The sequence below is a fragment of the Lissotriton vulgaris genome, chromosome 5, assembly GCF_964263255.1.
Source record: "Lissotriton vulgaris chromosome 5, aLisVul1.2, whole genome shotgun sequence".
Classification (NCBI taxonomy): Eukaryota; Metazoa; Chordata; class Amphibia; order Caudata; family Salamandridae; genus Lissotriton; species Lissotriton vulgaris.
This window is the reverse complement of record NC_141693.1, coordinates 1,375,130,912-1,375,203,000: the sequence shown is the minus strand read 5'-3', so window position 1 is coordinate 1,375,203,000 and position 72,089 is coordinate 1,375,130,912.

Below are 72,089 nucleotides of genomic sequence, written 5' to 3'. Positions count from 1 at the left end.
ACCTAACATGACAGGGTCTGTTACAGCCAGTTTAGAGATGGTCATCGCGTAATGAAGCATCGCCACTCTATGTACGAAAATGGTTGATGCACTTACAATCTGGAAGAATGGACTCTGAAGGTTGTAGGGGTGTCCTGCTCATGCAGGAGTACCCTCACACTTAGAACCAAGCACCCCACCTTCAGGATTGAAAGGCCTGTTTTAGGGGTGACTCATATGTTTTAAGTGTAGTGACCTTAGATATAGGGAAACCTATAGCACCAGCTTACACAGGCTACAATGGCAGGCCTGTAGTTACAGTTTGAGTGATTTCCCATGGGTGTCATAATGCATGCTTCAGCCCATGGGGGACCCCTGCTGTACCTATGCCCTGGGTACCTCAGTAACATATACTAGGGACTTATAAGGTACACCAGTATCCAAGCAGGGATGTACCTCAGTACTTACCATAAATAATTTAGGGGAGAAAGCACAGAGACTGGGGTCCTGATTAGCAGGATCCCAGTCAGACTAGTCAGAAACAGCATAGCACAAAAAGTGGGGGTAACCATAAAAACAGATTATACTTTCTTACAGTAAATAATCCAAATCATCCAAAAAAGAGGCCCCTGTGCATCTTGGTTCACTCATGAACTCTTGTCTTTAAAGAAGCAGTGTAAACAACTTGAGCAAAGGTGGCTGTGGAACTATAGTCCCATTCACAAAGATTGTTATAAAGGAGCCTTAAAGGAATATCATAAAGCTATCAAAAATGCTGAATGTTCTTTTTATGCTGATTGCATTGCTGCACCTGAAAATTCATAGGCAATTTTTTAAATTGAAAAAGCTGTTTCGAACTTGACAGCGTGTAATCCGTCAATGCTGACTTCCACAGATCTTTGTGAGCAATTATCCTCTTTTTCCAAGGATAAGATTCTTTGGATCTATTAGCTCCGTCATCATCTGTTCTAAGTGCTTAGGAAGCAGAAGATTTGGGAATGAGACCAATTGTACTGTGCTGTCGGAATAATCTGTGCCATTTTTTTTTTTCAAACTCAGCAAGCAGGCTCGACTTCAATATAATCCAGCTCCCCTATGGATCTTGGCCCTCCAGCCCTATTCAGACTATTTTCAAATCTACTGCCCATTCTCTTACTAAGCTCCAATGACTTAGCTATATTAATTGGGAGATTTTCAGATGACTCCCCTGCCTCGCCTACTTTCCATCCTGCCCCGGGGTAGTCACTAAGGGCCATATGTAGGTAATTGTAGTTTACCAATTCGAAAATACCTAATTTTACCGATTCGGTATTTTCGAATCGGTAAATGCAATGTAGATAAAAAGTTGGTAAAAAATACTGAATCGTTATCTAATGGAGGCCCATAGGAATGAATGTCAATTACCGAATCGGTAAATACCGATTCGGTAAAATTGGGAAAGAGTCAAGGGTGGCAGGGTGTCACTTTGACACCCTGTTGCACCCCTGAATAGTGCTGGTGTGCACATGTGGCACACATACATGCCCTAAGGGCATGTATGTCTGTCACATGGTACAGGTGTAAATGCACAGATTTGCATTTACACAAGTATTTGTTATTTACCACCAACTAATAGTTGGTGGTAAATAACGAATCCTTAAAGCACAAAAGCAGTCTTTAAAGTGCTTCCTACAGCTCATTTACCGATTCGGTAAATATCGAATCGATAAATGATGATTCGGTAAATACCGATTCGTTATTTACCGAATCGGTAATTATACCACCTACATCTGAAAAGGCTATTACTGTTCGGTAACTGCCGATTTCGGCCGTTACCGACCGGTAATAGCCTTTCTACATCTGGCCCTAATTTATTCATTTATTTATTTTACATAGTTTTATATAGCACAAACTTGACCCGAAGGTATCGGGATAACAGAGTGCTTTACATAGCACCAGGTGCGTTTCATGAGGACACATTTTATTTTTATGTTGTTGTTCGGCACAGGGAAATTAAGTGATTTGCCCAGAATCACAGGATGTTTAGCGTAATTGAGTATATGATGGTAGCATATCAATTCTTTGCAGCATGTACTCAATTTAAGATACTGAGGACGGATCTGAGTGACCACAAAATTTTATCAGTGGATGTTAATATGGAATTTAAGATGCTTGATCATTGGAATCCAAGAAATGAAAATATTACATACAATAGAACGAATGGGCGTACCTTTTGATTGAATAAGAATCTGATATGCTTAGAGAGATATGTTAAAAATGTTAACTCTGGTCCTGTTCAGGAGAATCCCATTAGTTGGTATGAGAAGTACTTGGCTCTATTTAGATTATGTGGAAGTAAAAAACTTCCCATTGCCATTGACCATACGGAGGTTACATCAAGAAAGGTTAAAAAGCTAAATCGGGATTTTAATACTTTAGTTAGTGACCAAATTAAGCAAGCATCATTGTCCAGGCAAAGGGAAATTTATAGGTTAAAGCGGGTAAGAACCAAACTTAAGGCCTCTAAACATAGGAGGGTGAAGGATCCCAAATGGATCAAATTGAGAGAGGCCGCACAGTCTCTTGACTCAAGTAAATATTGGGCCTCATTTCCGATTTCTCCGATAGTAGAACAAAGGCAGAAGCCATTGTAATATCTGATGCAGAATGGACCCAATATATCTCACAGCTATATACACTAAATACTAGGAACAGTTTTAATTTGTAGATAATTTCTGATCCCTGCTTGGTGAATATCTATGGTCCTCCTTCCTGTAAGGAAATAGAGTGTTGTATTAAAGGGGCAAGGTACTTCGGTGTGATGGGTCCAGACGATTTCACAATATCTATAATTTAAGAACATAGACCGGCGTAGGCTCATTTCCATTACCCGTTGTTTTCTTACTGCTTTGCTTACGGAATTATTCCGTCCTCTTGGCGAGGAAGCATAGTGGTTCCACTATCTGCAATGCAACCGGTCTTGCCTTTGGGACTTTATATGTATTTAGCTATGCTGCACATTAAACTGGATGCTGAAACATCTACTGTTCTTTAACATGGAGGGAAAGTAAGCACCAAACTGCGTGACACACCACGTATGGGAACACATAGTGAGAAAAATTGCCTTTCAGTGAGAAATGGTACAGTCCAAAGCTCTGTTTATAGTAGAAAATCATGGCCTTCGGTGGTCATATCACTGAAAATACAATATTAAAAAAAAATATTATTTTATACGGGTGCTTGTGGAAGACAATGTCTATGGACTGGAATCTAGAGAATGCTAAAGTGATTCTGGTACTTTACTGACCTCTGCTGGTCGTTTCTATCAAGAACGTTAAATAGAGGCACTTGCCAGAAAAATTAAAAAAAGAACGGCCTTCAGCAGAAAGCAATTCTGGTATTTTACTGACCTCTGCTGTTTTTTTTTATCGAGACAGTTAAATAGATGCAGCTGAACAGAAATAAAAGTCCCGAAGCAGAAGCAGACAAGTCCTAGGGCTGTTCTCCAGAGCCCACAAAGTACATTCAGTTATAAGTATATACTAAAGTATATACAAGAGGTCTCGAATGCTCCACCTTAAAAGGGCCCCAAGACTTCTCCTGCCAGTTTTAGGCAGATTTCCGTAGTAGATGCAACTGGAAAACTGTTCACCAAAAGCATACTCCTTCACCTCCAGGAATGGGCTTTTAGTAATGATCTAGTCCCCTTTGATCAAGCTGGATGTTGTGCCCATAGTGGCACTATGTATAACATCTCTCTCTTACAAACCTTGATTGAAAAATATCCAATAGGTAGGGTAATGGCCTTATATATTGCCTTTATAGATTTCTCCCCTGCCTTTTACCGGGGGAAGCTGTGAAGGAAACTGGTCGCAATAGGGATCCCGGGGCATTTGTTAAGGTTGATCATCACATTGCATGACTCTATATGGACACACGTGTTGATGGGAGGTAATGAGAACCTGTCAAGAAAAGTAGTAACTCACAATGGGTTGAAGCAAGGGTGCCTATTAGCCCCTCTTCTCTTGTCCTTGTGCATCAATGATATGCCGAGCCGGGATGGGCATTGTAAAGGTGACTCAGCAAAATTAGGCCCTATGGCATTGAATTTTCTGCTTTATGTGGATGACGCCATCCTACTGGATTCAACTCCAATAGGTTTACAAAGGGACTTAATGAGCTAGGTCATTTCTCTGATGATAACTTTTTAAAAATAAATATTTTGAAAAGTAATATCATGGTTTTTAGGTCTCGTGGATGCAGAGTCAGAAAAAATATTAATGTTTTTTAGCTAAAAACAAACTTTAGGTTGTTAGGCATCCCTGTATCTGTGAATAATTTTCTTGAGTAAGTGCTCCAGCAATGATCATATTGACCAGTGCAGAAGAAAAACTATTTCCTAGGCCTCGGCACTTGGTAGTTTATATAAATGCTGTAGGCAAAGACATTTTGCACATGTTTTATCTGTCTTTAAAATCAAAATCCTGCCATCATTGAGTTATGCATGTGAATCGGTGGATTCTCAGCAGTAAGATTTATTTGAAAAGGTGGAAGGGCGCATTTGGCTCCAAATCTGCAATTTGAATTGTGCAGCGAGTATGCGGGCCCTTCAGCTTGAATTTGGGCTTCTCTCGACATATGTGTTTGCCCTGGCAGCATGTTTTAGGTGGGAAAATATTCTATTGGAAAGCGATGCAAGTTCTACTTGGGCTGTGCTAAGACACACATTTTTGTCTGCTTGAAAGGGAAAAGCATTGTTTTTAGAAATTATGAGAAAGCTTTGGACTTATTTGAAATCGGGTGGAGTGGTACATGTTCTCAACTAAAATCTGTATTGACAATATTAATCAAAAAAACTAGTTACGATTTATGCGGAAAGTGGGTGCAAGATTTAAATAATGTATTATTTCTTCGTCCCTCATTATAACCTCTACGACGACGCCTACCTATTAAAACCTGCATTTTTACAATATATTATCACTTCCGCAAAGGACGCTCAGAATTGTCTATTAACCCCCCATCCCCTCTTAATTAGTATGTGTTAAAACTGTTAGCTTTTTTTTGAATTTTTTTTTACAATTTTTAGATAAGTGTATACTTCTGTGCTTAGATTTGGTATGCCAAATATGATCCTTGATTGGGAATTTACTATGCACATTATAAACTGGAACCTATGACAGGATGTAAAATCAGGTGTTATTTGGCCGCCCTTCACAATATGTTTAGATCTGATAGGCAAAAAGGGTCCCTGCTGCTTAGTATAGTTTATTTCCATTGCAAAATGATTCTAAGGGTACTTGAATTGTATAAAGGAGGATGTTTGAATATTCAAAGGAACAAAGTATTATGCAGTTTTTGCCCGATTTAAAATCAGTTGTGTAAAGATTTTTATATATGCACACATGCACTTTATACATCAGGTTGTGTGATTAAATGGAGTCATGTTTGGTTTTAACCCCCATTTGCATAGTGAAATTATAATGGTTATTCCCAGATCGCATTTTATTCTGTTATTAAGAATACTTTGGTATGATACATTGTATTTTTTTTTCTTTTGTGTATGTTTGTATGTGGAACTCATTGGAGTTCTGAATCATAAATGAACTGAAACTGAGGTCACCATGAAACTGCGACTTGCCCCATATTACTCCTCTACTTTATTTAACACCTGTATGGTAACACTAGCTAAACTGATGGAACCACATGGCCTTGTAACGGTCTCAGATGCGCATGATACCCAACTGCTCCTCACCTTTGATCACTTTGTAACTGACAAAGTCTCATCATTTCTTTCCTGTCTGAGGGATATTCTATATTGGATGTACAAGAGCTAACTTCAGTACAATGTGGACAACACAGAGAGTGTTGGAGTGGCTGGGGAAGGGGGTTTGGGATGGGGACCCAAAGGAAGGAGACCTGGAAGAGAAGATAATGCCAGTTAGTCATTGCACTTATTCCCCTTATTCACCCAGCTAGATTCAGGGACAAACTATTAGACAGTAGGGGATAGTGATAATCTTTAAATTATAAGATTGTCGCTTGTAAATTAATAAGGATCAGGATAGCTATCCATACAGAAAGACAATGATTAGTTGTCACATTCCATTTCTTTAAGTGAATAATTGTATCAGCATATTAGTAAACCATTATCACATACCCAGAGAAGTTGTTACCAACAGTCTCTAGAACATGGAGGGCTATGATTTCTTCTTTTAGACAAAATGAAAAATATGTGCCTGATTCACAAAGGAAATCTGAGACAAAAGTCTAACTTTAAGACTTTTGGCATTCACAGAGGTGATTTACGAGTCGTATCTTTATGTCCGCAGTCGGGCCGGAACCTCCGTCTTGGGCTGTACTGTCAGCACCTGGGACTCTGCTTGAGAGTCTCTTGTTTCAAACATCCAATTCCTCAAGCACTGCTTGTACATCATCCAAATTAGGATGTCAAGCGCCTATCTGAAGCTCAACCCAGTCAAAAACAACAAACAAGAAATAGTAAAAACCTGTCCCAATGACCTGCACCTTGTTGGCTTCAAACCTCAACTTTCATTGAATGCCAAGTCAATTGGATTCAGCCTGGACACCAGCCTCACCCTCAAGTTGCACAGTGCCATAAAAACAAAGAGGGCCTGGTGCTTGCATTCTGTTTTAAAGAAAGTTAAATAATTTCTTCCAGAAAGCAACTTTAAAACTGCAGTTCTAGCCCTTGTGCTGTTGCAACTGAACAATAGTAATGCCCTATTCCATGGCCTTCCTGAACTCACATCGACAATCCTCAAGGGGGTTCTACACACCATAGAATGTCTTATGCAGGGCCTGAAGAAATATGGCCACATCACCCCCATCCTGATGGATGTTAATTGGTTCCCGTTGCAAGCATGCATCATCTTCAAAACCAACAGCGTAATTTACAAAGCCATCATGACCAGCACCCCTGCTTACCTTGCAGACAATTTCACCATCTCTGGTTGTTAGTATGGTGGTAAGTATTAACCCCTTCGCTGCGGCGGCTATTCCGCTGCAGCGCTAAGGGGGTAGGGCGGCCGCGCGGCGGTCACGTGCTTGTGACGGAACCGCTCCGTCACGGCACGCGGGTGAGCTGTGCTTGTGACGGAACAGTTCCGTCACGAACGCGCCCGCTAAATGGAACGCGCCACGCAGGCGCGAAATCAGCGCCGCGCAGGTGCGCCGAGCGGGCCTTGACGGAACCGTTCCGTCACAAGCACAGCTCACCCGTGGCTTGTGACGGAGCGGTTCCGTCACAAGCATACAAGGGGTTGAAAAGGAAAAAGAATACAGCAGGTTGTTTCCATATATACACCCAGAAACTGGAACAACATCCCTGTATCAATAAGGGCTGCCCCAACGCTGATCCAATTCAGGAAAGAAGGCTCTCCTCTTTACAGGACACTACATCACAATGCATTGTCCATCCACAGCCCAGTTACCTCTGTATTCACTCATTTACTTGTTGACTTTATGTTCACAGGATATGTCCATACTTTTGTTATAGGAACACTTCGCACAAAAGCCTCAGCTCAACCAGCAAAGGCACAATCTTTCAGACCATCCAAATAAAATATGTGGCCCCAATCTGATAGAACTCCTTACTATACATGCTGGAGCTTCTCCTTGAACAATGGCTTACTCTTATAGATTATACAATGACAGCACAGCGCTCAGACGTTCTTTATTAACAGCAATCCAGTGAGGGCTCATTTGCCTTGCATAGTCATGAGACAGTTTCAGGAGTCTACCATTAGGGTGAGGACGCTTGACATTGGTCTCAGCAAGATTCTGCTGATGATTGGCTTGATGGAAGCAGACTGTGCAAACTTGAACTGATGTGGAACCGCACACACAACCACTGAGTGAAAGGTACTTTCACACATAATGGTTCCTTATAGACCGAAGAGTGAATACAGAATATCAGGGGCAGTACTTACTTGATGCCACCTTTCAGGATCCACATTTCAGGGATTCTGTCTGTGCCTTGTTCACTGCAGACAATCACAGTGCTCAGACTCTAGCATCTTCAGGTAGATCTTAGAGGCATTACTGTAAGGAAGCTGGACCTTCAATGCAAACCTGATATTGAAATGTAAAGTGCTGATAGCCAAAACGTTTCTCAAGGAGCTGTTGCTATTTGTGAGAGGCAGATGAGTATAGCATTGGGTGGTCTTGCAAGCGGTTCTTTGCTGGATTTCTTTCTTGGCAAGGGTCAAGAGATGCTGTGCCTCATTGGGGGCCAACTGCATTAGGCATGGTACATGCCTGTCTGGATACCTGGAGTAAAGTGTGCGCGACATGCTACATGCCTGTCCGAATGCCTGGGGTGAAGTGTGTGCTTCGAGATGGCCATTGATTTACTGGAACAAAAAAAGAGACGTGTGGCCCACATTAACATGGTCAGCAGTAGAAACTCTAGTTCCATTCGAGCCAGCATTTAGTTAGACGGTTTAGTGCTACTGCAGTGATTGACAAAAAGACCTTCTTATTAGTTGCAAGTGGAGAGCGATGTACCCTCCTGAAGATGCACCAGTACCTGATAACCCCAAAATGTTGAACTTGCGGACCTTTCAGAAGGTGATGAGTGATGCATCCATTTTTAAGGATCGCAAATGGGCAACACACGAACGTTAAAGTTGTGTACTGTTCACAGCAATTTAATTAGGCTCCAATGCATGTCCATTTTTGAGATATGGGATTTGGGAAATCTCCTTTATAAAAAAGAGGGACTGGGAATAGAAAGTTGAGTCACCCCAGCTTCCCAAATAAACAGAGGACCTCCTGGTCACATGTCCATGATCTCTCCAAACCTCCGACATCGCCTGGAATTCCCAGGTCGTTTTTTTAGAACTATCACCCACTGTGATTGCCAGTGGCGTGCCACATCATAGAATTTTCATGCACAGACCTATTGTCCCTCACGGGCCCTACTTGCCACGCAAGGGAGCTCTTGAATGTATTTGCATGGAAGCCTACTGCTGTTAAAATAGTCTAAAGTGAGCCCATCACCTATTTATTTGAGGGCAGCTGGGCTAAGTTAAAAACAAAATAGGGATGATTGATTAGAGGAATTACTAACTCTAGCATCCTTTGGTCAACATGTTTCAGGCACCTTAATTCCACGCTATTTTATGCAGCTTTCATCAGGACCTTAAACAAAGATGCCTTGGTATCTCTTTTTTATCAGAAACGTTTCAAAAAAGGTTTTTTCTTTATTAGGTATCTTACCACTATTTGTGGCTCTCACCAATCACAGCCATGCCACACATTCTGTCAGGCATACCTGCATATATAAACCGCCCTCAGCCTTGTCTCTGTAGGGTATTGTTGTACTCATGTTCTTGCGAGGCATGGACGCCAATATAGGTGCAAATCGCAAAGTGCTGTTCCTTGGAGTAAGGGTGACAATAAGGGTCGACTGCTTCCACCAACGTCATGAGGCAAAAAGAGCTGAATATACCAATACTGTACCAAGGGTATGGCTGTGTGAGGCACATGGTCCCAGGAATGCGACCTGAATGTATGGTGCAAAGCAACAGGAGACTGATAACAAAGCCTGACGAATTTGAGGAGTATGGAAGCGTGGTAAGTGTGAGGCACATAGACCCAGGAACATGGCCTGATTTGATGACACAAAGTGACAGGAAAGGGACAAAAAAGCCTGTTGAACTTGAAGAGTGAATGAAAATGTGAAGAACAAGAACCTAGGGAACAAGTGCTAATAGAATGGCGCAAAGCGACATGGTAGTGAAAGGACAAACTCACAGATCTCAAAGGGGTTGAGAAGTGTGAGGTCTAATGACCCGGTAATGCATGCTTTTTGGAAGGCATGAGGTGATAAAAAGCCAGAATATCTTGAAGAGCCCGAGGAGCCGAGAGCACTGTGCGACAAAGAACACTGACGAGTGCTGGGAGGTAAGGCCATGGAGGTTAGAGGGGTGTGAGGAACTTGATAAAATGATACAAAAGTTCACAATGGATGTGTTTGTGCATTTTGACAACCAGCAAAACCGCGCCTCCCAAAACCAAACAATCTGGGTTGTGATACGGCTGAACTGTGTGAAAAAAATACCCAGTTTGGCTTCTGCCAGCTGCAGACAGCAACAACATAACTGTATCCATCCGTATACCTCCGTGGCGAACAGCGAGATCTCCTTAATTAAGTATTCATGGTACCGCTTGACTGGATGACTTTTTGAAGAAGAGGTCTAGCATGCTTGAGCAGCATAGTTAGAATTCTTACTAGTAACACAGAGCGTTTTGCTGGTCTATGAACCGGAACATTCAAAGAATTTGAAACTGGTGTTATTTTTCTCGGCATAGGATTTCGTACCAGAATGTTTCAGCTTCTTTTGAGCCCTTTTGTTCCTGTGTACTACATCAGACCGTAATATCTATACTACTAGTATAAAGAGAGAACAGAAACCTTTTGGCAAGGTAAACTCGAGAACCACAGCGCCAATCAACACACCAAATACATTGTTGGAATCCTCAGGGTGTGTAGATGGACATAGCCGACTTAAAATAAAAATAAAAGTAAATTAAAAAATTAAAATTTACAAACAAAGTAGTCCCCTAAAACTAGCGCCGGCCGATACTTAGCGCTGACCGCGACCTACACCTGCGTGATGACGACAGGCGGGGAGGAGCGGTGACGAGCGGCGAGGAGTGGCGCGGCGGCTCAGGTAAGGCGAAGCGGGAGGCGGGATGCGGTCCGGGCAATGTCGGGGTGGGCGGGGGCCCGGGAGTGGTGGTGAAGTCCGGAGCGCGGCTGAGGTGAGGCAGAGGCGGGAGGCAGGCGGGCGGGTCTCGGACAGGCGGGCGGGCGGGGGGAGGTATAAGCAATGTCGGGGCGGGCGGGCAGGCGGGGGCCGGTATAGGCAATGTCGGGGCGGGCGGGGGCCCGGCCTGGACTGCACAAAAGCCCAAAATGCTGCCCCCAGCCCCCTTCTGCCCCGGGCAACGCCGGGGCAGGCTGCTAGTATATATATATATATATATATATATATATAACATTTACATGTAAAGATATCACCATTTTACCACCAGATAGTCGTTTACAAAGTGCATTTATATTAAGCTGCATTGATAAATTATTATGATACAGTAGCAAGTTTTAGACATTATGGATTAAATGATTCTTTATTTATAACATACATATTATTTACTTTGGCATTTTTAGCTTTTTAAAATTTTTAGATTAAGTGTTTTTATAGATTTTAAATTCCATTGAATTATGGTCCATATCTTACACTGGCAACATAAGTCCAACCTTTTGCATTCAGGTGTATATTCATTAATGTATTTATTATATTTATATAATTAAGTGTATTGCAATATATGCACTGGTGGATACTTTGTATTACGTTCAGGCATTATGCAGTATATCTTCGATGTCTACTGTTTGAGCAACTGTTTCTAATTTACACCGGCACTTTAAATACAGGTTAAAAAATACGCAAAGCATCATGTGATCAAGGCCCGGGTGGGGCTGAAATGTGTCATGGCGGCGATGCAGGGCAACAAATAAAATATTTTTTGCACATAGAACTTTTGGGTCCGCGTTCGTCTGTCCGGTTCCATGTGGATGTTTTCAGACGAAGTCTGCGATATATATATATTGAGGGATCTATTTGTAATTTTCCTAAAATTTGCCTCGCTTCGCTCCGCTCCTTCCCTGAAAGTTTCGGGCGGATTCGTCAAGTGGGGGCGGAGAAAAAAGGGGGGTCCCAAAACATGTTTTCCCCATGTTAATTTCTATAGGGACATTCTGACACGGCTACAGCTCAAACGGCTGAACGGAATTACACCAGATTTGGCAAAATGGTAGGGACTGGTATGCAGCAGTGCCTTTTGTACGTTTGGTGTGAATCCCTGCAGGAGTTTTTGAGAAAATTGAATTTGAAATTTTTAAAATGGCATTTTCTATGGGACCTTTAGACACGGCTACAGCCCGAACGGCTGAACGGAATTACACCAAACTTGGCAAAATGGTAGGGACAGGTATGCAGTAGTGCCTTTTCTATATTTGGTGAAAATCCCTCCAGTAGTTGCTGAGAAAATTGAATTTGAGCAAATTATATATCTATATGCGCTCAACATTCTATTGGGAATAACTTTGGCGCCGATTGAGGAATCTGCGTGTAATTTTCCAGAATTTTGGCCAGCTCCACTCCGCTCCTTTTCTGAAAGTTTCGGGGTGCTTCGTCAAGCGGGGGCCGAAAGGGGGGTCCCAAAACATGTTTTCCCCATATTAATTTCCATAGGAATTTTTAGACAAGGCTACAGCCCGAACGGCTGAATGGAATTACACCAAACTTGGCAAAATGGTAGGGCCTTGCATGCAGATGTGCCTTTGCTATGTTTGGTGGGAATCCCTCCAGTAGTTCTTGAGAAAATTGAATTTGAAATTTTTCAAATGGCATTTTCTATGGGACCTTTAGACACGCTACAGCCTGAACGGCTGAACGGAATTACACCAAACTTTGCAAAATGGTAGGGACAGGTATGCAATAGTAGTGCCTTTTCTATATTTGGTGAAAATCCCTCCGGTAGTTGTTGAGAAAATTGAATCTGAGCAAATTATATATCTATAAGCGCTCACCGTACGCGCACTGTACACGTACGGTACGCGTACCGTACGCGTACATGCGTGTATCCTTACGTGCGTGAGCGAGTTTCTGATTGGCTGGCAGTCGACTGTCAACATTCTAAACTGTCCAAACCAGGAAGTGTTGGCCACCATCTTGTTTTTCAGGAGAAATGCGGCACAAGAGAGCCCAAAACAAGAGTGGAAAACACGAAAAGGGGGCAGGGTAGAGATCCCCCAACCCTCTAGCCCTTCTCAGGGGGTTCCAAAAGGACCCCCAAGGGCAAAAAAATAAATATATACATTTGAAAAAATCGCGGGGTACGCACACCGTACGCGTACGGTACGTGTACCGTGCGCGTACCCCGCGATTTAAAAAAATGTGCACTTTGTTGTCCTTCTGGGACAACCCTGAGAAGGGCTAGGGGGTCAGGGGGTCTCTACCCTGCCACATTTTCGTGTTTTCCACTCTTGTTTTGTGATCGCTTGTGCCTCACTTCTCCTGAGAAACAAGATGGCTGCTCAGGTGGTCCCAGAAGGATAATAACATATATAAACGTTATGTCAAATGAGATGTCATCAGTGATGTCATCAGTGATGTCATTTGAGATTTCATCAGTGATGTCATCAGTGATGTCACTGACCATGTCATGAATGATGTAATATGTGACATCATCAGCAGTGGATTGCGGGTGCGCGAAATATAGTTAGTACAACTAACTATATAGGAGCAATTTGCAAGGTTTTTAAAATGCTAATTCCTAACTATATAAGGCCTGAAACCTATGTTTTTTTAAGTGAATATATATATATATATATATTACCAACTGGCGGTCGCCAGTAGGTAGTTATAGTTAGCACCTAGTTTCCATAGGAAATCTACAACATTCTATTTGGAATAACTTTGGCGCTGGTGGATGAATCTTCGCAAATTTCTCCAAGAAAATGGCCTGCTCCGCTCCTTCCCTGAAAGCTTGGGGGTGATTTGTCAAGTGGGGGCCGAGAAAAAAGGGGGTCCCAAAACGTGTTTTCCCAATGCAATTTTCCATAGGGACCTTTAGCCAGGGCTAGAGCCCGAACAGCTGAACGGAATTACACCAAATTTGGCAGAGAGGTAGAGTTCGGTTTGCAGATTGCGGTTTATGTTAAATGGTGTAAATCCGTTTAGTAGTTTCTGAGAAAATTAAAAGTAAAATCATAGCGATATCTAGAGACGAAGTACCGCACGCGTATGGAAATCCATACAATTACGAGCACGAGCTGCATGCTGATTGGCTGTCAACTGTCTGTCAACAATCCAAACCAGGAAGTGTTGGCAGCCATCTTGATCATCACTAGAACTGAGTCACAATAAAACAGTAAAACAAAGTTGAGAAATAAGGAAAGGGGGCAGGGTAGAAACATCCTGACCCTCTAGGCTTGCTCAGGGGGTTGTACATGGATCTTTAGGCTCAATTATTATTATATTTTTTAAATAAAAAATCGCGGGGTACGCGTATGGTACTCGTACGCAGTGGAAAAGGGGGGGGGGAATCCCGGGGGCAAATTCTTTCCATAATGGGGGGCTTGTAAGGTGCCCCGAGCTCCGGGGAATGCCACACCCCAGTGGTTTTATTTTGAAATATGTTGGGGGTGTTTACGGTAGCCCTCCCCGCAGCCCCACGGACCGCCACCTCCTCGGGGCTTTTTTAATATATATTTTTTTTAAGTATGTTTTCAGCCCCCCCTACGTGTACAGAAAGTGCACGAGCTGCATGTTAATTGGATGTCAACTGTTCCCCGGGGGCAATTTTCTTCATAATGCGGGGCTTGTAAGGTGCTCTGAGCTCCGGGGAACGTGACCCCCCTGTTTTTTTAAATCCAGGGGGTAATTTTTTTCCATAATCGGTGGCTTGTAAGTCCCTCCGAGCCCTGGGGAACGCCACCCCGGGGTTTTATTTTGAAGTATGCAGTGGTCTTATGGCCCTCCTACATGCCCCAGGGACCGCCACTTTCCTGGGGCAGTAATATTTAAAATAGGGGGGTCCGTGACGGCACCAACCTCCCAGTCCCGGGGACCACCACCTCTCTGGGCTTTTTAATGTTGGAAGGGGGTCGTGCGGCCTCCGTCCTGGAGCTCTTGATGGCTCTGGGGACCACCATCTCTCAGGGCCGGCTCCTGCAGTGTCCCGGGGTGCCTAGCCATGGGACACTGCTGTTTGCTATGGTAGGGAGGGATTGTCGCGGCTCCCACTTTAGCACAGCAAACCGGTTTCCTATTTGAAAGAGAGAGCAAGTTAATCTTCTGTCTCTTTCAAGTAGGAAAGCAGATTGCTTTTCGTTAGAGAGAGCAGCATACTGCACGTGAGGCAGTAACAAAATATTAAAAGTCACGGGAGGATTAGAAGGGAGCAAATACAATGAAGCACAAAGTATGCGTCGCACAAAAATAAAGCAAAACAGAGCTGGGAGGGCAACTTGACACAGTAAAAATAAAAATACTATGATGCAGGTACAATTTACAGCGGAGGCTGATGTATTGTCGGCTTCTCCAACCTTTCCTTCTGTCATCTCTTGTCTTGCCTTCAGAGGCTGGGGCTTTGGCTGGGCCTGGATGGGTGGGCTCGGGCGACGCCTGCACTGCGTCTATGGTGGTCTGGCTGGATGCAGCAGCAGTGACACCACGTCGAGTGTCACAAGTCCTCCTCCGCTCGAGCAAACAGTTCGTAGTACAATCGACGACGATGAGAGTCTGTCTGTCACCGCAGCACAGGCAGGCAAAAGAGAGCGTGCTTACGTCAGTATCCGCATTATATGGGACCGCGGGGGCTGACCAAACTAAGTCCAGGGCCTTCATTGGTAGTGTTTTCACAGTCTAGACGAATGAAGGCCCTGGGGGACCTCCCATTGGCTAATGTATTGGCTTCCAGGCTTAGTAATAGCAAGAAAGGTACTTGGTGACAGCTGGGAAGTGTGGGGTGGCGTGCACCGCGCATGTGCAAGTGTGAGTGTGTGCACCAACAATTAACAACAAAGAGAGATGGGGGCGGGGTTTTCATGCGCGCAGAGGCAGGCCCAGAATCAGATCTCCAATGAGTGACCACATGTAACCATTCTCGTAGCGCACCCTGTGCTCTGATTTGACAGTGAGAGTGATCGCACCATAGTTTGTACTGCTAATCATTCTCAGCGCGTACCCGCGCATACTCTACGAATACGCTTTGACGATACGTGTCGCATCAAAGCTTCCGTGTGACATCATGTACGGCGACCCGTACACGAAGGGCGCAAATGTTTTTAATTGTTTAAAAACATATATTTATGTATTTAATGAACATACTAACAGAATACATTATCTAGACTAGTTATGAAAATATTTTTTTTAAACTTTGAACAATCGTATATTTCTTTTAGAAGCAATTACACAAATCGCAGTGGAACGTTATGTGTACTCGCATTGTAAGAGCACCGTAAGCTCAGCGTAAGCGCACGCAAAGCCATGTGACTTTAAAAGATGAGATTTGATTGGTTCATAATAGTTCCTATTCCAACTGTTGAAAGTTCCATCCCATTTTAATCATTCTACTTTGAGTTTCTAAGAAGAAGCATCTCTTCTGAGAATCCTGTCAAATAGAAGGAAGATTACCATAATAATAGCAATGGACTCATCACCAGCCATTCTTCAGAGGAATATTTCATTCCTGAAGAACCTTCAAAGAAGAGGAAAGAAGCTCTAATTTGGCAGTTTTCTACTTTTCCAGAAGGGCAAAAAAAGGTTAATGCTCCAAAAGTAACCTGAAAAATTTGCCAAACATCTCTTTCAAGGGGTGATCCATCTAAAAAAATACCCTTTTGGCACAGCAAATATGGTGCAACACGTGAAGAACTTGCACCCCAACAACTTTGCTCGAGCTGCAAGATGGAGGTTGCAGGACAACCCACCTGCTACAGCACCAAGCACATCAACTGCTGCAGCAGCATTTTCCTCAGCAAGCAGTCCACACCAAGAAATTGATCCCAACTTTGGTGAAGTTAAAATTGTATGCATTTATTGCGATAAACTTTTGTGGTATGGGGAACAGTCTATCGACCTGATAAGACGCAGGAAGCAGGAGTATCGCTGTTCTCGACATTAGTTTATTTTTCTCCATTCTTTTGTTCGTGTTAGACAGTTTTTGGGTTCCAGTTTCATTTTTTTGGATTTAAAAAATAAATTGTTGAAAAAACACAAAAAAATAGGAAACTAAAAACACAAAAAAAACAGATCTTCTCAGAACTACCTCCACTGTTCAAAGAAAAACCTATATTTCTATGATAGTGTGTAAAACTTTGAATGAATGTGTAGTGCATAAATAAATGAATGAATACATTAATAGTGTATGGTGAATGTGAAAGTGCAGAACTATAAGGAACTGCTACAGCATAAATCTATAAGCAGTTTACCTATAGTATACTGTAGTACCTCCAAAACACCTGAATGTAATATATGCACATAAATATGTTACAAGTCTATGCTTCAATTTGCACTGCTGGTGAAACTGCCTGGATGAATTTCTTTGTGTTACGGGTGGATTTACAAACCCCTTGTGCCTTTTTTAACAAAGCTGTTGCGTCACTTTTGTGATGTACTGGTGGTGCAAAAGATGTGCCATGGTGTGTAGTAAGTACAATGTGACACATCTGGAAGGTGTATCACATTATAAAGCCCTGTGCCAGAAGGAGGTGATATCACAGTACACAATAACTGGCACATCTATGGGGATGTACCACTTATTGTATATCTGCTGATTAGTGTTTTAATGTAGCGAATGGATTCTTTTAGAACAGTGTATAGATAAGCACATAGTGCTGTATGGTCACTACAATACTGAAACAGAAGTGTGATAGTGTTTACTGGAAGTGTAAGGATACAGATTGGGGAATTGAAGATATAAAAGACAAGTTTCCCGGTGCATAGAACACTACATGCATATTCTATAGGGGTTTTCTCAGGAACAACTGAACGGATTTACACCATTTAACAAAAAGCACAATCTGCGAATATAACTCTACCTCTCTGCCAAATTAGGTGTATTTACGTTAACGTACGCCTACGGTACGATTACCCCAAAAAACAATGAAAAAGGAATTATATAGAATTCAATTTTAATATATTGGAAAATAATTTGCAATGTAGTTTTGTTATTATTTTACAATAAGAATATGAAATGTAATTTAAAAAATAAAATACACATAAATATTTATATTAAAAATGTAAGAAATTAGTATAAAAAGGAAGAAATATAATAATAATACATTTAAAAAATTTAATTTACAAAACATTTGAAATTCACTGAAAAAACCATAGGTTTTACACATGTTATAGTTAGGAATTAGCATTTAAAAAACCGTGCAAATTCACTGACAAAAGCATAGGTTTCACACACGTTATAGTTAGGAATTAGCATTTAAAAAGGGGGAAAGGACCAACGCTCACTAACTAATGTGAGCGCCATTTTGTAATGTGTCAATCCCGCATGTATATACATATCAACACTTCATGAAATGATATTTCATTGTTCACATAATAATAATTAAATCAGCATTGTACACATTGTACCTGATACATAAGCAAGTATTTCATCATAATTAAAACACTAGAAGTACCAATGCTAAGCAACCCCTTTACGGTCGCATTTCATCTGACAAATTTTATGAAGCCGTGGATTGACTGTTGTCCTTTCCTTAAACATTTGATAAGGTTTGCACCTCTCATGTCACATTATTTTTTATATATATAAAAAAAAAGGAATTTCAATTTTTTATCATTCTTATTTAACACATCAGGAAAACCTAAATGATCTCATGTATCATTACACAGGATGCAGTTACGATATCCATTAAACATTTACTGTTCACAGTTGCTTACTTTTGATTTTAATTTTTTTCATTTTTTAATTTTAAATTATAAAGCAGTTAGATCTGCAACGTTACCATCACCAACTATCAATTGTAACTTTCATGCAATAACTGATCAGCCTATATGCACCGATAGTTCCTCTCCACAATTCAAACCTCGTGGGTGTTTGGTGAGCAAATCTATTATATAACGCGATTCAAGTCTGCACAACTTTTTTACTCTGTCACCCCCCCGCACACTCAAAGGTACATGATCCAGACCATAGAACTGTAACTGATTGCGGTCACTCTTATGTTTCTCTGCAAAGTGACGCGCCACTGGATACGCCTGATCAATTTTATCAATGTCCCTCTGTGCTCCAATATCCTGATTTTTAATTGTTGGACCGTACTGCCTATATAGCGAAGTCTGCATGGGCAAGTGAGGCAGTAAACTGCATAGGGCGTACTACATGTAATACATTTGTTGATTTTTCTGATTTTGTCTATGTCTGGAATTGTGTACGATAGGACCCTTCTGCTGTTAGCAAATGCCTTGCATTTGCTGCAGGGATAAAATCCCATCATTTGTTTCAGTGTGCTCATTATTGGTGGTATTCTCTCTAAGTGACTCCTCACTTGCATGTCCCGAAGAGACCTGGCGTTCTTGAAAGTCACCAATGGTAGTGGAGGGATATCCTCACTAATGATGGTGTCTGTCTGCAGAATATGACAGTTCTTCTTAAGCATTTTCTTGAAATAGTTAGCCTCCGCAGAATAGGGAGTTACCATCCGGAACTTACCCTTATCTGTTTTTGGTTTGTCTTTGTTCAATAGCAACTGGTTTCTCTGTATGCCTCTCACTTTCTGTAACGTGGCATTAAGTTCTGCTGGATTATAGCCCCTTACAATACTTTCAGATGCAGCCGTTTCAAACTCTCCTTCCTTGGAACAGTTTCTTTTCAGCCTGAGTAATTCCCCATAAGGAATACTCTGGACGAGTTTGGTGGGATGACTACTGGTTGCATAAAGTATTGAATTACCCGCAGTGGAATTGCGGTACAGAGCAGTTTGTATTGTACCCTCCTCAACATATACCCTCAAATCCAGGTAGTCCATTGCCACTGGACTCACTGTACCCGAGAATCTCAGATTTAATTCATTGTGGTTGAGGAGATCAATATATCCGTGTGCCGACTCTGCTGTTCCCTGCCAAACAGGTCATTGATATATCGATACCACTCTATGACCTGGCCTGCAGCGGTACCACATTGGTAGGTTTTGGGCACCCGGTCCTCCCACCAGCCAACGAACAAGTTTGCATAGCTGGGGGCGAAGCAGGTGCCCATCGCCGTACCAGTTACTTGTTTGGAGTGTTGGTCCTCAAATAGAAAGATATTGTTTCTCAAACAGACTTCAATGAATTCTATTAGCATGTTATTGTGTTCAGAGTACCGCAATTGGCGTTTTTTCTAGATAAAACCTGACTGCTTTTACCCCATCCTCATGATTTATGCAAGTATAGAAGCTAGTAATGTCAAGGACAATTAACTGGTAGGTGGAATCCCATTCAACATTCATGATCCTATTCAAAACATCTTTTGTGTCCCTGATATATGAATCTAACTGTGCCACCAACGGAAACAAATAATGATCAACAAACATAGATAAATGTTCTGTTAGTCCATTTAGAGACAAATCAATTGGTCTGCCCGGTGGATGTATACTGTCCTTATGCAGTTTAGGAATGTGGTAGAAAGTTGGAATAACGGGATTGGAACTGAGTAAAAACAAATGTTCTTCTGGTCCCAACATGTTCTTGTTGTACCAGATAGCGATCAGATCATCATGCGCTTTTATGCTACTTTGATAGATGTTACCTGTTACTTTATGATAACAGTTAGTATTTAGTTGCTGTAATGCCTCTTTACAGTACTGTTCCCTGGTTTGCAGCACCACATTCCCCCCTTTGTCAGAGGGTTTTATTATGATGGATTGATCCTGCATAAGGTTCTGGAGTGCCTGCTTTTCCACCTTTGACAGATTGTTGGAAAACACATTATTTTTCGCCTTCACTCTGAATTTTAGAAGGTCATTCGTCATGGCTTCAGAGAATGCGTCAATGGCATCCCATGGCATTTGAGGGTTAAACAAAGATTTAGGTTTGAAAGGGCTCTCCTCACGTTCTTGCTCAATGCCTACATTGACTGCTCTTTCGGCCATGTCACCATTAGAAGTCTGCGTGTCCTCAATCTCCAACCTTAGATTTTCAAGGAGCTCTATTGCCGGTAAGTCTTTTCCAGTTAGTGCGTCTGTTGCAGTCAACCTGTATGTTGTACCCTTTTGTTCTCTCACATTAGATATGATTTCGAAGTATTTATGAAGTTTTAATTTTCACATGAAGCTAAACAGATCTATCCGCGATTGCGTGTACTCTAGATGATTGCTTTGACAAAATGTTAGTCCTAGAGTGAGTACTTTCAATTCAATATCCGTGAGAGATCTATCCGTTAGGTTGACCACTGTGAGGTTCAACGCCTCTACTGCTTTTTCGTGTTCTTCTTGCGACTCACCCAACCGGGTGCCTTGCTCCTTCCTCTTCCTGCCGCCCTGCCTCTGCGTGTTTTTCTGCGCCTCCTTCCGGGGGTTTGTTCTTGCCCCCCCTTAACCAAGATTGGCGGATGATTTTGAATTAGTCGTGAAAAGGGGTAGGAACATTCCTCCCTTCCACTGATCTTCCTGGTTGCTCGTCACTCGACTCATTTTCCGTGACATCCGACTCAGATGTTTCAACTCTTTGTGGCACCTGTTTGGATCGCAGGCTCAGTTCTCTTCTCAGGGCCATCAAACTTCTAGGCGAAGGTTAACACCCTCCCCTGCAAGTAATCATTTTCATCCCGGATAAATTTATTCTGTTTACGGAATTAAATTTTCTGCTCATATATATATATTCACTGAAAAAAACCATAGGTTTTAGGGGTGTTATAGTTAGCTGGACATTTCACTCATACAAAACCATTGGAAGTCCTTTGTTATTGTTAGTTCTGCTAACAGTAACTTGCGCGCCTGCAATTCACTGCTGATGATGTCACATATTACATCATTCATGACATGGTCAGTGACATCACTGATGACATCTCAAATGACATCACTGATGACACTTGTTCCACTAATTTCTAGACCCTCGCTTCTACCAAGGCACAAAATGGCTGCCAACACTTCCTGGTTTCGAATGTTGACAACCACTTGACAGCCAAACAGCATTCAGCCGTTCGGGCTGTAGCCACAATGAATAATACCTTTGGAAAATTGCATGGGGAAAACACGTTTTGGGACCCCCCCTTTTTTCTCTGCCCGCTTCAAATGTAATATTTTAGACCACGGGATTGGTCCTTCCCAGGTTGCTAATTTTTAAACAAGCACAGGAGCCCGCGCTTGGTTTTTATGTTTTTTTACAGAGGTCCATGCACCCAGTGCACATTTCTCTGGTTTAAAAAAAAACAATATCTTTTTTGGGCCCTAGGGGTTCTTGAGGGACCTCCTAAATCGGTCTAGGGGTCAAATATTTCTTACCTGCCCCCTTTATACGTTTTAAACACTTGTTCCACTAATTTCTAGATCCTCGCTTCTACTGAGGCACAAAATGTCTGCCAACACTTCCTGGTTTCGAATGTTGACAACCACTTGACATCCAATCAGCATTGTGCGCGTGATCGGGACGATGTGCCTATAATCGGCGCATCCACCAAGGCCATAGATATATATGTACTTTTAATTGTTATTTTCTCAGGAACTACTGAACAGATTTACCCCATATAAGCAAAAGGCGCAAGTCTGAACCAAGGACTACAACTTTGCCAAATTTTATGTAATTCCGTTCAGCCGTTTGGGCTGTAGCCGCGATGAACAGTACCTATGGAAAATTGCATGGGGAAAACACGTTTTGGGACCCCCTTTTTTTCTCAGCACCCACATCACGAATCACTCCCAGACTTTTGGGATAGGAGCTGACCGGAGCGCCCCACCATTTTTGAAAATTTCACGAAGATTCGTCAATCGGCGCCAAAGTTATTCCAAATCGAATGTTGCGAATTTTCTATGGAAAATAGGTCCTAACTATAAATACCTGCTGGCGACCGCCAGTAGGTAATATATATATATATCAATGTTGTGATGAATAAATGTCAGCACTCACAGGGGGGTAAATCCTAAATACAGATTAATTAGGCACAAAAAATAAAGAAACAAACGTGTTTCATCGGTACGCCTTCATCAGTGTTAGGCTGCCGCCGCCAACAGACTTCCTGATATATACATCATAAATCAGGTGACCTGCAGGATTCGTGGGCGCCATTGTTACATCAGTCAAAGCCTCAAATTCAATTCATTGATTGAAAACAACACAAATGGAAGCAATAATTTCATAACAGTGCCAGCAATACATGTGCAACTAAAAAGCGGTTAGTTAAGTGTCACTGCCTCGTTCCACAGCGAGCGGTACATCGATCATGTGAATTTGCATATGTACAATAGTTTCTACTCATGAGTGCCCGCAATTCGGCTAATGTTCATACAGCCCTGGATAGGGGTATAAAGGGGCCTCAGTTCTTGTTTCGGACATGAACTGTCCCTGATCAAAATAAAAATAAAATAGCTTAAACTTGCTATTGTGACTATCAACTAATTGATTGTCCTCAAACGTGCGCAAATGAATAAATAACAACACATGACATAAACCAGATATCGATCTGTGTCATGAACTGCAGCGAGCTGGTCACAAATAGTGCCACGATAAGTTAAAAAGCAAACTTAAATCTACTGAGCCCACAATGCATCCTTATAAGCCATGTGATGACTTCTGTTAGAAATACTAGAAACAAATGATGGACATTTGTTTGTAACCGTGATCAGGGACAGTTCTTGTCCGAAACACGTTGGTGGGGAACCTACAGGAAATAAAAGAACAAAGATAAAACTTTCGAAGTGGTGTGCGTCGTCTTTCTGACAGAAGGTTTTTTGGCTAAAGACATATATATGTGTATGTCTATATATATATATATATATCCAATAAATGGCTTCACTCGTTTCCAAAGAAGTACGGGCCACACCGATCCAGTAACATAAGTGTTGTTTTATTTTGGGCAAAAAAGCATGACGTGTTTTGAGCTATCCAGCTCTTGGATTTGAAGCATCCTCTGTGTAGAGGATGACCCTCTGGGCACAGCTTATAGTTCGCAATGATGCGTTCAAAGTTTGTTCAAATATTTAAACCAATAAAGGTGCACTTTTCAAAGTGTTTATTTGGTTGAAGGAAATTGTTGTCATTAGCTTCAAAGTTAGCTTCTTTTCAGCATTATTCACATGTTAGTTCATGTTCCACGACTTTTATGAGAAGTTCCCAATGCATTTCGTGCACTGAGTGCACTTCATCAGGGGAATCTAAACATCAAAGATTACATAATCTCAGTAGGAGGATAACTTCCTACTAAGTATGTAGGTAAACATACTATATCATCCATAAAAATTAAAACATCAAATAGAAAAACATTCTATCTAGTACTGTTATTGACATGCGAGATCTTTTCAGAATATTGAGCGGCCTTTTCTATAAGTTACAGAAGGGTGGGGGCCTAGTTTTTCTTTTAGGACTTTGTCTTGTAAGAGTATGCCCCATCTTTTTCTGATTATTTCGCTAAGTTGTGGTGATTGGGAGTTATAGGTGGTAATACGTCTAATGACAGAAACTGAGTTGTCAGGTTTGGTTTTGGCAATTTTGTATAATGCACCTTCTCTTTTGATTTCCTCAACCTTTTGTTCTCCTTTCTTTAGCATTTAAGTAGGATAACCCCTGGCTTGAAATCTTTTGTACATTTCAGTTTTGTTTTTATTAAAAGTTTCATTGGTGCTGCAGTTTCTCTTTGCATGGAGAAATTCACGAAAGGGGATGCTCCATCTGAAGTTTGGTGGGTGGCAACTCTCTGAATGTAACACTGAGTTGCCAGCAGTTTTCATCCTAAAAACTTCAGTGTCTAGTTTGTTAACATTTGTAGTCACCTTGATGTCAAGGAAATCAACACTTTCCTGACTGTGTTGCATGGAGAATTTAAGGTTGTATTCTGATTCAACATACTCAGGAATACAAAAAGATCTTTCTCATTACCCTCTCAGACGAAAAAGATGTTATCTATACACCTGAGCCAAATATTGACTTTATTGCTCCTGGGCTCCAAGGTTTCTCCCCAGAGCACCTGCTCCTCCCACCAGCCTACCAACAAGTTGACGTAGCTGGGGGCAAAGCAGTTGCCCATGGAAGTACCCTGTGCTTGTTTGTGTAGCACCCTATTGAACATAAAGACATTCTCCGCAAGCATAGTTCTATCATCTGAAGAATCATTTTGGTATGTGCCTCAAAATGTACACTTCTGGATTTCAAAAAGTATTCACATGCCCTAAGGCCGTCAATATGCCTAATGCTGGTATATAGACTTTCTACGTCTAAGCATACCAGCCAAAAGTGCTTTCCCAGTGAATGTTTTAAATCTTTTGGAGAACATTTTTAGCGTCTTTAATGTGTGATGTTAAGTCTCTTACATAATCTGTTAAAAAATGGTCTACGTATCGCGAGACATTTTCCAGCAGACTATTCTTGGATGACACTATGGGTCTACCTGGTGGGTGCATGGGGTCTTTATGTAAATGTAAATGTAAATGTAAATGTATAGGCATTTATATAGCGCACTACTTACCCGTAGGGTCCCAAGGCGCTTCGACCGCTGCGAAACCCTTCCTGGCTTCCCTGAGAGATGGTCCCTTAATGGGTATCTCCAGGGTGAGACCAGGCATCCCCGGCGGTCTGGTGGGGCCGTTAGTGAAGATGAGGCAAGCTAATGCCCAGAGTTGCCGAGTGTGATCGCTGATCAGAGTGGGCACCGAGGCGAGAGAATTATCGAGTCCGCTGACCCTGGTCCAGAAACCTGCCGCGCCGGGAATTGAACCCTGGTCCCGGGCCGTCCTCTGCTCTCGGGTCTGCCGCCTCTAACCAGTGAGCCACACTATCGTAGTAGGTAAAGAGTTGGAACAGTCGGTGTCTCATTTTTAAGGAATTTTGTCTCATCCCAGTTCAGAAGATTATTGTTTGACCATTCTTGGGGATAGTCAAAAATTCTTGTCTGCAATCTACTTGGGTATGATGGATCTACCCTGGTGTAACAGGTGGTATCAGATTGCTGCCTCATGGCCTCCTTTATGTAGTTTTTCTTTTCCAAAGTACAATGTTTCCCCCTTTGTCAGAAGGTTTAATTATACTGGTGTCATCATTCTGGAGGTTCCTGAGGGCTTCTCTGTGCTCTGTAGTCAAATTCTGTCTCCCAACCGGTTTTTTGAGTAGCCTCAAAATGTCATTATTCACAAGATCGTGAAAGACATCGATATTGTCTTTAGGTATCTGTGGTCTAAATTTAGACTTGGCTCTAAAGGGTGTTCGTACTCTAGTCACTGGGTCCTGTGCTGTGCTGGGTGTCGTGTTATTGAGAGTGCGATCGGAGATTGTAATTGTTTGGGTCATTTCAAGGGCTTCCTCATTGCTAAGGCTCTCCAGTATTTCAAGGATATGTATATCATCCATAGATGTTGCTCCACCTTCATTATACACAAATTAACTTTGTTGCCTACTCTTGTGTATTTTAAACAATTAAAGCTTACGTACAAACAGGTACATATCTATTCATGTTTGTGCATAGTCAATAGGAGAGTCCGGACAAAAAGTCAAACCAAGTTTGAGCACTTGCTCTTCGCTTTGCCTATTAGACAGGTTCATTACCGTTAATTCCTGTGGTTGTTCTGCCATTATTTGCCTCTCTGGATCTGGCCTTTTTCCCACACCAGTGTTGTCGCCTTTTGCTGTGCAGCTCTTCCTGTTTTTTGGTTTTGTTCTTCCTCCTCGGCCTTGATACCTTGTTCTTCCTCGTATCGATTGTTCGTTTGCCTCTAGCATGAGGCGCATTTCCTCGGAAAAACCTGTTACTTCGGCTGGGCAGGCAATGGTACTGTCAATTGAGCCAGCCTCTGAGCTGAGGCTTGTCCCGGACTCCCATCTGTCCTTGTCCGTAACTCCTAATGCCCTCTCTTTCAATAGGGATGCGCGCAGTTTGTAAAACTTCTTGGTGAATGTCAGGATCCTTCCTGATTGATAGTCTCTCTCATCCCTTTCAAATTCTCTTTGCTTTCTTGTGATTATGTCTGTTTCGAAGTTGGAGACGCGATCATTCACTGTAGATAGTATTTTCTTCACCTCATTCTGATTTGATTCCGTTGCGAGGTCATCAAGAATTTTTCGTATCTCTTCTACTAGTTCTTTGTGTTCTTCCCAAGCATTTATTATCAGAATTTGCAACATTTTCTTGGAACAGACAATTGTGTTCTCGAGCCATGCTTTTAGTACTTCTGCTTTTGGTTTACTCAAAGTTGGCACAATAAAGATCCGCAACCCACGAGGTATGCGATCAACCTCCAAATAATTCTGGAGTGATGTCGCCTCCCACCAGCGGCTTAACTCTTTCTTGCACAGCCTTTCCAATAAGTTGCCCTTTTGTTTTATGTTTGAAGGTATTTGCACTGTAGCTGCCTCATTCTCTCCACTTTTGTCGCTCTTGTTTTTTTTTAAGATTAAGTCTGCAGAGGCCTCTCGACCATGTAAGAACTCCATAGCCCAGAATGCACTTCGGTCAGCCGACTGGATCGCGCTGTTAACAATTGTCCTAGCGCCCCCCCTATATCTACACACACACACACACACACACATACATACATGTATATATATAAGATAATCACAATCCTTGTGTCGCCTTCTTCCTCAGAAACAGAACAGGTACAGACCACAACATGGTTTATTAATGATGTGATTTTATTGCCAAATTAGTGTATTCAGGAATAAAAATAGCGAGTGCCCAGCCTACATATATATATATATATATACATTACCTACTGGCGGTCGCCAGTAGGTAGTTATAGTTAGGATTTTTTTCAATGCAAAATCTCAAAATTCTATTTGGAATAACTTTGGCGCCGGTTGACGAATCTGCCAGAAAATGTCCTCAAATTTGCCTCGTCAAGCTCCGGTCCTTCCCTGAAAGTTTGGGGGGGATTCGTCAAGCGGGGTCCGAGATAAAAGGGGGGTCCCAAAACCTTTTTTCCCCATGTTAATTTCCATAGGGCGGTCGAACTCACTTTTAGCCCGAATGGCTGAATGGATTTCCACCAAACTTGGCAAAATTGTAGGGACTGGTAGCCCGATGTGCCTTTGCTATGTTTCAAGTTATGTGCTCCAGTGGATTTTGAGTAATTTAGGTTAAAAAAAAAATATATATCTATAGGCGCGCCCCGGTATGCGCACCGGGGAGCGCATCGGGCGCGCCACGCGACTTGCGCACAGAAAGCTGATTGGTTCACGGGTATCTGTAAACATTCCAAACAGTCTGGAGCGGCCGCCATCTTGTGTCTCGGTAGGATCGAGACACAAGAGGTGGCAAAAAAAAAGGGGGAAAAGACTATAAGGGGGCAGGGTAGACCCCCCCTTAACCCCTAGGTTTGATGTGGGGGCTATAATAGGGTCCCGCGGGGCCAAAAAAAAATAAAAATTCGATTTGCGCGGGGGGAGCGACCGGTACGCGCACCGGGGAGCGGACCGGGGAGCGAAGCATGGGGAAAACCCAGTTTATTCACTGTGTCACCTCTACGACCCTTTCTTGCGTCAATACGTCCCTTTTGCATACATTACACCTGATGTAGGAATAATGTGGCGCAGGGGCTTACAAAGTGACGCATCTACCTAGATGCGTCACTTTGTAAATATGACTGAATAAGGTGCATTTTTTACAGCACTGGTGCGTAACAAAAAGTGACGCTCCGGTGGCGTAAAAGTGACGCATGGCCTCATAAATGAGGCCTTCAGTCTTCTACTCATGCGTCATATTAAATATATGATGCATTATGTCGTAAGTACTTACAGATACGTCAGTATTTCAGACGTATCTGTAAGCGCAAAAGTGATGCATTGCTGGAGTGTTTCTCAAAAATGAAGCAACTCCAGCAATGCATCCTTTCACATGGGGCCAGGCCCCATGTGAAAGGGCTTGCACGCCTGCTGTGAAACAGGCGTAATATTTGGACGCAACAGCGTCATAAAGTTGACGCAGTGATATCTCATAGATTTCACTGCGTCACCTCTAAGACCCTTTCTTGCGTCAATACGTCCCTTTTGCATACATTACACCTGACGTAGGAATAATGTGGCGCAGGGGCTTACAAAGTGACGCATCTACCTAGATGCGTCACTTTGTAAATATGACTGAATAAGGTGCATTTTTTACAGCACTGGTGCGTCACAAAAAGTGACGCTCCGGTGGCGTAAAAGTGACGCATGGCCTCATAAATGAGGCCTTCAGTCTTCTACTCATGCTTCATATTAAATATATGACGCATTATGTCGGAGGTACTTACAGATACGTCAGTATTTCAGACGTATCTGTAAGCGCAAAAGTGATGCATTGCTGGAGTGTGTCTCAAAAATGAAGCAACTCCAGCAATGCATCCTTTCATATGGGGCCAGACCCCATGTGAAAGGGCTTGCACGCCTGCTGTGAAACAGGCGTAATATTTGGACGCAACAGCGTCATAAAAGTGACGCAGTGATATCTCATAGATTTCACTGTGTCACCTCTACGACCTTTTCTTGCATCAATACGTCCCTTTTGCATACTTTACACTTGACGTAGGTATAATGTGGCGCAGGGGCTTACAAAGTGACGCATCTACCTAGATGTGTCACTTTGTAAATATGACTGAATAAGGTGCATTTTTTACACACTGGTGCGTGACAAAAAGTGACGCTCTGTTGGCGTAAAAGTGATGCATGGCCTCATAAATAAGGCCTTCAGTCTTCAACTCCAGCAATGTATCTTTTCTTACCCTTCCACACCCCTGTTCTTTTTCAAAATTTTCTTGGAATATCCACATTCCCCATATTCACTCTCCTCCTCCTTTCTTTCCTTCCCAACACTCACCTTCTTTCAGTCCCCCTACTTCACTTCCTTTCTCCTCTCATACTTTTCTGTTCTTTCGTATTCATTTTCCTTTCCATTATCAATGCACTCCACTTCACTTACTCTTTTTCTTTTTTTTAAGAATATAGCTCTTTGATGAGAATTGGAGATAGTACTGAAAATAACTTTTTTTTCTTCTTTTTTCTTTTTTAAGAACTTAAACAAAAACAGGGAATGGAAACTGCTCAATAGGAGCAAAAAAAAACAAAAAAATTAGGGCTGGGAACGGCAGTGATGGTTCTCCAATGCTCGAACCATGAGCAGGACACTTTGCTCCCCATAGGTAAGGAGTTGATCGCAGTATCTGCATTTCAGGACACCTTTGTTGAAAGCAGGTTGAATATTTGGAACCAGCTCCTGCGATCGCCCCCTCACAGAAGTAGTTGCTCCTCCGGTGGATGTAGAGGCCCCATCAGTGGGAACCTCTTGTGCCAGAGCCCTGACACTTTCCCGGGCAAAATTCTGGGGGTGCCTCCTCTCCACATGCCATATCATTGTGAAGTTCCCAAAAGAATATTTCTTTTTGGGGTCACCCCGTGACAGGTCTTTTTTGCAGATCCTGCACTCCACTTTTGGAGCATTCACCTTTTTCTGGTCAGGTGGTATTGAAAAAAATTTCCAAATGAAATGCTCCTTCACCTTTGGCTGAGGAGGCTCTTCATCGATGAATTCAGGCTCATCTTCACTGCTGGATGGTCTGGCAGCCATGATGAACCCAGAAAGATGCAAGAGCAAAAAGGCAGGTCTTTCAGTCACAAAAGTGAAAGAAGAAGTGAAGGAAATGGGTGGGGATTTCATTCTTTGAAAAAAAAATTGTTAGCAACCAATGAAAAGTGTTATTTTAAGGTCACATGACTTGACGCGCTGACGCTGCGCGCACCGGAGCGCTTCCGGGTGCGCACACGCGGCGCGAACGTAGGCGCTTCCGGGGCGCATTTGTGGCGCAAACCTAGGCGCTTCCGGGGCGCATACGTGGCGCGAACGTAGGAGCATACGCGGCGCGAACGTAGGTGCTTCCGGGGCGCATACGCGGCGCGAACGTAGGCGCTTCCGGGGGCGCTTACGCGGCGAGCCGAAGTGACGTTTTGATAGTTTCACAGAAATGCAAAATCATTATCATTTCCTTATTAAAAAAAAACTGCCTTTATATGTATGGTACTAAATGTCTTGCGTTATTATTTACTTTTCATTCATATTTTTTTCCCGAACGCAAGTAGCGCTCTGGGTGCGCTTTCCGGAGAGCTTACCGGAGCGCGCACCCAGAGCGCCCCCAAAAAAAATTATTAAAAAAAACAAATAATAATTAATACTTACTCAAAACAGCAAATTTATAAAAAAAATCGTAGGTTAGAACCTCGATATAGAAAGGAATTAGCATTTAAAAAACCTATGAAATTCACTGAAAAAACCATAGGTTTCACACCAGTTATAGCTAGCTGTAAATTTTACTGACATAAAACCATTGAAATTCCACGTTATAGTTAGTTGGACTCACTATAACTTGCACGTGTAATGCACTGCAGATGACGTCACATATTACATCACTCATGACATGGTCAGTGACATCACTCATGACATCACTGATGACATCATCCTTGTGACAGAGTGACAGACCTCCTTTCACTGTAACCCTTGAAACACATATTCAAAAATAGAAACTAAAATTTTCAAAAAAATGGAGATACCCATACCAGTTACAACAACCAATTCAGTTTTCCACCATTTATATACACAACCACTAATTCACCAACAGTTCTATGTAGTCACTCATACATATACTCACTCATCATATGTAGTGATAAACCTATTCATCCTGTAACACATCGACAGTCTTCCAAAGGTTGCTCACACATGCAAATAAACTATTGAACATACATTTCTTTGCATATACAGCTATACACACACTACCACCTTACTTCTAAGGAAACTTACACATACTTTCTCTCTTAAACAATCACTTATCGAAACACATACTTATTTAAACAGGAACTCTTACAATCTCTCACTCTCACATATACTCACTTATATACATCAATACTCACATATACTAGATTAAATCATATGTAGTTACTGATAAAGACACTATTGAGACAGTCATTCACTCACTAACACACACATATACACACTCATCCATCCATACAGTCCTGCACATATGCCGTCTTCCAAACACATACAAACAGTGAGTCAGTCATTGATGCATCTATGTGCTAAATAATACCCCCACCAAACCATACAGACACTCATACTGATACTAAAAAAAAATCTAATAACCCATATACACACACATGTAGCTACTCACCAACCCATGCAGCCACTTATACACAAAGTGAAACACTGATACAAACATTTAAATATTTAAACAATATTCGCTAATATATGTATTCACTAAAATACACTTAGTAAGCCAGTTAACCAGTAATTAAAAAAAAAAAAAACATCCATTAAGACACTTATTTAAACATTTATTCTTCCATTGACCTTTACATATACATATATAAAACATTTATTTTTCAGAAAGGCACACATTCACTGGATGGTGTCATCAGTGATGTCATGAGTGATGTCACTGACCATGTCATGAGTGATGTAATATGTGATGTCATCAGCAGTGCATTACACGCGCAAGTTATAGTGAGTCCAACTAACTATAACGTGGAATTTCAATGGTTTTATGTCAGTAAAATTTCCAGCTAACTATAACTGGTGTGAAACCTATGGTTTTTTCAGTGAATTTAATAGGTTTTTTAAATGCTAATTCCTAACTATAACTGGTGTGAAACCTATGGTTTTTTCAGTGAATATATATATATATATATACATTTAAAGTTTGTGTTGGAAAATGCATCATTGGTTGATTTTTTTCGGGGGGGGAGGAGTGGGGGAGTCTCACCCCTTCCCCCAAAAAATAAACAAATAAAAACACTTCCTTACCTGTATGTTTGCGTGCACAGTACGGCACAATTCGGGGCTAGTTTGACATTTTTTGCCATGACTGATTTTGTTTCACACTGTGGTCCTGGCAGCATTTATAGTTTCCCCTAGTGACGGTGATGTGTTACAAATTGTTACAAATGGTGTTTGGTTTATGGAATGCGCAGTGTTCATGATATGGAGAAAATTAGGAATGATGAGTTTGAACGGACCAATGAAAATTCGGGGAAATTATAGAGGCAGTGAGACCCAGCGACGGATTGAAAAAATATATCTGAAATTCAGAATCAATGCCTCAGTAAAGCGAGGGCACCTTGGAAATGCATGAGATGGCTTTCTAGTGGAGATATCATTGGAGTAATTGCTCGTCATACTGCAGGCAATTCCACCTCAAGCCTTCGGTGATCGAAGTACAACTCTTTCCCATGAATCAGGAGGCTCGCTTTTTATGACCAGCCATAAAGACACTTTTATATTATGCCTTTAAATTCCTTACTGTTCCATATCTGGCTGCAGAAGCACAGCACGGCTATAATCTAGGCTTTCATTTACCAGATATTGCTTCTCCTCTGTCATTTCCTCTTTCTGTTCTGCACAAGCCTTCCATATATTATTTACAGAGAGTTCAGCTGGAAGGTTGAAAGGAGGCCCGAAAGGTGGTATTGCACACCACAATTCACAGAATAAGTAAATGGAAAGATAATGTGTGAGTTTTTTTGTATAGGTTTTAAGAATGAGCCTTAATCTTATGATATAATGTAAAAGGATAGGGTGCGCCTAGAAGATGGCACTAGTGGACACTTTTTAGCACTGTAACCTATAGTTTTCCGCAAAGCCTCAGTACCGGTATGTGCCCAACAAAGGCGAATGCCCTATCCACCCTCCTCCTCTACATTCTGTTGTCAGATATCGAGGCGATAAAAGGTGCTGTTACAATGGCTGTGACACTGGTGGCTCCACAATGCAGAACCCACATTTGGCAGACCTGTGTTAGACGGCCTACCCCTCCAGTTCTTAACCTTTTGACTTCTGTGGACCCCCACAAAATCACTATTGTGCGTCCGAGGCCTAAGCAATTTCTGCCATTTCAACTTCGAAAATAATACAGATGACTAAAGGGACAAGTATTAAAGTAAATATACAATTTATAATTTTATTTTCAATTTAACTACAAATAATATACAAAAATAAACAAAGAGACAAAGCGATAGTCTAGACTTTAGGGTGCCCTTTGTTTTATTTTGCTTGTAATGCATCCTGCCCTTTGTGCCAAATGCTAGTGCTTCAATCGAAGCCCCAGAATTGGTCCATAGTTCTGCTTGCTGTGTACTTGTGCTGCTCCCATGAATCAAGCTGAGCATACAAACTTAGGGGCCTATTATGATGGGGGGCGGATCGCCACCGCCCGGTCGGCGGTGGCGATCCGCCCGCCGTCACAACTACATTTACCCTCCGCCATATTACAATGGCAGGGGTACCGCGGTGGACGAAAATGTCATCCTCGCTTTTTCGCCTGTCGGCAATCGCCACAATTGCCTGCCGGGTGGAAAAAGCCCACAATATGGTAGCGCTGCCTCCATATTAGGATGGTTGCAGTGGGTATGCCTTTCCATGGTGGAGACTCTGCCATGGAAAGGCATGCGGGAAATGACTATAGGGGCCCGTTAAGGGCCCCGGGGGGGGGGTAGAGGGGTGGGGGGCTGGATTTTGGGGGTACCTATGGTACCCCCTTCATTGCCATACACAAGGTGGCAGGCACCGCACGGTGCCTGTCATGTTGTGCATGGCAATGCACAACATGCCTCTTTGGTATTACGGCGGGTGCCCCTTACAGCACTGCCCGCCGCACTGTCATAGATGCGGAATGTGACTGCCATGGTGGAGGTCGCATCCTAATTGGTGGTGCGGGATCGCCTCACCCTTGGCAGCCAGTCCTGCCATCCTACTAGGAGCCATAGTGCCGATTCACAAAGGCAATCTGAGACAAAAGTCAAACTTTACAACGTTTGGATTTCACAGAGGTTGAGTCGTATCTTTACTTCCAAAGTGAAGCCGAAATCTCCTGCATGGGCAATACTCTCCGCACCAGGGCCGTACTCTCCAGCTCGTGCTGTACTCTTCGCCTTGGGCTGGATGAAGTGTAATCAATGGGCCCAAATGCAATTTGTACAAAAAGGAACATAAGAATGTGTGAAAAATTGCAGAGGAGGACATGAAAATAAGTTTGGGTAGGGAAAAGGGTGTGGCCGGACACTACATCATATCCCAGAAAAGTTTGCTCCTTTGCATCATGGTACATGCAGTCCAAAATTTGTGCTCCCCTCAATGCTGACTGTAGTGTCAACACTACAGTCAACACTAAGGGGAGCGTTATGGACTTCCCAGGATTGTGAGTGTTGGACTTGGCCCTTTTTATCAGGTTCACCCATAAACATTTTGCCTTTTCTGTGACCTGGCATTGGTGGTTTTAGGCCTCGGGGCACTTCAGCACTGTGGCCCAGTGTAAAGTGCGTGCGCTCTCTGTGTTACATTTGTAAGGTTGGCCTGCCCTCCCATAGGAATGCATTGGGGAATCCCTCATCAGTGTGTGTCAGTGGTAATTCCAGTTATGAGAGGAGCAGTGTGGTCAAGTCTGGTATGTATGAAATTGTGTGAATAAATGCTGCACAACGGTGTGCACATATTTATTGTGGTTATTTTAGACATGCCACTTTTAGAAGTTGGCATTTCTGTGTGCTATGTGTCTACCTACCTGATGTGAATTGCATGTCTGGCTTGTGAGTGACAGGAGCTGATGGGTGTGGGTGGCTCCAGGAGGGGCAGGATGAGTCAGCACTGTGCTGACTAGGACATCTGGGCTGAGAGTAGTGGGAGGGGTAATCCCCTGACTCTAAATATGATGGTGCCTGTCCTAGTAAATGCTGGCTCCTCCCCCTGTGGTGTGTCTGATCACCTAGCACCTACCTGATAAAGGGGAAGAGGAGCTTCAAAAACAAAGTGCTCCAAATCCCCCCTGAACCAGTTGCATCTGGTTCCCTAAACCCTGCACTGCAGACAAGGGAATTCTGGGTTTAAATATAGGGGCTGTGAGCCCATGAGGTTGTTCAGTCCTTGTTCCTGATTCCTTGCGAGGCGTGCTGCTGCAAGGGCCCGGGGGGAGGCTGCCATTAGGGCTTGCCTCACTGGGCTCTGCATTGCCCCTTGATCTCTAAAGGAACTTTTTGCTTGGGATGCTCTGCTTTGCTTGTGGACCTTAAGGACCTTGTTATGCCTTTAGTCTTTAGCGCTGTGCTTTAATGAATTGATATTCCCCAAAAAAGGAGCACGAGGGCTCGCCAGCATGAGCTGTCCTTCAGTGAGAGGGAATCCCCGGTGTAGGGATTCCCATGCACTCCGTGATCGAGCTGGAGCCCAGCCCGCTTATTTTCATATTTAAATCGTGGGCGCCCACCCAACAGGGCTGCTTTATATTTATTTTAAACTGTGGGTGCCCACTCCACGTTCTCTGCCTTCGCGGGTGCCCACCCTGCTTTCTACTTTTAAGGATCACCGCTGCGGCCTGAAACAGGAAGTCAGGTGGCATGACGCCTGACACGAGGCAGGACTTCCGGCTTCCTGAGGGACGTGCTGAAGAAGTCCGGAACCTCGCAGTCTCCATATTGCCGTCCCGCGTCCCAGGAGGGGGCCCGGGTGAAGAGGAGAGGCATTCCCTAAGGATGGCGTCTGCCTGTGTGGGGCTCCTGTGAGTGAGGGAGAGCCCCACAGGTGCCAGCAAGCGAGAGGAGTCCGGTGAGTGCAGCTGGGGGGAGTGGGTATGTCGAGGCACGCTCTCTGTGCCTGCCCCCATTGGTGTTTCCCCCGGGCGGCCCTGCCAGAGAGCGGGCTGCTCCCATGTTGTTGGGCGTGTTTTGTTTTAAGAGCCTGGGCCACTCCAACAATGGGCATTTTGTTTTTAAGGGCCCCAGTGGGGGTCCGGAAGGCCAGTAGTGCCTGTATGTTCGCCCAGTGAAGGCCCCAAGGGCACAGTTGTGCCAGGGCTAATTATAGATTCTCAGCTGCCCTGCGAGAGCGCAGGCAGCTGCAATGTTTTTGCATATTTATCCAGAGGGCACAGTGAGTGCCCAGGCCCACGTTCTGCATCACAGCTGCATGGCAATTAGCGACAGCTGCAACGTTTAGGCCAGAGTTCTTAAGGGGGCATGTCTTATGAGAAAGGAGTGAGAAACACTCCTCTGCCCCAGTACTTGCACAGCTGTGCAGCATTTTTTGCCAGCTGCAACGTTTAGGTCTGCGCAATTGTGTACCTGGATTCTGCTGCATTGGCAGCACGCCTTGACACTTTTGGACATAGGGCATTTGAGCCCCTTTTTGAGAAGGCCATTTGGCCAGGGGGACTGTTAGGGTTGTAGGGCGGCAGGCCCTAATGTGATTTATGTGGTGCTAGGAAATGTGATTTATATGCTATGATTTACGCACCCTGATTTATGCCTCTAAATGTGTTTTTATGATTATGAGGTTTTTGCATATTGTGTTTATGTTTGAGTAATTCTCTACTGTGATTTATGCTGGTGGGATTATTTCCTAATGCGAGTTATACTTAGGAGGTTATGGTCTAATGTGTTTAGGCTTATGAGGTTGGCGCAGAATATATTTCATGCCTAAATGTGATACTGTGCATAATATCGTTTGTGTTACAGGATGGTGCTGAGTACAGTGTTTGCCAGTAATTTCTGGTTGTGTTCTACTTTTATTATAGTTTTGCATCTACTGTGTTTACTAAGTGATGGTTCTGACAGGGGTCCAAGTGGCCCTGTCATGTGTATATAATCCCCCTGCAAATATTGCCCAGTGGCAGTTGGCATAGTGTATGTTGTGTGATTATTATTCTAAAGTGTTTTATGAGAATACAAAGGCTATGTTTGATATAACCTTGTCTGGAGTTCCTTTTGTGGTATGTCTAGTATGTTGTTGCTGTGTGTATTGCGCAAATGCTTTACACATTGCCTCTGGGATAAGCCCGACTGCTCCTGCCAAGCTACCAAGGGGGTGAGCAGGGGTTATCTTTGGCGTGTAACTCCCTTGCTCTGACTAGAGTGGCGGTCTCTGCATGGCTTTGGCGCAAGCCTTAGCCAACCAGAGATCCATTTCTAACAGTGAGCAGTCAGCATGTGTCCTTTACTAGTTATAACCCTCAGTGGATCTGCATAAAAAGGAGCATCAAACTTAAGTTTCCGTTTCTGCCTGACTGTAACTTGGTTGCCTCTTTTTAACACAGTGCTCTGAGCACAGTGGCTTCTATTCGCGTAGGTCATCATTTTGACTTTGTAAGACAATTTAGTAGTGCAAAGTTTATTAATGTCAATAGATCTCTCATTGGTCCATTGTGGCAGTTTGGTTCCTATGGCTCTCCCAAACATGAGGGTAGCAGGGCTTTCAGCCATTGTAGAATTGGGAGTTGACCTGTATGCATGAAGCATAAACTGAAGACATGATTTGAGTTCAAGTATTTCCAGTGCTCCGAGCTGAACAGTCTTCTTGAGTGTGTTCCTCAATCTCTTGACCACACCATTCGCCTGTGGGCCGTGGGGTGTGCTTTTCTGATGCTTGACATTTATATGAGTGAGAAAATCTTTAAATTCTCAACTATTGAAAGGTGGACCTTTGTCAGATTTTATAATCGAAGGAACACTCCATGTTGCAAAAATACTTTCTAATTTCTCAATGACTGTCATGAGTAGTTAATGACAGATCTTACACAAGGGGAAAACAGGAATATTGTTCAACAATTTCTAGTAGATGATGTCCGTTGTCAAGGGGGTCAAAATAAATCAATTGCAATCTTCTACCATGCCTGCTGTGGAAGATCAGACATGTTTCAAGGATGTGGGGTTGTCTTGGATGAAAGCAGTTCCAAAAATGACATGCCTTTAAAACGTTTGAACTCTTTCATCAAGACGAGGGAACCACATTTGGTCCTCAAGTAACTCCAAGATGTCCTTCATGAGCCAGTTCAATAACTTGTTGTCTCAGACTCTTGTGTACGAAAATTCTCGACCTTTGTAAGATGATGCCTTCTGGGGTAACTGAAAGTTCTTTCTGCCTATTTTTGTATTTCTGGTGTTCAAGGTCACCACAATTGATGTGTAATGATGTCTTTGAGTATCAGCAAATCTCGGTCAGTGCTCGTGGAAGCAATGATTAATTCCACTGGTATGGCAGCTGGGGTACTGGACTTCACAATGACATTAACATAATCATCATCCGCTTTAGAAGTAGTGCCTTGACACTGTATTAGTACACTTGAGAAGTAGTCAGCAGGGTTTTGATCTTTTCCTGGACGATGAACAAACGCATTATCATACTCCTGCAATTGCAATCCCAACCTCTCATTGCGAGGGGGCATCTTGGCTTTAGGATTGCTGAAAACCGTGAGCAGTGCTCAGGGGTTAGTGATGACTGGGAAATGCTTTCCATACAGGAACACATAAAAGTGCTCACAAGCCCACACCACAGCGTGGATTTCTTTTCTTTTTCAGGTTGTGAATACGCATGTTCTGTTGATGACAAACTTCAGCTAGCATAAGCCATAATATGCTTTGGGCATTGGGATACCCAGTGTTCTGGGTAAGGATGACAACCAGGCCCACTGGGCTTGCATCAACAACAACTTCCATCTGTAATTTCAGATCAAGGTATGCCATTTCAGTGGTGCACAAAACATCACACCAGGAAAAGACAAAAACTAGGAGAAATAATGCATTTCGCGTTTTTTCGCCATCTTAAGTCCAGTTTTTACCTGGTCTTAATTTTGGTGCTGCCTCCTATGTACGCCACACTTATACATTGGGCGCAGCGTCAAAATGAATGGGTGTTGCGGTGGAACGCCCACCGCAACACCCACTGCCTACCCCATTCACTCTAACCAGAGTGTAAAAAGTGGGCCTTATGTACAAAGCAGTGTTAAGCTGCATTAAGTGGCTTAACGCTGCCTTGTACATGAGGTGCAGCCCCTATCGCCACCACAACGTCACTATAGGTGACGTTGTGGTTGCGATAGATGCTTGTTTATATGCCCCTGTATCTCTAAAAATATTTCCTTACCACTGCTTTTCAGAGTGGAGGAACCATTTCCATATGCCATAAGAGCATCTGTAGATAGTGTACATAGGGACTAGGCTTCATGTCAGTATGTTTGCAGGGGAACCAAGTGAACCTGCAGGTGTTTTGTCAGGGCCACCACAGCTAATTATCTTGCTTGTCTGAGAGGATGAAAGATGTCACATAATCATACCACGGCTGAGTCTGCATGAGTGGCAGAGAGTGCAGGTGAGTGAATTGGTGAGAGCCTGCTGGTTAAATGATAGAAAAAGGTTTAGATGTTACTCTTACAGTTATGCAATCCTTTTGGCGGCGCAGTACGGTAGGCAACGGAAGGAAGATCTCATTACGAAGGTAGATTCATAGAGAGGGTTTCACTGGAGGCTCAGAGACCCTCAGGGATAGGGAGCTGTATGGGCAAGCCCTAGGCTAAAGCTGAGCCACCAGCAGGCACATTCTCCAGGGATAGCCTGATTCCGACACTGATTACAGTAGGCACAGAGGATTTAGGCAAATTCCAGGCCCACAGATATCTAAAATCAAAGAGTGTGACATGTCACCCCTTGCAAAGGTGGTCAAAGTTGTTGGGTGAGATAGGCTATTGGGATCCTACATCATAGTGCACAGGTGGAGATAGCCCTTGACTTGGCCCGCAGTTATGTTGTAACCACATGCTTCCTTGAAAAGCATTCTCTAAATTCCGAACCATTGGTAAAAAATGTATGGGACCTACAAGGAGTGGATCTTCATGACCACACATGAGTCCACTCTTTATCTCAATGCTACTTCCTCAGGGAAGAAGGAAAGACTACTGAGTAGGCAGAGTTTCACCAGTCCTAAGGCAAGGAATAGAATCATCAATGAGATACTTCAGTATGTGTGAAAGTGATAAAAACCTGGAAGAATGATGTCTGGCATCTGTTTCTGACTGACAAGGCAATCTTGAATGGTTGTGATTTCATCAGCTGGAACCTTTTTCCCTGTAGCCAGTAAGACTTGCTAGAAGCCCCCTATGGACCAGGGAACTCAATTTACCATTTATGAGTGTGGTACGCAGCCATATTTTGTAGACTATAATGGTGTCACGTTTTCCCACCTTTTCCCACCTTAGAACGTAAGGCAATGCCAAGAAAGAAGATAAAAAACAATCCTGAGGACTTAAATAAATCCCCATGATTGTATTTGGACACAGAAAACCCACCCCTGTCCCGTGCAACCAGCACAACCATACTTGTGAATAATGGTGTATGTATTCCTAGATGTAGGTAAATGGCATTTACTGATTCGTAAATACCGAATTTTACCGATTCGGTATTTACAAATCGGTAAATGCTATGTAGGTATTTTTACCGATTAATTTACCGAATCTGTAGAATTTGGTAATTACCGAATCAGTAATTACCGATTTGGTAATTGCCATTGATTCCTATGGGCCTTGAGGCCCATAGGAACCAATGTCATTTACCGAATTGGTAAATACCGATTCGGTAAAATTACCGAATTGACAAGGGGGACAGGGTGTAACTTTGACACCCTGTTGCATCCCTGATTCAGGCTTGTGTGCCATGTGACACACATACATGCCCTTAGGGCATGTCTGTGTGCCACATGGTACAGGTGTACATGCACAAATGTGCATGTACACAGGAATTCGTTATTTACCATGCAATAGTATTACATGGTAAATAACGAATTCTTAGGGGTCTGTGGCACTGTTTGCAGTGCCACCTACATATAGATTTACCGATTCGGTAAATTTACCCAATCGGTATTTTACAGAATCGGTAAATATACTGAATCGGTATATTACAGAATCGGTAAATTTACCGAATCAGTAAATTTACCAATTCTGTAAAATGTAAGCTCCCTACATCTCAATCACCAAATACCGGTCGGTAACGGCCGCAATCGGCCGTTACCGACTGGTATTTGGTGACCTACATCTGGCCCCAAGTGTTTTATGTATACTTTGGATGTTTTCTCCTGCACACTCAGTAATGTCTTTAGGTCTGTTTTGTTTTTGTTTGGTTTCAATAATGATATTGTTATTGTGGAATCGTACAGAACTTTGCAACATTGGCGTAAAATCAAAACACGTGTAACCTCGAACCGATCAAAGTTACACGCGTCAGTAATGAAACTGAATCCAGAAGGAATGGCCCTTAGCAACATTACACAACGTGGTGTATGCGTGCGTTAACGTGTCGACCATCTTGGTTGTACCATGCTTATTTAAAACCACACCCCGGTTCTAGAAGGTTCTAGAAGGTGCTTAGCCTTCCAACCGTTGGCAAGAGAAGCTGGTTGTCAAGGAGGCGTACCTGATTTGATGCAGCGATTTCAGCAATCTGGGACAAGGGAAAAGAAGTTAAGTACAATGTTTATAGAATCTGGCACCCATCGCAAGAAAGCTTAACATTTTAAGTTCAGGTGATCTTTTTTGAGGAACACAAACAAATTTTTGGTAACTCTTTTAAACAGTGTTTAAGGAGAAAAGGAGGACAACTTAAGAGACATTTGATTTTAAGAAGAACTTTTAGAGAAACATTCAACCAAATCAGAAAATATGTAGAAAATCTATATATATTCAATGTATAGCAATTGTGTTTGAGTTCTATTTTTCCTACACTTAGATTATTGGTGGATGCAACTACAGTCTGGTGTAAAGGTAATAGTAAGTATAATACTAAAGAGCTAAAGAGAGAGTGAGGCGGTTAGGTTGTGTGTAATACATTTGTAATGTTTGTTTTCCTAGCGCTGCAATCCCCGAAGGGCCTAGTGAACTAAATTACGCTGAGTACTTCACTGCAGGACAACATCCCTATCCACTACTTAAGAACATACAGATGCTGAGTCAAACAGCATTAACTTGCAGGTAGGAGTGGATAATTAATTCTGGGGATTTACGGGGAGAGGGTAGAAAGAAACCTCTGTATGGTAAGGTAAACAATAAACGCTAAGGTGAGTTCTTGTTGCCTCGCAGATCGACAACAAAGAATCTACAAGCGTCCGGTATCCGGCCCTCCTTCCAGAACCCTATTTCGTATCCCTAGTGCATCACAGTAAACTTAGGCTATAAGGTAGGGTACTGGGAAGTTGGACCATAACATCTCTGTAAAAACTCGACTGTGCGGACTCAGGTAAGAACACTGTCAAGTTTGACAGATTTGGTGATTGTGAACTAAAGTTGAGTGTTCAGGCCTTGATTACCTGGTGGAGCAATCATGAATAATTTGGTGAGGGCTAATAGAAACAATGATGGTATATGTATTTCATGCAAGCTCATTAAGGTGACCAGGGTGCACACGTTTACATCAAAACTGAGTGCTAACATAGGTGTCCAATCTTAATTTAAGTTAGATCCACAACCTGACACATCAAATGAGGGAGTATAGAATAAGAGTAATCAAGGTTGAACATTAAATTCAAGTCACTACCGTCATGGTCAGTCTGCTGAGAGCTACTGTAGTTGTGCCTCTCTCTGGTCACTCCTATTTAACCCAGTGTGCGTGCGCAGGGATCCTGACGTCATTGAAACAAGAGTGATGGTAGTGCAAAAAGGAAAGCTATGCTATGATAGGACACACGTTCCAATTACATAATTCCTGTGTTTTAGAATTGTAGCTAATGTTAAAATAATGCTTTGTCATGGCTGTATTCCCATATGCACCATGAGTTCGTCACTGTGGGCGTTGAGTACCACTACGTTCTTACACCCCAAAAGTCACCTCAAGAACACGCCCATGGATGGATCCCACGGGTACAGTGTTAAATTTCAATTATATAGATATTCCTGCCGAGCAATCAGAATTGTTTGACGATATTTATGAACAACATGTATAATATTTTTACAAATTTCATAAGACAAGTATGAAAGCAAGAGTCCAAAGTCTCATCCAATAAGTTTCCAGACTCCCGGGTCTTGTAATATGATGATCCGTATTTTAATTTCAACTCTCAAAATTCAATCCAAGTTCAAATTCAAAGATCCAAAGTCACAATTCCATCCAAAATACTGGGTGCAATGTTCTAAACAATATTCAAACTTCCAAGGAAAAAACAGTCACTGCAGCCAACACGTGTTTCGTAGGGCATTAATCTCATGCCACATAACTTCATCAGGGCTGCAAGCCAAAATGATAAAATAGTAGTGAATATACCGACAATAATCAAAATTAGGAAAGTACTTAAAAATAAGTCACCACCTAAGTGAAAGGAAAACATAGTACCCTTAATCTCGTGACACATTAAAAATACAGTAGAATTACAATATGTGACAGTCCCGGTGTCTGATGAGTAAAAGCAGCAAAACAATCTGAAATATTGCCAAATTCAGTAAATGTAGTGGTAAGTTACCTAATTTACAATAAAGTTTCCATCATTTTCAAGCTCCTCCCAGGGGGATGTTTAAATCAAATTTACAATATCTGGAACGATATAAAGAGGCTCTTAGTTCTGTCACCACGTTTCATCATGAGAATTAAGGCAGTTCCCCAAACCTTATTTGAACACTAATATTGTTACTCTATCTTATTTTAAAGAATCTCCAAACTAAATGTAACAGCAGGTGCTTATTTAAGTCACCTGTAAGGACGGCTGTGTTACCTTTTCCCTTTATCTTGGTTTCCCACGTTTGTTTTACCCTCGATCGGTTCCGCGCTTCGCAAGAACTACAATAAAGAGCCTAAAGGTTAGACTCCAACTTGTAAAGGACGAGATAAAATTCCGCTCGACAACCATTTCCCTTACCTATTTATCAGCAAAACCCTGTTGTAGTCCACTTCCGTTTTGAGTAATCGCGTGATCTACACCATATCATCAATAAAGGTTCTAAAAGTAAAAGAACCAAAGATTCAGCGTCCTACTCTTATCTAATATTACAAAAGGTATAATGATAACAATACACGAAGACCCCCTTACCTGTGTCCCTCTATCTAGGACTCTGTATCTCTCCTTCTGGCTCTATCGAATATCGGCGTTTGCTGTAATCGCCATTTTACTTAAGTACCCGATCGAGGGTAAAACAAACGTGGGAAACCAAGATAAAGGAAAGATAGAGTAACAATATTAGTGTTCAAATAAGGTTTGGGGAACTGCCTTAATTCTCATGATGAAACGTGGTGACAGAACTAAGAGCCTCTTTATATCGTTCCAGATATTGTAAATTTGATTTAAACATCCCCCTGGGAGGAGCTTGAAAATGATGGAAACTTTATTGTAAATTAGGTAACTTACCACTACATTTACTGAATTTGGCAATATTTCAGATTGTTTTGCTGCTTTTACTCATCAGACACCGGGACTGTCACATATTGTAATTCTACTGTATTTTTAATGTGTCACGAGATTAAGGGTACTATGTTTTCCTTTCACTTAGGTGGTGACTTATTGTTAAGTACTTTCCTAATTTTGATTATTGTCGGTATATTCACTACTATTTTATCATTTTGGCTTGCAGCCCTGATGAAGTTATGTGGCATGAGATTAATGCCCTACGAAACACGTGTTGGCTGCAGTGACTGTTTTTTCCTTGGAAGTTTGAATATTGTTTAGAACATTGCACCCAGTATTTTGGATGGAATTGTGACTTTGGATCTTTGAATTTGAACTTGGATTGAATTTTGAGAGTTGAAATTAAAATACGGATCATCATATTACAAGACCCGGGAGTCTGGAAACTTATTGGATGAGACTTTGGACTCTTGCTTTCATACTTGTCTTATGAAATTTGTAAAAATATTATACATGTTGTTCATAAATATCGTCAAACAATTCTGATTGCTCGGCAGGAATATCTATAAAGTTTTATCTTGGATAAGTTCAGGATACCTTAGGGGTATAGGTAACATCCCTTCTCCAGCCTAGTAGCAATCAATTTAGATACGCTTGAATTCTATACTTTAGCCATACTCTCAGCTGTGCGCCCCAATTCCCTGTTCCCTAACAAGTTTGTTCATTAAATTTCAATTACACGAGGCAATGTTTTCCAAGATAAAACACCAATTGGCATATCAAAATACAGTTAATTAAGTAAGGACAGACTCATTAAGGCAAAGTTAAATATTTAGGAAGAATTATTGCAAAATTCAAAAGGTGCAACACAGCAATCATAAAAATGCAGTTGTAAAAAGGCATTGCCATGAAGACACTTAGTCATAGGGCAATACAGAACAATAAGCACAATCAAGACGTTTTCTAATTCCCAATGAGCAATAAAATCAGTAAGAAATGGGGCAGCACCATTAATAGCATTGGAAAAGTCTCATGCCACATCCCCAAATTTGGCGTTTTATATAAGAAATCTTCTTATAGAAATATATTAAACGTAAAGATTCATCATGGTGTGAGCAATAAGAAAACAATTTAGGCAAATCAGAGCACAGAATAATTGGTGAAGTAGTGTGGCTCACTGGTTAGAGGCGGCAGACCCGAGAGCAGAGGACGGCCCCGGACCAAGGTTCGATTCCAGGCGCGGCAGGTTTCTGGACCAGGGTCAGCGGACTCGATAATTCTCTCGCCTCGGTGCCCACTCTGATCAGCGATCACACTCGGCAACTCTGGGCATTAGCTTGCCTCATCTTCACTAACGGCCCCACCAGACCGTCGGGGATGCCTGGTCTCACCCTGGAGATACCCATTAAGGGACCATCTCTCAGGGAAGCCAGGAAGGGTTTCGCAGCGGTCGAAGCGCCTTGGGACCCTCCGGGTAAGTAGTGCGCTATATAAATGCCTATACATTTACAATAATTAAACGTAATATTGCCTTACCATCTAAGTACTATCTCACTACATGAAAACTGATTTAGCTAGCGGGCCTGAAATTATTCAGAGATGGCAGAACAAAGTAGTTACAAAACAACAGTGAACTATTGTGAATAAATGCAATACAGACAAGCTAGCGGATGAGATCTTGAGCAGTTGAAATATTAGTCAGCCCCTGTTGGATAAATTCTTTCCGAGAGTAGCGAGAGCATAATTCGGAAATAAATAGACATGATTTTGCGGTGGCCTCGATCCTGCGCCTGTGCAGCCGTTTTAAAGAGGGGGCGGGTTCATGACGGCCCCCAGCCATCATCAGCACACGAGCACCGTGAGGGCCGTCATCAGCATGGAAGGGATTAAGTGTACAGTAGAAACAATAAACAGTGAACGTACAAGATAAGACATCCATTTTAAACAAGATGGTGTTGAGGGCTAGTTAGCATAAGCCAAGAAAAGGTACATTAATATGTCATAGCAAAATTATTTCAAAGCCAATAAGTTCAAATAAGTGTACACATATGTTTTCAAGTATAAATCCATATTTCACGTCGATAATAATTTTTTTTATTAAATGCCCAAAACTCCCACAAAAATCACACATTGGAGCACAGTTGCTCTTTGCCTCAAGAAGATCTAGTGCAGAGTTCTTCAATCTGTGGGGCGCGCCCCCCCCCAGGGGGGCGCAACACCATCTCAGGGGGGCGCGCACTCCACATGAAGATCTTCCCTTTCAGTCTTTTATTGTCCTGAGGCGTGCAGGTCTTCACCCCTTTCAAATGGGAATCTGTTTATTGAGCTCTGGTAACTGAGGGCTGGAGGAGGGTGGGGGCGGGGAGGGAGGAATAGATAAGTCACCACTTGCGCTTTTGTCTTGCAAAGAGCTAAGTGTTAACCTTCCCGGAGGGGGTTAATTGGTAGAGCTGAAGCTTCAGCTGCAGTGGGAGGCAGGGTCTCCTCTGCTAAACAAGCATTTGCAATGCAATAGGTCTCACATTATGAAAGTTTGAGCTATTGGTCTTGTAAATGACAATTTTTTTATTTATGTGTTGGTTTTGAAAATAGCTAAATTAATAGCTTTGTCATTTTCAATGCTAATAGTTATAACTTTCGCAAATGCGACACCTATAGCATTTGTAATGCAACATTTTTTGTATTTACGTGACTTAGATGTATTGATATTACAAATAACAACAGCTTTTAATTTTTTTAAATAATTAATACTTAAATAAAAGTGATTGTAATTTATAATGGCAATAGCTTAAACTTTTGTAAATAAAATTTGTGAAGATTATGTTCAGTGTATTTTATTGTGATGAAAATCCAAGAACAGAAGTGAAATAACATCTTTTTGTGACATTTGTAATAAAGCTTGAAACATTGAGAGAACATAATTGAACTAGTTGTTTTTGAATGGTTGCACAGATTGATGCTGTGGTGGCGCCGAGTGATGCTGTGGTGTCGCCGAGTGATGCTATTGTGGCGCCGAGTGCACTCTGCATCTACTAAAAAGGAACCTGGGGGGAGAGGGGTCATGATGCCAACCTCAGACGGTCAAAGACTGCTTGATGTAAAACTCTCAGCTCCCTGAGAAGAAGACGAAGACTGGCTAAGACTTCTGCTGCTTTCTGCGAGCACACCTCCGTGCTATCAGGAAGAGAAGGCGGTGTAACAAAGGCCCCCGCAGCGGTAAAAATATGTTTACATTTTGCCAAGAGTGGAGGGACACGGTCTGCAGAGGTGTTTTAAACCCATCTCTTTGAGTCATGGAGTGGCCTTGAAGGGAATCGGTTCAAGGGACGGCGCAGGCCTTACGAACCAGCACAGTCAGAATAGACTGTCCGGCCGTGAAATGGATTAAAAAATATATATATATTCTTGTACACTCAATTTTACAGTGACTATCAACAACTCATTTATAAATGCCAACACTATAAGCAGCAGTAGTAAATCAGCAAAATGCAGGGTTAAAACAAGCTCTTGGCATTGCTGGAGGGAGGAGAAATGCGAGACACGGCCTGGCGGCCGTGAAGTGTGAAGCAGTCGGCGGGGGGAGGAGAAATGGGAGACACGGCCTGGCGGCCATGAAGTGTGAAGCAGTGGGCGGGGAGCCCTTTGAAGTGAAGCTCTCCGAGGGAAAAGCGCATGCTTGTGCTCACGTGAACTTTCGGAAATCCGCCCGATGGATTGAGAACGTTTTTGCTCACTAAAATTCTCCCCTATCCATTCCTTGCGGAATGGGATAGGCGAGCCCTAAAAAAATGGCCAAACGACCCATTTGGCAACGAGTATAGCAAGGTTTTAAGGCGCTTTCTAAAAACGGCCTCAGCTTCAGCTAGTCTCAAGGAGAGGGGAAGCAGAGCCCAGGCTCTAGATCCTAGAACAGAAAGATCTTCCTCTTTGGTTTTCAACCTGAAACCCATCCTCCATCTACTTCAAAGGAGCCAGTGCATCACAATGACCAAGACATTACTAGATGCTTGGAGTTCTCCCATCTCCCCAGCTTCACAAAGTGGCTGGAAAGGCAACGAGGAAGCGCTGTAAGAAAAAGAACATCTTAAATTTACACTAACTATAGGTGGATACCTACTGTTTGTATGTTTGACTTTTCGCTATGTATTAACATTACTACGTACATACATAGCTGCCAAGGTTTCAGATTGCTATGAGTGACATTTTCATAATTTCAGAATTTCAGTGTAATTATGAGTGACATTTCAACGACTATGAGTGACACTTTCTCGGTAGCAAAATCAAGCAGTAAAAGACGAGGGAATCATATAAATGTAAGACATTACATTTATTTGAGCAAAGCTGCTAATGTTTCAGATTGCTTATGTGTGACATTTTCATGGATTCGGTGGATTTACAAAAGACATTTAACAACTAAATGCATGACAGTTAGAGCTACACTTCTTGTGGACAAATTATGCAATGAAGTCCATGAAACAGACACATTTCAGAAATCACACTGAGTTCAGCAATAAGAAATTAGAACTCCGTAGCAGGTGCTTTTAAAGCAACTTCTTTTTTTTTTAAATAATCAGCAACTTCCACCTCAACCTCAGCTTTAGGTGTGGCTGAATCAAACGGTTCTCTGTGACAAAAGAAGCAACCCACTGAGCTATCTACATATAATGCAGTTCATTACAATACAATATGCTGTTAGACTTTCTTTGCAGTATGCATATAAACTCTCTGCTCTACTTAATAGTGAGTGAAAATAGCCATGAGACGAACTCGGACAGCTCTCTAGCGGGGATAATAATCATCTGCCTTAACTCTGACTAAGCAAGTCTCACAGTGCTGGGAAAATAAAGGCTGCTGCTTGTAGTACCGCTGACAACTAAGGATATTAAACCCTTCAACTAAACTAGCAGTTTGATGATTTATTAGTGCAGACAAAACTCAGAGATGGCCTGCATTTACAACACAAACAGACAACTTCAGTGTACCCATTTCCAAAGCGCCATGCTGTGCTGGAGGCCCCCTCCCCATTCTTTTAATAAACATTTTGAGTTTCATCAGCGAATTATTAAATGCATATCTGACTTACCTGGTGTGGTCTCTTGATAGTCAGAATGATCCACTGGGAGGAGCTGCCTGCCTGAGTGTCACAGCAGAGATTGTTAGCCTGTCTCTTCTTAAGAGAGTCAGACAGACAGCCGTGCTGCAGCCTCAACCTGTGCCACCTGCTCTCACTGCGAGAATCACGGTTGGGGGGTGAGTCCGGCCATGGGCACTAGTTGGGCTCTGACTGGCTGAGCAGGGTACAGCAACAGTATGTGCCCAGGTCATGAGGAGGTGAACAGGTGATCGATTGTCACCGGCTTCCTCCTTTCACTCTGGGCCATGTATCAGGGCGTGCAGAGGAACAGCAATGAATTCCTCGGTGCCTTGGGGCCCGACTGGCAGGCAGGAAATGAAACATCCTGCCAGACTGGTACAATCGAATGAGGACTTAACAAGGCCCGGGAACATCTACTAAAAGTAGTTGTGGTGCTAGGTTCTTTGGCATAAGAAAGCCTTTGTTCCATTGAGCAATTATTGCATTGTAAGTATGTGCCTCTGCAGAGTTAGAGACGAGCAACAGTAAGCTGCCTCTCTCCTCGATCCTTTGTACGTGCACCGACCCTTCCCTCCCATAGAGAGAAGCTGTCACACCAACCTCGGAGGGGTGGGGGGCCTGGGCCGGGGGTAGAGGGACGGGAAATGAATAAATCCTCTCGGCTTGTTCTGTTCTTTCTCTGCCCCATGCTTACAGAGCCGGCCGGCGTGACTCTCTATGCCAGTGAGGACGGGCCCTCTCACCGGACTGCGATCTCCTGTGACTGCATGATGCAGCAGGGCTGGGCCCTGTCTTTCACAAGTGCCCTCGAGTTGGCTGGTCCCGGCTACTCGGAAATAAAATTGCCGGCGGGCGGTATTGCCTTTATTAATTTAGTTCCTGGGCCTGTCCTGTCCTAGCGTAGCGATCTGATTGCAGGACAGGACAGATCTGAGGTGCGAAGTTCGCTCTGGCCCCGTCATTCACATGACTGCTAGACTGTAGTGCAGCACCCCTCCGGCATCGGTGTGTGCCCTCCTGTCGCGGCTGCGAATGTATGCCAATCCTGATAGAGCTAATGCACGAACGGACTCTTCTCTCAGCTTTCCTGGCAATGAACGAGCCTCTGCATTGGGACCAGTCACCCTTGACATACATGCACACTTCAAGAACGAACACAAGCAACAACCAATCAAGTTTAGGTGATTTTTTGGCACACAAATGTATACCGTGTACATAAAGCATCCAAACATGACATATCCACTGGAAATGAAACCAATAACCCGTTTTTCAGGTCTAACCTAGAGCGCGTAGAAAAAAAAGGATTTAAAATAGAGTTCCTTCACACCCTAGTTGGTGTAAAGCGTCGACTCTAGCACAACCACTTTCCCCTTTCTGTGAGGAGAAATCATGTACAATGCTCAGTCATGCAGTTTATTTCAAAGATGAACGTGCGAGGGATGTGCGTGATAACTTCCCGCAGCATTCGCCAGGCTGCTATTATCCGGACCGAGGGCCGGGGCATGAATGAGCCAGGCTCCCTCGATGAATGAATATTCAGCAGTACATTATGTTCTCCCACCAACAGTTAAGCAGATGTGAAACCCAAGCATCTGTACAGTCAGAAGGGCCGTTTCCTGCGTGGACGCACCACGGATTGCACAACGGCGCTCGGCAGTAACCCCTGTGCAGCCTGAGGCGGGGACGGCGGACGCTGGACTGCATGACACATGCCTGGCACCGGCAAGAACCAGCACCAGCCTCCTTAGAGCCGCCCGGGCGGCACTTCAGCACGGAAACACCCGTCGAAGGAGCTGGACTGGGCAGGGGAGTACATTTCACACGAGCAGCAGAGCTGCGATACATTAATTGTTCAAATTCCACACAAGCATCGGGCAAGAGTGCTTTCACTGCTTGCCAGAAACAGAAGTGCGACCTCACAACATAATATCTAACGAGACGACATGCTGACAGACGTAGAGAAAGGAGAACAAGTCAAAACGAAACCTAAGAGCCGCGCGCGTGAGCTTCTACCGTAGACAGCTCACGTCGCGCGGCTCTTAGGTTTCGGTTTCCAAGGCGCATGGCAGAGTCGCGCTCGCACACATTAACAGCAAACAGCCAGCAGCAAAAGCGCGCTCACAAGGACAAATCCAAGACTGAAAAGCGCGCGACCGACTCTTGTCCATATATTCAAGAGCATATAGGTATACTAAAGTATACAAGAGGTCCATCGCTACGCTCGACCTAAAAAACGAAAGCAAATAAACAGTCAGTCCTGTTCCTTTGGGTTCGATTTCATAGCAGAGGAGATTCCTTGCCATGAAATGACGTCTGCTTCTTGCTTTCAGTTTTAGCAAAGGAGACATCCTGCCTCCTAAAGCAGCTGAAGCATTTCAGCTCTACCAGTTTAACCCCGTCCTGGGAGGAAGCTCTTAGAAAGGAGACAAAGTTTCTGTTACATTTACTCAGGCAGGCGCCAGAACATTTTGAGTTACCAAAAGAAAAATGCCATACAGCCATGTGTTTTTTTAAACAGCCTGCAAATTGCTTGTCTTGACACCAAATATGCTTATAAATAAATATAAATACATTTGTAATGTGACTTTTCTGTCTTTGTTCCATTTTATATTTTATTATCAGTCATGGACTATTCAGGCAGCCCTAGAACACAATTAAAAGTGCTACTATTTATATTTGCTGTTCAAAGTATGTGCAGACAAGTGCTGACAATACAGCTTTAGGTGACTGTTTATGTTTGTACCAACTGGGCCATCAAAATAATGAGCTGGCAACCCTAACCACAAAACTGGAAGTTTGTTGCAAGATCAGCACATTTATTTCCTCCATCTTGATCTCTCGTTAATGCCATAACAGCAACAGTTTAACATATCTGAAACCCTACGCTGCCGTTAATAACCTGCTGAGTTAGTTCAAGTGTCTGGGAATGCACCATGCATTCAGACCACTCACTCCTCATTCTCGCCCTTCACTTTCACGCTCACCCTGCACTCACACTGATCACCCTGCACTCACACTGATCACCCTGCACTCACACTGATCACCATGCACTCACACTGATCACCATGCACTCACACTGATCACATGCACTCACACTGATCACCATGCACTCACACCATTCACCCGCTCACCCTGCACTCACAGTGATCACCATGCACTGACTCTGATCACCATGCACTGACTCTGATCTCCATGCACTGACTCTGATCACCATGCACTAACTCTGATCACCATGCACTCATTCCGGTCACCCACTCACCCTGCACTCACAGTAATCACTCTGCACTCACAATGCACTTGTGCTGTTAACCCTGTACACTTCTCACCCTGCACTCATGAAACACGTCACTCACATGTCCCCCTTACTGCTCAATGTGCATACCATCACTAACCATACATTAATTTGTCCCACTCTGCACTTACATCCGCACACAAATTCATGTGGTCACCTCACTCACCCTGCCGTCACTCCTCTTACCCTACTACCACACTCTCGCATCGCTCAACGTGCACTCACATGGGTACTCCTGACACTCACACAGCGCAGAGGTTTAACGTGCCTGCTACAAAGAACGTGTACCATGCAGATCAGAGTGTGGGTAAACTATGAGTAGCACAATAAACAAATGGGCATTGTTGATGAGTGGTAGTGAGGAAATTCATGGAGAAGAAGGAAATGGGGGGGGGAGGGAAACAGACTGTTGCACTATGTGCAACCAGTGCTAGGGCCACCCCTGGATGGGAGTGTTAGCCCCCCCCTCGAAGTTCTGGTCTAGTTGCGCCCCTGTACACAAGTATGGGCATGTCGTGCCCCAACAAAGTTTTCATCCTAAATTACAAAAGGACATATTTACATGCACTGCAATCCAGCCTTTCAGGGGTTCCCTTGATAGAGGCAGCTCTGTTTTTGCCCTGATGGCCGGGAATAAATCCTAAACAGATTCTTGTAAATACTATTTTGTTTCATTTCTTTTTAATGGGATTGATATGAGAGAGTCTATTACTATTTGCAGAGAAATATTTTTGTTTCATGCAATTTTAGACAAAACGTGTCCACACATTTATGTTGGTGGTGGTGTTATTAATCTAGGTCGTGTGTTAAACAAAGCATTCTAGTAAAAAGAATTATGTAGTGTACCAGATTCCAGAAATGTCTGTCAGGTGGTGGGGGTATGGGGGGCCGAACATCTAAAAAAAATTCAGCTGGGGGGGCTCAACCTACAAACGTTTGAAGACCTCTGATCTAGTGGGTGGCACATGCAAAAGAGCAATAGATAGCATGAGCAGCAGAACCTGGATATGCACCTGTGACCCTTTGTCTTAGAGTAGGAGACAAAGGCACTTTGGCAGGTCCCTGAGCCATATTTATTGAATGTGTGCATCCATATAATATTATACTGCCATTGTCCACAGAATAACACTTTTTTAAATGTACCTAAATGCATTCTGGTCCATGTAGTCAAATGGTATTTTAATCACTGTAGAAAGTCATCGCTTGCATGCTTAAGCACCGCTTAGTGCTTGGTAATAATTGACATTTATTACAGTATTCACAAGAAAGTCTTGGAATTATCCATGTCTTGCAGCTGTATTATTCTTCATGAATGAGTGCAGGATAGCTCCCAGATGCTAACCTTAGTCTCCTAAAACCAGATCAGAAGATCCCCTAATGTGGAGGACCCAGCTTCAATCAATTAGCAAGGGCGGGTTTGCACATTGGCTCTGGCAAGACTGACTCAATGCTCCCCAATGCATTCTGGTACGTAATCAATTTTGTATTTACTTTAGGAAATAGTTGGTTGCCTGTTCAAGTCCAACCCCTGTGATTGGTGTCAATGACTTTTGGTTCTTACCATCAATATTCTCAGAATAGCAAGTCTTGGTAGTAGTATCATATCTTGTAACTGAATTATTATTATTATAATTGTTATTCTTGCACTAGTACCACCACAGCTCCCAGGTGCTAACCCTGGGCTCGGAAAACCTTACAGGCAGCCAGAAAGTTGTCAGGTCAGACCCTCACCTGGTGAGAAATTCAAGAGAGGGTTGTAGGGGTATTGGAGCACTAGCTGACAGGTAGAATATTTTAATGTTCAGCCCCAGATTCTCACAGAAGAGTTTTTTATCACGGCTGCCAATATGAAATAAGCAGCATGAAAACTAACCAACTAAGGTGCTGTTATGTCTATGCTGAATTGAGAAACAGTTAAGAAGAATGTTTGAGGAGGCTTGGGGATGCTCCACGCTTGAATCGCTTAGGAGATTTTGGCTAAAGTTGGGTAAAGAAGAGCTGTGTGCCAAGCACAAACAAAAAGGAACTACTCTCTATTCTCAGAAGAAATTCAGATACTTCCTGCTATCATCAGACCTTTAACTAATAGTACCTGCCTTGTACTATCATGATTGACTACAGCAATGTCAAGCCCGCAGACTGACTTCAGAACAAGAAAATCCAATCACTTATCTCCAGTTCTGAAAGACTTCCCCTAGAAGCCAGAATAAAAGTCGAGCAGGTGTGTGGACCATCTTTAAGTCCTGTTCTAGCAGCATCTTTCAAAATCCATAGTGCTAACAAAAGATATGAGAAACCTGGATTATCCAGGTTTTGAAACCATAAAAATATCAGAACTGCTTCTTAATCACTTAGCAGAGCAGCTCTTGCCCTCTGACACTCTCTTGTGGCTGAATTTACATGTTCACAGGACCTTCTCAAATTATTATTTCGTCCAGCAGAAACATAAGGTTCTTCACCTTGTGAGCAGGAACAGGAAGAGCACCCAAGGTTTATGGCCTGTGCTGTGGACCCCAAAGGGATGGGTTCTTTCCTATCACTAGTACCTCGTTCGTGTATCTGTTAAGTTTAAGTGAATTATTATTAATCCATGAGGAAACCAGACACAAGCTGGAGTTCAGGGACTCAGGTTTGTGATCCTGAGTGGATGTCAGAGAGATGATTTGTGTTTCATCTGCATAGGACCAAAGGTGAGGCCACAGCTTTCAACCAGGTCAGGAAGTGGGCGTGTATAGATGTTAAATAGCACCTGACTTAAGGCTGAACCTTGGGAAACTCCTGAGGTGAGGGCATGTCATGTGTAAGAGTACTGGCTGCAGAAACCTGGAAGGTTCCATGATTTAAAAAGGGTGCTACCCAGGATAAAGCCATTCCTTGGAGGTCCAGACTGCTCAATCTCAAAAATGTGGCATGCGACACAGTATTAAAGGCAGAAATGCGGTTGAGTAAATTCAGTGCCGCCGTCTTGCCTTTATCCAGGATTCCCCTGAGATGTTCTGTGTCTCCTATAATTGTGAATTTGGTGCTATGTGCCACTCTAAGCCCTAACTGAGAGGGATGTAGAACATTTCGGGACCCCACAAAGATGGAGAGTTGTTTTTTTTACATGTTTCTTGTTGGACTTGGCCCTTTTTGCAGGGTCATCCCTGAACTTTTTGCCTTCCTCCTGTATTTTCTCTGACCTATTTTTGTTGGTTTTATGGCTCTGGGCACTTTACCATTTCTGTTCAGTGATAAAGTGCATATGCTCTCTATGTTAAATTGATGTACTGAATCAGTGACTCCATGATTGGCTTATTTGATTTACTCATCAGACCCTAGTACAGTGCACCAAGTGTGCACGTGTGAGCATCAAATGATGCTAGTGGGCTTGCAGCACTGATTGTGCCACCCACAGAAGCAGCTTGTAAAGTGTGTCTCAGGCCTGCCATTGTAGAGCCTTTTGCAGTCTAGTACTGCCATGGCGACTTGCTAAGTGCACCCATTTGTCAGTCACTAAACCTTCCCTTTTCTACATTTGAGTCAGTCGGCCCAAGGGTAGGACGCATTGTATGTAAAAGATTGGGGATGCCCTGATGTGTATGGCATGTCCTAATAGTGAATATAGCCATTTTCGTTTTTCACTATTGCAAGGCTACCTCTCCCCATAGGCCAGAATGGGCAGTTTTAATATAACATCTTACAATCCTAACTGACCCAAGGAACATGGTAAAAATTCGAATTTAGTATGTCAGAACTCAGGATGATAAAATACATATGTTAGTAAAGTTGGTTTTAACATTCTATGTTTGAAAATACCACTTTTAGAAAGTGGGTATTTTCTTACCTAACCATCCAGCCTGCCTCTGCTAGCTTGTGTATTGCATGTCTGGTTTGTGAGTGACAGGGGCTGTAGTGTAGTTCCTATATTCCCAATAGGCTCTTCGCATTGGAATAATATATCCTATATATTTGACGTAGAACTGAGGTCAACTAGGTCCCTATCGAATATACTAAACTCAATTGTGTGTGAGCCAGCTAACTCAGAGGTCACTAGAAAATTTCTCGAATACACAAAAAATGATTTGTTTCTGCCAACCGCATAAACATGACAACTTTGTTTCCCAAGAATAAGAATGTATCTCTCAGAGTCGCGGAAACAATAGATAAGTATTTCACTCAGTCAATAGTGCATGCTTTGTTTCTACAGAGTTGCAGAGAAATAGCGAGACAGGCGTTTTCAATAAAAAGGGTTTATTGAACATTCTTCTTTCTCATGCAAGAGAGGTGAACTGCTACAATCGTTGTGCAGACTGCAAAGTATAATGCGTACAGCTTAAACAGGAATATGAAATAATGCTGTAAGAGCATTGTATGGTTTCCTAGCCATATAAAAATACATACATAAATCACATTGACTAAAATACTCAACTGGTGCTTATAAAATAGGCCTACCCCAATGTACCTAACCTGAGTCTAGTACGAGGGAAGAAGTAAGTATTGTGTAGCATAGGTTTAGTTTTTGCCAAGAGTCTACCAAAGGTTTCTCTAGGTTCCAATCAGCTCCATACCTTGCTAGAATGAAGGAGGTCTGGTATCTCTGTCTCGGGACTCGATTTCCCAACACCCTGCAAGGGGAGCCGGAAACAATGGAGCTGGATTCTCGGAAGAGGCCAGGAGGATCTTGGATCGAGGGGGATCAGTGGCAGTGGTCCTCCTCGATCTAAGCGCAGCATTCGACACAGTATGCCATAAAACTCTGCTGTCCCGACTGCTCGATCTTGGCATCTCAGGAAACGCCCTCGGCTGGCTGAGTTCTTTTCTCAGCAAAAGAACCTTCCAGGTCTTTGACAGCGACTCGTATTCTGAAAGCCAACCCCTGAACTGCGGCGTGCCCCAGGGATCATCATTGAGCCCCACGCTGTTTAATGTGTACATGAGGCCGCTGGCTTTGGTCGTTCGAAAATACGGTATCAAAATCATATCGTATGCGGACGACACTCAGCTGGTGGTCTCTCTGGCACAAAAAAACAGCGAGCTCCCCCAATCCAACCTGGCAGCCTGCATGGAGGATGTCAGAAGTTGGATGACAATGTCATCCTTAAAACTCAATGGCGATAAGACCGAGATAATGACCCTCGGCCCCCCCACCTCCTTCACCCATGACCTGCCATGGCCCGCAAGTTTAGGGCCACCGCCAACTCCGAAGGAAGACATCAAAAGCCTAGGAGTATGGCTAGATAAGAAGCTTACCTTTAACACTCAGGCAACAAAAACAGCGGCAACCTGCTTTGGGATCATCCGAATGATGAAAAAAATCTTACCGATACTACCCTTTGAAGCCAAGCAGGTTGTCATACAGGGCCTCGTACAATCCAGGCTAGACTTTAATAACGCGCTATATCTAGGAGCCCCTGAGTATGTGCTGGAGAAACTACAACGAACACAGAACTGCGCTGCCCGCATTCTTCTCCAGATCCCGCGCAGACAGTCAGTCAAGGCAGGGATCAGATCTCTGCACTGGCTCCCTGTCAGACAGAGAATAAAATTCAAAACACTCTGCCTAGCGCACCAAGCATTCCACAGAGCGAGCCCCTAAATCAACCACTCACTTCTCTCCCCTTACTGTCCCGGCAAAACCCTTCGTTCCACTAATGAATTTCTCGCTGCAGTTCCACGAATCAAAAGGGCTAGAGCAGGAGGCAGATCTTTCTCACTCAACGCTGCCAAGCTCTGGAACTCTCTGCCACTTTCCTTAAGATCTAACCCTACCCTCCCGCTTTTCCGCAAAGAACTGAAAACATTCTTATTTAAAAATTAAATCTTCTTCTTATCCTCCCTCTTCCTTTCCCCTTCCCCCCCCTCTAAACCCCTTTTTCCTCTACCAGTGCTTGGGCGCCTTCGGGCAGCAGTCGCGCTTTATAAAACTCCTTCACTTCACTTCACTTCACTTCACTTCGGCAGGAGAAGGGCAGCTTCCTGATCAGTGCGTCAGCTGGAGAGTCGGCTTCCTTCTGCACTTGCTGTAGCGAGCTGCGTTGGGCAAGTAGGTCTTCGAACTGCTCCGAACCACAGTATCTTGCTAGAACAAGTGAAGGTATATTCATACCTTGAAGGTGTTTAGGAATGCCAAAGTTTGACGTAAAGTCGGGCATATAAACGTCAGGAAAGAACCCCTAGGGAATAGTTGTTCTTTGTAAAGTAACTGAGTTCTAGGACAAATCAATATTCAAGCAAGGGGAAGTTCCTGACTGCTTAAGCTGGTTTTCTAAGAAGTCGCCATGCCTGTATTTGGGTAGCATGGGCTATGCCTAAATAAGGGCTTGATTTCTATGCCTATATAAGGGCAATGTGAATTGTACCTATATAAGGGCATGAATCGGGAAAATTCACTCGGAGCTTAAAACGCCACACAACAGGGCTGGTGATGCTCCAGGAGACAGGGTGAGTCAGCACAGGGCTGAATAGACGTATCTGCATGTAGAGTGGTGGGAGGAGTGGCACCTCGGCCTGAATAGGGCTGTGCCTGCCTTCCACAATGCTGACTCCACCTCCTGTGGTGCATCTGATGACCCTGGCCCCAAGCTGACAAAGGAAAGAAGGAGTCTTGTAAACAAAGTGCTCCAGGACTGCACATAACTGAGTTGGACTAGGTACAGGACCCTCTGCCTCAGAGGACACATCATTTTACTAGTATAAATATTGGGGCCCAGACCCAAGGACTTTAGATCACTTCTGGAACAACAACACACACCTTTGCCAAGGAGAAGGAACAAGGATGCTACAGGAGTTTGAAGTGCCCCCCTGCCAGTGTGCTGTGTTGTTGGGTTAGCATGCAATGGTGTCTTCATTGCCAAGGAAAGGAGAAGGAACTTTCAAAGAACTTTCATCATCTTGCAGAATATTTCTCCAAGGGCTTGTACTTGTGCTTGCCTCCTGCTGTAATCTCAGGGACAAAATACTTCACCACCAGCTCCTCTATGAATTTCCTTGCTGGGAATTCTGTCTGCAGAAGCTTGAGTGGCGCTGGGAGCTGGAAGCGCGACTCAACGAGAAGAAGCGTGTCGCAGTCGCAGCTGTTGCCGTCGCATTGCCGGAGAAGCGTGTCGCCACCTCAGAGGTCGTTGCTGCATCACCAGTGAAGTGCGCCTTTGTCGCAGCTAGTTACCGACGCATCAACGTAGAAGCGCAACAGTGCCTGGCGTGGCTCTAAAGTTTTTGCCGCACAACCATCGGGAATGCATGCATTATCCAGGAGTGTAATCCCCTTTCCCTGACTTAGAAGCAAGGGTCCCTATTTGGTCAAATGTACCTACCTCTGCTAACTAGAGACGCCCAGTTCTAACATTTCTCAATTATTTTAGACAGAATAGGGGGCCTAGAAATCGGTCTGTTTTTATACCAGTTGGAAGATTCCAAGTTAGGTTTCTTCAAGAGCGGTAGAACCATGGCATACTTACAGGGCTATGAAATGTGCCCCTCCTGTAACGAGGAATTGAGGAGTCCCACCAGAAGTTGCAAAATGTTTGGGTCAAGAGTGCTTAGCTTAGCTGGGGGGCAAGGATCTATAGGGGAGCTAGATCTTATGAATTGTGCCAGCAACATGAATATAGGTGGGTCCAACATGTCCCATGAATTCATTTTCTGGTGGGCGAGTATGGTGACTGAGGGGTTGTATGATGTTACAACGCATACTTTTACAATGCATACCATTACAACGCATTTTTGACAACGCAACATCCATTACAACGCATTCCATTACAACGCATGCCATTACAACGAATTTTTAAGAGATACAATGGGTGGTTTTGGAAAAAGTGTCTCTAGGGCCCAGGGGTGGTGACATCACTTCCATATTGGACTTAAGAGAAAGTAAATGGATAAACCGTTTGGACACCATAAAAAATGGGTTGAATGAACTAGATACTAGTTATGCTCAGCTAGCATGTTTACATTGATTCTGTTTCACACAACTTGTTGTGCATTTAGAATCTTTTCAGATTCCTTGATATGTCTGCTTACCAATCTACTGCTGGTCAATTTACGTAAATGAATGTATTAGATCAACTTTTCATTTGGCCTAGTGACATATAGTAATGTTTTGTGTGCTCATTTAACTATGTACAGAATCATTATAATTATTACAACTTTGCTAAACAACCATATTTATGCAATGGTTAAAAAATGTTATCCATTCTGTAATATGCACCACCCTTAACCTGAGACTGTGTATAAAATCCACCATTTGATGCATTAGTTATTTGATATCAACGGGTAATCTTCCCTTGCAGGTAACATCTACTGTTTTTGTGTTTAAAAAGCAACTGCACTACACACCTCAGTGTACTTATTTTGTACCGGTCCCAACGAACTACAAATCGGTAGTCTTTCCTCTTAAAACTACTGGAGACCTGTGATTGGCCCAATGAGATGCAGCCATCCAGCTGCTGCACACACGCGCGCGAATTACGCGACGCGTTAGCCTTGCTCGGGTTTAAGAAACTCGATGTAGTCAGAGCTCTCACCCTACGGCCCAGAGACGGATGCTACTGGCCTTTTGTGAATGCATTTATTGCAAACAGGCGCCGACGAAATGCGGTAAGCTTGGTTGAACCCGCATATGACGAGTGATTTCATGTCCCGTCGTTGCAATACCTTGACGATCTCCCTCCCTTATTTTTAAACAGGCGGCCCGACTAACACTCCTGAAGTTTTTGACAGATACCCACCCTCCCTCTAAGCAACGCCCAAGAAGCCCGGGTAGAGCCTATGAATTTTGGGTAAATATATGTTTTACTCTCCTGTGAGGTTATTTACATAGTCTAAATAGCTGACTAAGGGCAGATGTAATTCAACATTCGTCTAGTGTTATGTAAGAATCAGGTCATTTCTTGCACATCGAGTTGTTCTGATAACAAAAACGCGGCGATTTTGAGCTAGATGGTAATTACCTTCAAAGTCCCAATGGTGTACCTGATTGTGACGGTCTTACTTGGATGAGCCACATGTTGGTCACTCCTCGTGTGCATGACTGGTTCAATTATTTTTTAACCCGGCTGGGTAAATTTAAATGCTATTCAAACTGAGCACGCTGTTTTGATATGACTCTACTTTAATGTGGGACGCCATGATTATTGGCCTACTTTTCTAAATGTAACCTAATTTCTTTTTTAGGTTCGTACGCTCTCCCTTCCCTTGGAGCCTTTTTGGCCCACCTTGCACTACAGATGGCACCACATGATTTTTGCTGTGGTTTTTAGGTAAATGTTTTGTGACTGTTCTAGCACTTGGTAGTAGCGTTGCACCGTTTTCTTTCCTAACAGAATCTTAATTATCGTTCTCAGGTGCCCTTCGTCACCCTCCCACCTCCCTCACTTGTCCTGAAGAAGACCTCCAGTAGGGCAGGAATTAGCCTACACTTTATGGGGTCGAAACGTCGACATACCTTCTTCATCCTACCCCCTACACAACAGAACATTCAGTGACTGTGTTAGTACTCATGTGGGATAGGATTATCCAATGATCAATTTATTATTTTTTGACGATGCATATATGTCAATGTGGTACTGAACCTTGAATGTACATGAGACCACCTGACATTGCTCTTATAATTCGTTTTCTACTTCCACACTATTCTAATCACGGTCCCCTCCTTCACCTGTCCCCTTTTCTCCTTTTGACACTGAGACTATATATATATATATATGTCTACTATGTATTGATTATTCAGACAATCAATTTGCATTTGAGGATGTATATTAAAGAACATCACTCATACTAATTTGTTTACATAATTGATTTACAATACTGTTTACTATTGTTATGTGTGTCTAGTATGTTGTTCCAACTGGGACCACTTTATATACAACAAATAGCTTAGCTGGGGGGCAAGGATCTATAGGGGAGCTAGATCTTATGAATTGTGCCAGCGACATGAATATAGGTGGGTCCAACATGTCCCATGAATTCATTTTCTGGTGGGCAAGTATGGTGACTGAGGGGTTGTATGATGTTACAACGCATACTTTTACAATGCATACCATTACAACGCATTTTTGACAACGCAACATCCATTACAACGCATTCCATTACAACGCATGCCATTACAACAAATTTTTAAAAACTACCTTTACAACACATTCCATTACAACGCATACTGCCTTTACAACGCATACCATTACAACGCATGTATGGTAAATATTGGATAGTGTAGGGGTAAAAATTACTATTCTAACTCCAGGGGGGTGCCACAGTAGGGTAAGTGTTGGATAGTGTAGGGGTAAAAATTACTATTCCTACTCCAGGGGTTGCAACAGTAGGGTAAGTGTTGGATAGTGTAGGGGTAAAAATTACTATTCTAACTCCAGGGGGTGCAACAGTAGGGTAAGTGCTGGATAGTGCAGGGGTAAAATTACTATTCTAACTCCAGGGGGTGCAACAGTAGGGTAAGTGTTTGATAGTGTAAGGGTAATATGCGTTGTAATGGTATGTGTTGTAATGGGATGCGTTGTAATGACTGCGTTGTAATGACATGCGTTGTAGTGGTATGCGTTGTAGGGTCCTGCGTTGTAATGGTTGCGTTGTAATGGAATGCGTTGTAATGGATGTTGCGTTGTAAAAGTTTTGTTGTAATGGTAGTGCATTGTAAAAGTTGCGTTGTAAAGGTTGTTTCCCGACTGAGGTGTTCAGGGCCTCGGAGGCTGGAAACGGCGGACTGATGCTGGACTGGGAGGCATCAGTGAGAGTTGGATGTTCTGAACTTTTTTAACAAAGAACAGCACCAATTTATCACAGTGAGACTGGAACAGTATTGGTGCTGGTGCAACATTATTAAGGTCGGGGAGTTCCTTGACTACTCTAAAGAGAGTTTTGGGACAGTTTTGGGCTGAGGTGATTTAAAGAGAACATGATATTTTTTCAGTGCCATTTTGTATTTGTACCCATAGGAATCTTGAGCATGAATCTACTGCTACCATGATATACATGTGGGCTAACTTTGTTACTTCGACAGATGTTAAATACAGATTTGATCCAAGTTTATAAACACAAGCATTCCTGCAATATGAACAAGAATAAACTCTACCAAATGAAATCTTCCCTTTAGATCAGTATGAATATATTATTTATACTGACGGATCTGCCCAACTGGCTATAGGTAGTAACAATATTTTTCAGAGTGTGCTATTGTTAAAGGTCGCATGCGTGATGGCAAGTTCCATCCTAGTTGCACAAATACGCAACATCTAGCAGATTGCACAGCTCAGTTGGCAGAATTAAAAGCACTTATACTGGCACTTGTAAATACGGATCGAGAATTCTCCACATTAATCATGTGTGATTCTTTTTAATGTGTACAGTCGTACAATGAATACTTAAAGCATTGGGTACAAAATGGGTTAAAAGATGCAAAAGGTGGCACAATTAAACAACAAATGTTATGGGAACAGGTAGCAAAATTGAGCTACCGAGGACTCACGTGATCCATACACTGAGTCATCAACGTGATGGCGCTCACGTTGAAGTAAATTCATTTGCTGATTAAGCCGCAAAAGGGGCTGTTCGCACGGCTTCTGTAGCTGCACTGACTCATTCAAAAAGGAGAATAGACGGATAAATAATGGTAGCTGTCATCTCATCATGCAAAGGCAGCACAGCAGTACCTACAAAATTTCCACTCAAATACTTCTACAAGTTAAATGCACAAAATATTCCATATGCTCAGATTCCTGGAGTGAGGGATAGAGTAATACCAAATATGGATCATAGGTAAGGTTTAATACTAGCTGCACACAAGGGTTTGGGATCTGCACACACAGGCGTTAAGCGACTATTTATTTACTGAAACAGTGCTGGAGGAGTGTGGCTCAATGGTTAGAGCGGCAGAGCTTGATGCAGAGTTCTGGCCCGGGACCAGGGTTCAATTCCCGCCTCGGTGGGTCTTGGGCTCAATTTCCTCCGACCTGATAATTATCGCCTTGGTGCCTATTCTAATCATGGGTCCCACTCTGCAACTCTGGTCAATAGCTTGCTTAACCTCCACACCGGCCCCAACAGCGCTAGGATGCCTGGCTTCACCCTGGGGTGCCCAGGAGTGGACACTTCACAGGGAAAGCCAGGAGGGGTTCCACAGCGGTATGAGTAATAGCGTCAGGAAACCGCTTGGTGTCAGTGCGCTCTACAAATACCTTGACATTTACATTTACATTTGCTATTGGTGGCCAGGGTTAACTAAGCAAACTAAAGACTATGTCTCGAAATGTGACATCTGCCAGCAGATGAATGGCTCCACGTTGCACGCCCGGCACAGACGTCATTACTAAAGTCAGACAAACCTCTTGCGTGTGTGTACTTGGACCACTGTTGTCCCTTACATACAGACGGTACTTATAGGTATATCATGGTAGCAATGGATTCATGCGCGAGATTTCTATGGGTATGGCCACAGCGTTCTGCTAATGCTCGGACTGTTATAAAAGATTTGTGAGTCTTTATTGGTTCATACGCAGTTAGCATTTAAAACTCTGACCGCAGCCCTGCGTTTAGCTCTCGGGCTTACAAAGAGGCCATGGAAGGAATGGCCGTAGCATTACGGTTCTCATCTTGTACCATCCTGAGGGAAATTTGGTTGGAAAGAGAGAAAAAAACGGGACTTAAAGCAATCTTTAACAGCTAGGGTATTAGGCAAGGGCGGTATTTGGGTCACACCTTTATGAGATACAGTTGGCATTAAACAACCAGCCAAGAAGCTCTCTAGGGGGTGTCACTCCATATGAGGTCCTCTTTGGGACACAAATGTAGCTACCTGATCTTGATTGTGAAGGTGCAGTGGCGGATGAAAAACTATTTACTATCCATGATCGTTTTGCTGTTTTACAGGATCTAAATGAATCCAGGACAAAACAAAGCAATGACTATCTGAAGCAGACCGCCACTGAGTAAGTCAAGGTACTCACTGCAAGACCTGTCTGGATCCCAAAATGCAGGGATCTGGTCAGATAGAAATTTGCGGACAAAAAGGAATTTGGATCTTTTTACAGAAAACCTGTACCAGTCCTTGCAGTACACGGAACAAAAACTGTGCTGCTCCCGCCTCTTGCTGGAAAAAAGGAAAAAAGATTTGTCTCAATTGACTTAATCAAACCACACTATGTGGCCAATACTAAACAGTAAGCCTAGTGGACTCCGCTGTAGCAGAATGCCTCCTCTAGCTACAATCCAAGAAGTTCAAACAGAAAGACTCATCATGTCTGAAGAGCCCCCTGTAAGGAATGAAGGACTAAGCTACAATGCTATGGAACTTGTTCCACTTGAACCAGACATTCAAAATCAAAATCAAAATCAAAATAATTCACAAGTTGCAATTAGACCGAATACAGACGTCTACATTAACATGCCTCATCGAGAGGAAAATAAAATTTCAACTAATCTTGATGCAATTCCTACAATTGATCAAACAGGTTCTGGCTATTTCAATAACTTTGATACGTTTTCTCTGGATCCAAGTGAGCCGGAAACGACGCCAACCAAAACACAGTTCAAGCAAGAACTAAAGAACTTTCTTCTCTTTCTTCAAAAGGCATACCTGTTATCACCATGGATTGAACTCTGGGTAATTTCTGGGATATTGTTTTTTCTTTTCTGGCAATGGCTTAGTATTGACTTTTAGTATGCTTATCAATGAACACTTTCTTCAACAAGGTCAACATCCTACTGAAGCCACATCCATCATCACATTGTGAAAAAAGAGGTTTGTCATCAGTGAACATTACAGCTGTTCCTATATCCGATGGTATAGTATGGTACAAAGTTGATTTCAACATATTCGGACCAACCAAACTTTTAAAAATGAATCATGTATTTAAAATCTCATTAAGTTATTTAATTACCTCCAATACATTTTCTGATGATTTGGAGACTGAAACAGTAAATAACATGTTGTCTGATTTAGAGAAAACTTCTGCATTTTCTAATAATGGAATGTTAAAGGGTTCTTCAGACTAAGACAAATTGTACTGTTATCAACATTTTGGTCATCATTTCCTGCACAGATCCATTTCACCTAGGAATGTATTTGCGTACAATCAGTGGGAACATTGCCCAACACCACCAAAAAGTAGTTCACAAATGTTTGCACAGACATTTGTCAAAATCAGCACTGAAAATTATGGTGACAAATACCAACCAGATTTACTCTGCTTCCTTTTTAGCACAATTGTCGGAACAGGGTTTCAACCTATGGAAAGACGAAATTGACTCAAAATCGATTTGGGGTTCAAGGAACTGGCAAGTCCAGGGTACAGAGGCACTATTTAGAGCATGCCTCATTCCATAGCAGATGATCATTTTAAATTATACTAATCAACAGACATCATGTCTTGGAATAGCCAAGATAAAGGACCTGATCACTCCAAAGCCTCGTACACCATCACAGGGGTTGCACAATTCTTCTTCAAAGGAAGGGGCAACAATTGATGACATACTGAAGTACAATAGATCAGACCCAAATTGGAAGGAGTGGGTGGTTTGGCCCTTAGAAACGAATACATGTCATAAACGGTTCCTGCACATCACCGAGGGACTCAGTATGCATAGGCCAGATCCACGATATGTACAGAGAGAACATCCAGGGGTAGTGACATCCTAGAGTGTTGGGAAGTTGTACCTAGAATGGCTACAAACCTGAACACTTGCAGAAGTGAAACAACACTTATCTTTACTCTCACAAGACATGGATCTTAGGGACTTTTTACTAGGACCTAGGAAACAACGTCAACAATGCTTCATATGTGCAGGCATTTATGCTACCTGTAATGAAATCTGAAAGATTTCCAAACAAGAAGCCGCAGAGAGAATACGGGAAATAGACCTTATAAACTTAGAACAAACTTTAGCTGTGGTGGATAATGGGTTAATAACGTTGACCTCCAGAATATATTCATTGGGCAACATTGCATCTTTTGCTATAGACATTCTGGAACAGGATTTGGCGATATTACAACATGGCTAATCTCAGTTACGTTCTATTATGTTATTAAGGTGGATGATACCATCTTTGCGTGCAGGCTTTGTGCCTTGGCATTTTATAAAGAGTACGTCTCTGTTTTCAGAATGCAATCTAGCTGATACACAGATAGAAACGGCAGAAAGGGAAGATAAATATACAATGCTGCATATTAAAAAACTGGACAGGATTCCATTCACAGTGGGTGAATTACCATCCACAGAGTGGCTAATCCATGGCCAATTCCCTCTCACTATTGCCTTGAGCAAACGCAGGCAGGCAAATATGAAAAATTGCGTAAAGAATACATTATGAAATCTTGGCACTTACCATATAGATTTCGAAGCAGGAGTGGGGATCAGAAAGTCTTTCTTAGTGGTACTAACTGCAAGAGCGCTTAAAGCGGTTCTCTCATGTGCCAAGATATAGTTTTGCACGGGGCCTGTAGTGGTTCAGTTTAGAATCTGTCTTGCTGCATGAAGGGAACTCCAGCTGCCATGAACACAGCAGGAGTTACTTGATGCTGAACGATCAAGGTTGTTGTGGGATGCTCCCGGGTATTGCACATTTGGTCACCATGAACACCAGGGTTACTTGTTGTATGCAAGTATTGTTTCCTCTGACAAATACAGTCACGGAGGCGCCACTATGGCGTTCACTGAACGTTTCTTTTATACAGTTTGATGCTTTGAGCAGAATGAAAGCCATGCTTTTACAACAAACCGTGCAATTGACCTCTGCACAAGAAACCTTTGAACTTCAAGTTGCGAGGAACTCGACAGAGATACAGCCCTAATCTGTACAAACTGCCCCCGACATTTTGCAGAAATGGTGGGTCATATTGTGAATATGTCAGATAAGAGAGGTGTTGTACACCTATTTAAACCCATAGGGTTGGGATTCCTTCACACCTTCCAGACCATCCTCGGAGATGTTCCTAACTTCGATACACTCTCTGATCCTGCTTGCTATTGCTGGAATCCTGATTGTTGTTTACCTGCTTCGCAATGGACGGACCATCCACCAGTGAGATTGCAAAAGCTCTCCTGGAAAGATATTACCGTGAGCGCATGGTACAACATCTGGGTGCTTCTTGTCTTCGAGAACTAAGTGCGTCTTGGTTCCTGTCATTCAGACCAGTCTACGAAGACTGCATCGCACCTGTGTTCCGATGCCTGTTCTGCGGAGGAGAATGCATTAGAGACATCTGCCTGACACCTCTAACAGAAACGCCAGCGGACATAGACTCCAGACTGGAACCACTGCGATCACATGCTCGACTCTGTCCCCAGCGTATTCCCATCTTAATGCATGCATTCCTCGAAGATCCGCACGTGCCCTTGACCGAGTTGGATTTCAGCTCCACCCTTGGCACTGAGGTATCGAATACAGCAACGGCTGCCTCACCAACAACTGTTGGCAGCACTGAGGAGTTTCATCTATGCACACTTGACGTGCTATGCGAGGTACTACAATGTTATGTCTCCCAGCCTGGACATATAATCGGAATCTGGCTCACCGTGTGCTGGGAACAAATTATGGTTTTTTTTCTTTCCCCTTCTTTATACTCAAAATAACTTTTTTCAAAATTGACACCTTCTATACCATAGCATGGCCTTCTAAGTACGCTTACAGTAGTTCAACTTGTGTGATCGAACACATTTAGAACTGTGATTTGCGAAACTTTACTACAAATGTCCTACTTTTACAAAGAACATTTTGTTCCTCATTTTTAAACTGTTTTTAAATGAAATTTTAACGTTTTTAGAAACATTTTAAATGACTGCTTAATAATGTTATGCACTGACACTGTTATAAATGTGTATTTCAAATGTGTTTTATCATTGTATGTATAAGGTGGCGGAGGTGTTATATTTCATATCGGTACCCTGATATAGGTCTAGGGAACATCGGACAATTTCCCTACATCATCTCCCCGTCATTTCATGTGAACGAGCCTTATAAGGACATAACTCCAAATAAGGGCAGACTGTTTTGTATGGACATAACTCCTTATAAGGACTGTAGCCTTTTATGGACTAAACCTTTCATGTAGTTCCATGCCGAGGGTGGGTTTTTTCCCAATCGATATTGCTAAGACGTCATCCTTAGCACATATAAATAATTTATGAGTACACTCTACAGGAGGTCCACTTCACCTATCCTATCGACACACAATGTTTTATTCCCCAACGTCATCCTCAAACTGAACAATGGGGAATATACGCACATAGACTGTATGAATACAGCACCTCTTGCTATCAGTAAGCGGGAGGGAACGGAAACTTCAAGGCCGACACACTGACCAGAGACACTGCAGCTCCGGCATGCCATCACTCCTGCTGGCAGTGGTTTGACGATCCCTTGCGGGGTGCCCAACTCAAGTCCAGAACGAGGTACCACACTCTCACTATTCAGGTATGGGGGTTCGACCAAATCCTAGTGGGATTCTTGATACTTAGACCTAGGTTCTTAGACCTAGGCTATTTCGCAGTTACTCACATGCTAGGTACACTTAGGTACATCTAGACAGGCATTTTAGGAGTACGCACTTTATTTTATAAATGCATTTCATATTCATGTATGTGTTCATGACTATTGCAAAATGGTAGTACAATACTATTTGTTTTTATTCACTTTACCGCTGGTTCTATATCTTTGCTACTGTGTTACAATTATAGCAGCTCACTTATTTCACATAAGAAGAACAACAGTACAATAAATTCTTATTGTAAACCCGCTCAACTGTTTCTTTTGAATATCTCTCTGAGAGCAAAACAAGCAAGCAAGAGTGACTGGGTTAAAGTAGTATATTGTTTCCACGCATCTCAGGTTATTATGTTCTGAAGTTGCAAAAACGAATCTCTCTGATAACAGGAGATTCTAGTAGCACTGTGAGCTAGCTAATGCGAATACATAGGCTGACATATATGGTGGGGGTGTACCGACTCAGTTTGCCACCAAGCCCACAGTATATTTTATCTGTAAACAGCGTAGGCCCTGCATGAAAAGGTACTATCAGAACTACACTACAGTTTGGGTGTAAGTTCTAGTTAGAAGGACACGTCTTTGCAGGCCGTTATAGATTATTCCTGTATTTTACATTTATATATATTTTTTAAACACAATGATAATCCCGCTCCTTATTTACTATGCCTATTCCTGTTCACCATAGAATAGTCTTGTGGTGAGGCTGCAATAACATCAGACATAGAGGCCTCATGGAGCCATGTTTCCATGAGATACATGGCATATGTTGCATGGTCCTCCACAAAGTTGTAGAAGTATTGCTGATAGCTTGATAGTGATCAGAAGTCAAGGTTATAGAAGCGGAACTTACTTTCTAGCCAGTGAATGGAGTAGTAGCCTCACTGCTCCCTGAAGTGTCTGCATTGGTGGCATTGCCCATAATGGGTTAAACCAGGTTATCTTGTGGAGTAAGTGGAAAATTGCAGATAGTGCAAGTTTGTGCGCTCTTGAACGGGTCACATGAAAGTCAACAGGCTTTTGAGCAGGTGGGCCTGAGTGTTCTCAATTGTTTGGCAAATTCATCAGCAAGGGAAAAAGGTATTGGGCATGTAAAGGTAGTCCGACAGGGAGGCTGGAGCCAAGGAAACAAAGGGGCCTATAATGCAAAATGGCTCAGCGGAGTTCAAAAGAGTACCCCTCCTCTTAGGAAAGTCATTTTGTATACTACAAATCATCCATATGTGGCATCATTTGCACCCATATGATGGTCTGACTGGCATGTGATTATTCTTCTGTTCACCAGGTACAAAGTTGATACTCTAACATATTTTCCCATGTTGCTCATGAGAAACGACTTTCCATTCCATCCTCACAGGTTGGTTGACAAAGAACGTATCTACCTTATTTCTCTTCTTGGATTTAGTCAAACTATTGGGTTACCCCCAATTCACATGCAAAGAATAATGCATAAACAGAAC